The 72,089-nt window shown below is 39.7% G+C and overlaps 2 protein-coding genes across 2 annotated transcripts; one reads left to right on the top strand and one right to left on the bottom strand.

Annotated features, from left to right (window-relative positions):
• Positions 1-1,240: 1,240 nt before the first annotated feature.
• On the bottom strand, positions 1,241-18,072 carry LOC127226212 (coenzyme Q-binding protein COQ10 homolog B, mitochondrial-like). The gene is given in 7 exon segments (XM_051190153.1): positions 1,241-2,296; positions 9,770-9,871; positions 11,896-12,030; positions 12,032-12,089; positions 13,296-13,324; positions 13,326-13,446; positions 17,953-18,072. Coding segments are annotated over 7 exon segments (723 nt in total). The 5' UTR covers positions 18,063-18,072; the 3' UTR covers positions 1,241-2,128.
• An 11,460-nt stretch (positions 18,073-29,532) lies between these two features.
• LOC127226205 (splicing factor 3B subunit 1-like) lies at positions 29,533-70,143 on the top strand. The gene is given in 27 exon segments (XM_051190140.1): positions 29,533-29,701; positions 40,132-40,298; positions 42,826-42,930; positions 43,196-43,310; positions 45,132-45,211; positions 47,116-47,286; positions 50,820-51,057; positions 52,239-52,451; positions 52,637-52,758; positions 55,498-55,695; positions 55,791-55,831; positions 55,833-55,890; positions 57,562-57,741; positions 58,818-58,904; positions 58,999-59,269; positions 59,513-59,658; positions 59,762-59,908; positions 60,061-60,186; positions 61,412-61,633; positions 62,080-62,262; positions 62,357-62,468; positions 63,864-63,984; positions 64,579-64,710; positions 66,589-66,610; positions 66,612-66,862; positions 68,277-68,493; positions 69,663-70,143. Coding segments are annotated over 27 exon segments (3,912 nt in total). The 5' UTR covers positions 29,533-29,673; the 3' UTR covers positions 69,822-70,143.
• The last annotated feature ends 1,946 nt before the right edge of the window (positions 70,144-72,089 follow it).

The following is a 72,089-nucleotide window of genomic DNA, read 5'->3' as shown; positions in this document are numbered from 1 at the left end:
GGGAAGCCGGTCCACAGCCTCAGTCATGAGAACATCTCCTGTGTCACATAAGTGAATCCCAGGCCTGCCTGATACCCCACCAAAACGAACCAGATACCCCAATCAAATGCATGGGGCATTTTTCTCTTGACATGTGCAAGTGGGAAGAGCCTGTTTCACTTGTTAAAAGCAAGAGTAAGCCTTGTGAGTAGATAGCATGAGTTCCTGCACAGCCAGGGCCTAAGAGGACAACACATACAGACTACTGAGCAAACTCCCACAAGCACTGTGTAAAGTTGAAAGCATCATGACTACAAGTTTAGTAGGAAGAGGTGACTTAGTACAGAGCGAAAGGAGGGGAGATGACAACTGATTAAAGACAGAATGAGTTTAGTCAGCCTCTATAGAAGGTTTTTTTGTTGTTTAGGCAAGTGCTGAGGACCAAATCAAGGACAAATACTGCACCCATGAAAGAAATTTTATATTTATTATTTTTAAATTTTATGTGCATTGGTGTTTTGCCATGGGTGTCAGATCCCCTGGAACTGGAGTTAAACAGTTGTGAGCTGCCATGTGGGTTCTGGGAATTGAACCTGGGTTCTCCTGAAGTGCTCTTAAACACTGAGCCATTTCTCCAGCCCCCTGTACAGTGTTCTGCCTACTTGTCTGCCTACAGGTCAGATGAGGGCACCAGATCTCATTACAGATGGTTGTGAACCACATGTGGGGAAATGAACTGAAGACCTCTGGAAGAGTAAGCAGCTAGTGCTCTCAAGCTCCAAGTCGCCTCTCCAACCCCATGAAACTATTTTTAAGACATGAAGTTCTATAGTACTGTAGATATGTTGCTATGGTTGTCAACTTGACACACCTAGTCACCTGGGCAGAGGGAGTATCAGTTAAAGAATTGTGGACATCTGATTGGCCTTTGAGTACGTATGCGAGACATTTTCTTGACAGATATTTGATGTAGGAGGACCGAGTGACTATGGATGGTGTCACTCCCAGGCAGGTGAGTCTTCATAGTCCGAGAAAACCAGCTGAATGAGAGCCTGGGAACAAGCCAGGAGCAGCACTCCCAGTCCATGCTTCAGTTCCTGCCTCTAGCTCCTGCCCTTGTGACCTGTAAGCTGAATAAACACATTCCTCACAAGGGCTTTTGCTCATGGTGTTTACAACAGCAACAGGGCCACAAACTAGGCCATCTTTCAGAATAGATATTGAAACAATACAGAAAAGATGTAAATAATCAAAGTCACTATACAAAAATAAACAAATTAACTTTATTAAGTCACGACTTCAGCACCTACATTGATTTGTTTAAAAAAAAATATCAGTTTAGAATATTATCAAAAGTGAATATGCACAATAAATAGAAAATGGGATATGCAGTGATGGAGGCATATTCATTAACTATTTATATGCTGCCTATAGCGGCAGACAAAATTTTGACACTAAATTAGCATTTTGAAAGTGCACACAAAGCACCTGAGGGAAGGTTTCAAATGTTTAGAAAAGTAGCTTGGAGCTCTGGACCACTCACCAAAAACAAAAAAAAAAACAACAAAAACCTACTCAGTGCATCTAGGAGCAAATTCCCAACTACACTGAATTATTTCCTGCTACCCATAAGCACAACTAAAAATATCAAAGTGCTAAGACTTCATTAGCAGTACTTTAAATCAAAGTCTTAAATATATGATTACTCAAATATCCTAAGCCATATGGCAGGCCCAATAACAATAAGTTACAAATAACCTGAACCTAATAACTTAAACATGATAGGGTTAATATAACACATATTGTTTCTCAGCTAACCTTTCACATAAGGAATTAATTAAAAGATGTGTTAGTTTCACTTCCCACTCAAATAAGGGATGCAGTATCCTAGTAACGGTGATGACAGCCACTATTACAAGAGCAGAACCTGTGAATGTACACATTCCTTTGAGTTACACTTGATTGAAGAAGAAATAATTCTATGTACAAGAGGGTCCATATTCAATGCACACATTTTCAATGGAGCAAGTGGGCTTAGGATTAAGGCAGGCTTAACAAATGCTTCCTGACTTCTGAGTGGACCGTGAGAGGACTTCCTGAAAGTGAACGAACTAGTCAAAAGTAGGTGGTGCCAGTTCTTATTTTCCCGTTAGGTATGGTGAATTTCATGAAGCATTAACTCCCGAGGTATGTTTGTTTCTGGACCATACAGTTTACATGCTCTTCTTTCAAAGGCAGCTACCATTTGTTTCACAACTTCATCGAAGAACAGTGTAGCAAGCTGAGAGTGCAGAAGCGAGCGGAATTCAAAAGAAACCTGCAAGAAAATGTTAAAAATTATTTCACACATATTTGCTAGGCATAATGACACATTTCTATAATCCTAGCATTCAGGAGGCTGAAGCAGGAGTACTGGGAATTTAAAACCAGCCTAGTATACAAAGCAAGTTTTAGGACAGCCTGAGCTGTAAAACTAAAGAAGGGCTGAGCAAAAAAGCTAGCCATGGTGCTATAGGCCTGCAATTCCAGTTACTCCAGAGATCCATTTTCAGGTCTTGCCTGGGCTAGAGTGAGTGCAAGGCTTTTTTAAAAGGTCTGGTGATGTAGCCCAGTGGTAAAACACCTGCCCAACAAACACAAAACACTGCCCAAACCTTAGCACTACAGGGCAAAGCAACTATTTCTTCCGCTGTATTTCTAGTTAGGAGAGTTCAGACTATAAACTGGCTATCTAAGGTGCAGTTGTGTGGGCTACCTCCAGGGGAGATCTGGCATCCACTGGAAGGTGGGATCCTTTTTTTGCGGTAACTAACAACAGCTCTTACAATGACCTGAGTAAATAAGATCAAGGAACCTTACTTTAGGGCAAAATGTTTCACTAGCTTCTGTAGTAAGAGGGAGAAGACAGGGAATAGCTTTGCCAAATTAAAATTTAAAAATTTTCACATTTGCCAGGCATTGGTAGCACACATCTTTAGTCCCAGCACTAGGGAGGCAGAGGCAGGCAGATCTCTGTGAGTTCGAGATTACCCTAGTCTACAGAGCTAGTTCCAGAACAGGCTCCAAAGAAATACAGAGAAACCTTGTCTCGAAAAACCAAAAAAAAAAAAAAAAAAACCCAAAAAAACCTTTCACATTTATTTTAGTGTAAGTGTGAATGTTAGTGTATGTGTGAATGTGCACAGTTACACAATGGCATGCAATGGAAGTCAGAGGACAACCTTCCTTTCACCACATCCTAGGGACTGAACTCACTCAGGTTATCAGTCTTGACTACACCTGCCTTTATCATTTGAGTCACCATGCCAGCTTAGGAGAGCATACGTAGAGGTCAGCGGACAATCTGCTAGAACAAGTTCTCTCTCCACCATGTAGGTCCTGGCTGGCAACTGAACTCAAGTCTCCGAATCTTGCCAAAACTATTCTGATTTCTTATCAACACACTTGGCTTTACATGCAGCCTTCTCCACAAAAGGAAACAGAAGTGACTGCTCTGACAGTTACCATTCATTCCTATGAAGTAACAGAAGGGAGTAGATATGGCCTGTGTAAGCACAGGCATGTCATCCACAAACCAGGCAGCCAAAGAGTCAGAACTTTATTAGTATTCTGTTGTTCTGGATAGAATTTAAGGCAGTTACTGTAAACAACAGTTTTATAAAATTATAAAATACTTTAACTTTCCTCTATCAACTGACTGCAATGCTGGGTATTAAATCTAGAGTTTCCAGTGAGACACATCCTAAGTCCTAACCTTTTCCCTTTATACTGGGACCTCTCACTAAGTCGTCTAGGCCAGACTCAAACACACTGAGTGCAGATATGTAACTCATGATCTTCTTGACTTAGCCTTCTCAGCAGTTGGGAGTATAGGCCTATACCATTACTAAGTCTGGCTCCAGCCTCCGCCCCCCCCAGACAGGATTTCTCTGTATTGTTTTGGAATCTGTCCTGGAACTAGCTCTATAGACCAGGCTTGCTTGGAACTCAGAGAGATCCACCTGCCTTTGCCTCCCCAGTGCTGTAAAAAAGAAATAATTTAAATTTTTGTTTGTTTTGTTTTTTCTAGTTAGGGTTTCTCTGTGTAATAGCTTTGGCTATCTTGGAATTCTCTCTGTAGACCATGCTGGCCTCAAACTCACAGACACCTGCCTCTACCTCCCAAGTGCTGGGATTAAAGGCACATGCCACCACTGCCCAGCTAACTTTCATATGTGCTGAGATGGCTCAGTGGGTAAGAGCACCCGCTGCCAGATGACCTCACTTTCATCCTCAGGACTTGCATAGTGGAAGCAGATGACTGACTCCCTCTAGTTGTTCTCTGCCTTTCACACACACAATAAATGAAAATGTAATAAAATAACCTTCTATTTGTAAAAAGAAAATAAAGTAGCAGAAACAATATAAGGACTTTCACATACTCATCACCCCAAAGTTTCCTGTCTTATAACTATATAGCTACAGTATAGTTATTCAAAATCAGAAAACCACCAGTTGCTAGGAAATAAATGCTATGATCTAAAGGGTAGACTGTTCAAATTACCAACTGTCCTATTAATGCCAACTTTTAGATGGTAACCAGGACATCATACAGGGGATAATTAGTAAAAAAAAAAAAAAAAAAAAAATTGAGAACGTTTAACTGTACAGCTATAGTTGACCTTCAACTTGTGATCCTCTTGACTAAGCCTCAACAGTGCTAGAATTAGAGGTATGCCCTGGCTCTCATTACTGGAAGTAATTCAGAAGTATGTCCTGACTCTCATTAATGAAAGTAACTCATGAGCTGAAAAATTAGTGTGACATTTATGCTAAATCACCATTTCCTATAATTTAATGACTGAATTACAGGCACAGAGAAAACTCATTTACAAATGGGAAGGCAGTTAGAAATGGCTTAAATTTATTACAGCAAAAGTTATGGAATATTCCTTTATAATGTGTGAATGTATATCACTGTGACTGGTTTAATAAAGAAGCTAACTGGACTATAGCTAGGCAGGATAAAGTTAGACTATAGCTAGGCAGGATAAGGTTAGACTATAGCTAGGCAGGATAAGGTTAGACTATAGCTAGGCAGGATAAGGTTAGGCTATAGCTAGGCAGGATAAGGTTAGACTACAGCTAGGCAGGATAAGGTTAGACTACAGCTAGGCAGGATAAGGTTAGGCTACAGCTAGGCAGGATAAGGTTAGGCTATAGCTAGGCAGGATAAGGTTAGGCTATAGCTAGGCAGGATAAGGTTAGACTACAGCTAGGCAGGATAAGGTTAGACTACAGCTAGGCAGGATAAGGTTAGACTATAGCTAGGCAGGATAAGGTTAGGCTACAGCTAGGCAGGATAAGGTTAGACTATAGCTAGGCAGGATAAGGTTAGACTACAGCTAGGCAGGATAAGGTTAGACTATAGCTAGGCAGGATAAGGTTAGACTACAGCTAGGCAGGATAAGGTTAGACTATAGCTAGGCAGGATAAGGTTAGGCTATAGCTAGGCAGGATAAGGTTAGGCTACAGCTAGGCAGGATAAGGTTAGGCTATAGCTAGGCAGGATAAGGTTAGACTATAGCTAGGCAGGATAAGGTTAGGCAGGAGAACCAGGCTAAAAGGACACTGGGGAGAAGGGTGGATCAGAGAACTGAGAGGGGACACCACAAGTGGCAGAGGGAGCAGGATGGGAAGTACACACATGAGATAAAGGAGACCAGGGCAGCACACAGATGAGTAGAAATGGATTAAATTGTAAGAGTTAGCTAGTAACAAACCTGAGCTACTGGCAGAGCATTTATAATTAATAACAAGTCTGTGCGGTTATTTGGCTGGTGGAACACCCAAACAGCTGGAACCTACATCCACATTAAGACCTAAGAAAGTTGAAAAAAAATTCTAAACTCACAAAAATACAGCTGAACACAGCTTCCTAGTCTCTCATGCTGGCTGCAGTACAAAGACACATATCCTGCCATTCACTAACTGAGCAGTGTTGGCAGCTGACATAGCAGTTTAACATTCGTCTCATGTGAACAGAAAACAGAAAACAATACAGATAGTCAGACAAAAGAAACCTCTAAAATGGGTTACAATGGGTTTAAAAATGCATACAATGCATACAGATTTAGGAGGAAAAGAGAAAAGTATACAGTCATAGATTAAAAATAGTTTAAAAATAATAAAGTCCTTAAAAAAGGAGTGGCACGTACCTTTAATCCCAGCACTCTGGAGGAAGAGACAGGTGGATCTCTGTGAGTTCAAGGCCAGCCTAGTCTACAGATCAAGTTCCAGGACAGACTCTAAAGCTACAGAGAAACTCTGTCTTGGAAACAAAAAAAAAAAAAAAAGCAAAAAACAGAGTAAAATAATAGTAATAAAAAAAATAAGCCAAGTAAAGATAGAAAGCACACAGAGATTCTGGATCCTATATGTCATTATGTTGTCTCTTAATTGATGAACAAATGACAGCTGCTCATAAACAATTGCTTAGATTAAACAACCAATATAACCAATATATTTTAAAAATATCTTAACTTCAAATTGAAGTCAAAAGGTGTGTTGCTTTGAGGGTGAGGTTATGCATTTATTTCCATAGGAAATGAGAAGCTGTGGATTCATTCCAGGTTGGTATGGACCAGGTTTGATTGAGGAAGACCCCCTGAAAATCATGGCTTCAGACATAAAGGTATAAACCAAGAAATACTACAAAACACACAACATATATTTTACTTGGTCAAACATAAAACAAAATATCGTATTCAGCTAACTTGTGTACAATACAGCCTATACTTGTAAATACAGTTATGTATGTTACCATTAAAGTTTGTGTATTTTCAGAACACAGGGACTAGACACCAATAAAAATGGATGGTCCAGATAATGCAACATCTCAGAGCACCTCATTGCAGCTTCCTTAGAGGTCTACATCTAGAACAGCTTCAAGGCTGCTGGCTGAGATAGTCCAGCCTCACCGAATACTTCAGCCAAGACTTAACCACTATCTTGATTTTCTCAAGGTTTCTCCCAAAATACCGGTGCCTCCCCAAAACAGGAAGTAGTCTAAAGAATGATGCCCACATTCTCAAGAAATGGGGTATGAGTAGGTTTTGGTTATTCAATGCATTATGAAATGTTTGTCATTATTTAGGGGAATTGTTTGTAAGTTGTTAATGGTCATAGTCAAAAAAAGTTAACAAAAGTGTTAAATTCAAAGATCTCTTTGTAGAGGGAAAAATAGGATATGATATAGGAATGATAGCAAAAATAGATTACTGAATCTATTTTAATAAAAAAAAAAAAACAACTATTAATCTCAAAATATTTTACATTTGTATGGCTTTTGGTAGTGTTACAATAATGTATGTATACCCTAAACTCTTATTTAGGGTATTGTGTTTATGCAGCTCATTAAAAAATGTAATATATAATTAAGAAATAAAGATTAATAGTCATCTATAATAGTCAAATTTATAGTCATGTTAGGTATATTTTCAAGGTCAAACAGAGATATATTTTAGATAGACAGGTACTCTTCAGACACTTAAGAGATCTATGGAATATGGCATTTAAGTTGTTTTAGTAACCTAAGGCTTCTCATGACAATGAGACATGTCTGCTCCTGGCAGCACCAATCTACTTCAGAGAAGATGAGAAGGCATGAAGAAACTCCATATGGAGTTTGTTTTCTTTATGGCAAAAGCTAGTCATTTAGGCAAAGAAACTGCCTTCCTCAATTGCTGATAGTATATTGTCCAAACTGGACCAGCAGGATGCAAACAAACAAAAATGACTACCAAACTTTGCCAAGACAAGGTAGGACAATCCTTCAAAAATTTTGTGCTTTTTTTTTTTTTTTTTTTTTTGTCTGTCACATATACTAGGCCTTTAGGCCAAAGTTGGATGCCCCAACATTACAGAAGAACTTTGGTGATTGTCGAGGCAGCCAGATGTCCTTGTTGTTAGATAAAAAGACCCTTCTGGGGTCTTTGAGAGAATTAGACTAATAGATTTAAAGTTTTCCTTAGTTATAAAACAAGGTAAATTAAGTATAAATATTTAAACTCACAAAGATAAGATACAATATTCTCTTTAAATATGCCAAGTACAAATGGACTGAATACTGTAACTATAATTTACTTGATAACTGTTTTTGTTGTACATAATTTTACTATGTTAAAGTTAAAACCTTTCTTTTTATTTAGACAAAAATGGGGAAATGTGTTAATATTCATTTACATTGTGTGAATATGTCAAGGAGAACCAGACTAAGGATGCTGGAGTTGGAGAACCAAGTAATGCCATGAGTCGTAGAACAAGCAGGATGGAAAGTACATACACAGATGAGGTAAATGATCCTCAGGGCAGCATATAGACTAACAGAAATGGGTTAATTTAAATTGTAAGAGTTAGCTAGTAACAAGCCTGAGCTATTGGTTGAACATTTACAATTAATAGTAAGTCTCTGTGTAGTTAGTTATATAGGAATTGGCTGGCGGGACAGAAAAGTCTGCCTATAAAAAGTGATATGAACAAGACAATAGGAGTCTCTAGATCATTTACTTATTTATTTTTATGATACAGGGTCTCATTATGCAGTCTTGGCTGGCCCGTAACTTGCTATGTAAGCACTTGCTATGTAAACCACACTGGTCCCAAGATCATAGAGATCACTTGCCTTTGCATCCTCAGTGTTAGAATTAAAGGCGGGCGGGCAACATCACACCTGCCAGCAGTCCTTAGAGTCTCTTTTATTTATTTTTTATGTATACAAGTGCTCTATCTGCATATATGACCTTATGCCAGAAGAAGGTATTAGATCCCACTCTGGATGGTTGTGAGCCACCATGTGGTTGCTGGGAATTGAACCTAGGTCCCCTGGAAGAGCAATTAGTGCTCTTAACTACTTAGCTATCCCTCCAACCCGCCCCCCAGTCTCTTTTGAATTTGATTTCTGCATCTAATATGTAACGTATTAAACATCTAACAAGGCTTAAATGTTTTTAGTATTGAACACAGTGAAATGACAAGTATTTGGTTTGGCTGGTCTGTTTTCCAGTACTTGATGATTAATCAGGGTATCTACCCAGTCTTCATTTTATAGTTTAAAAAAAAAAAAAAATCTCTGCAGCTTTTGCTGTTGGCAGAAAGCTCAATACATAAGAGGATCTGAAACACTCAAAGATGTAGGAACATACTGTGTAATCAGTGGCTTTTCTACTTCTGAATCCACACTGCCCTAGTGATAAAAATTAAAGTAACACTTTGGTTCACTAATTAAGCCATCTTGAAAACATGAGTATGACTTCCTGCACTGAAAACAACTACTGGAGCCAGGCAGTGATAGTGCACACCTTTAATCCCAGCACTCAGGAGGCAGAGGCAGACATTTCTGTAAGTTTAAGGCCAACCTGGTCAATAAGCTGAGTTCTAGGATAGCCAGAGCTACAGTCAGATCCTGTCTTAAAAAAAAACAAAAAAAACAAAAAAAACAAACAACCAAAAAAGGGCATTATTAGCTATAGGTGATGTATCTGCTGTAATCCTAGCACTCAGGAGGTTGAAGGATAATAGTGAAGTTGAGGTCAGCTCAAGCTATGCAGTAAACTGCAGTCCAGCTTAGGCTACAAAGCAAAACCCTGCCTGAAACAAAACAAAGCAAAAAGCATAAATTGGGGCTGGCAAGATGGCTTGATGGCACTTAACATCAAACCTGATGACCTGAGTTTAATTTCCAGGACCCACATGATAGAAAGATAGAAGAGACCCTTGAAAGCTATAAACAAGAACTTTATAAGAGACTTACTGAAAAATCCAAGGTACAAGTTCTTGGATAGCCAGGAAGACCTGGGCTAAAACGCCAAATAGTCTCCAAATGATTGAAAAGTTTCCCATCAGTACAAGACGCCTAGAACAATGGAAAGAAAAAAAAAAAAAAATATTTTTCATATGAGCAGGAATCTACCATGACTGGGGCTTATTTCCTTGAAAAGTAATTCTCTCTATCAGCTCAGAATACAAGAGATGAAGTTGCTTAGTAGCTTGGTACAAGGAGTAACAACTTCTTACAAGGTTAGCCATTTTCTCTTCCTCTAGGAACAGACTGTCAGCTGTTCTCTCTCTCATGTGCTCACCCACTATGCTACTGAGCCATATTGGGTTTCACTCCTTTACCAACGGAACAGTGTGTGTGGGATGTACTTGCTCATGTGTGTTGACCACAGGTGTCCTCCTCAATCACTAGCCATCTTTTTGAGACAGGGTCTCTGTGATGTACTATCACTTTGGAGACAAATCTCTGGCACATCTAAAGAGGATTATGGGATTAGGTCCACATGAAGGCCCACCCTAAATGTGGGCAGCATGAGTCCCGTAACTGGTGTCCTGTACTGAATAAGGAGGAGAAAGTGAAGCACCAGCATCCATTGACGTGATTCTTGACTGCAGAAGCTGTGTGGCCCATGGACCTCAAGCTTCTGCTGCCATGACTTCACCAGCTGCCATGTTTTCTCTGACACAAGGTAAGGTCACTTGAACTGTGAGCCAGAATGACTTCCTCTTCCCTTACACCATTTCATGTCAGGTGAGCGGACACAGCCATAAGGAAGTAAAACAGCCTCCCTGAACCTCGGTCTGTCCATCTGAACTTCAGAGACCCAGCTGCCTCTGCCTTCCAGGACTGGGGATCACATTCCACACAACACCACTCTCAGTGCTGGGGAGTCACACTCAGGTCCTTATGCTTGACAGTAAGTTCTTTACCAACTGGGCAAACCACCTACCTCAGGAAGTGGTTTTTAAAAACCTCATTTTCAGTTCTACTTACAGGTGATCATGAACAGTAATATACTACGCCATGTTTCTTTAAGTTGGAAAATAACATATATCTTATGTCATCACTCTGAAATGGCTGACATGTTCATAAAGTAGCTGGTACACATTTCTAGGAAAAATTGTTTCATCTGTCTGTATGTCTGTGCGCCACACACATGCCTGGTACCCACAGAAGTCAGAGGAGGGCATCAGGTCACTTAGAACTGTAGCTACAGACAGTTGCAAGCCACTCTGTAGGAACTGGCAGGAACTGAACCAAGTCCTCTGAAAGAGCAGCTTAATCACTGAGCCATCTCGCTGCTCCACATTTATTCTTTTAACTTGCTTTTCTGTAGACCAGGCTGGTCTCAAACTCAAGAGAGATCCGCCTGTTTCTGCCTTCCAAGTGCTGGGATTAAAGCGTGTGCTACCACAGCCTGGCTCCTTTTAACTTTCTTTGGCCTTTCACTGTCTTACCACTTCTCCTCTAACTTAAAAAAAAAAAAAAAAAAAAAAAACTGAACCTGGAGATGGTGAAGACACACGCCTTTAACCCTAGTATTTGGGAGGCAGAGGCAGGTGGATCTCCTGGTCTACAGAGTGAGTTCCAGGACAGGCTCCAAAGCAATACAGAGAAACCCTGTTTCAGGAGGGGGGGAAAAATGTGTGTGGTAAAGTAATATGCTGAAAATTAACAAATAAATTACATTTTATTTTCTAGCCTCAAATTCACAATCCACTTGCCTGACCCTCTTTTACTGTTAAGATTGCAGGTAAGTGCTCTCATATCCTTTTTTAAAATAACATATCCTAATTTAATAGTGCAAAGATGAAAATATTTCTCATTTCCAAATGATCTGTTTTATAATTCAGTAGTTATCAGCAGAAGTAAAACAGAAAAAAACCCAACCTTCTCATTTCCAAATTTTATTCCAACTTCTATTTGTAAAGAATAATGCTAATGTTGTATAAATTAACATAATTAGGAAATATAATAAATGGTTTTCCCCCTCCTCTTACTAGAAGTATCTTTTAATCTATTACATATTATTTAACTCACTTAGTATAATAAACATGTAGAGAATTTTGAAGCAAAACAAAACCAAAAAATAAACTTACCTTTACTAAATGTGGTTTTACCAAGGTTACAACTGAAGTATATCGCTCCAAAACAGGCGGAAACCCAACTTCTAATCGGGTTTTACAATACCCAGATCTCCTAGATATTATTTCTGATTTTTTACACCAAGGAACTAAAATGCTTATAATCTTCCATTCCTGATACTACATCGTACATTTCTTGCATTGAGTATCTTAAGAAGAGAAATAAATAATATTAACAACAGATTCTATGAAATATGAGTTTAAACAGAATATAAATGAAACAGTCATAAGTCATTTGGTACACATACTGAACCACACTGTTCAAACAATAGAGAAAGTGAAAGGACTGTAAATATGCAAATGGAAGAGGTCACAATAACTACAGTCTCCACAGACTCATATATCTGAAAGCTTAGTCATCACGAGTGGTGCATTTGAGAAGGATTTGGACAATTAGAAGGTAAGGAGCCTTACTGGAGCAGGTGTGGCCTTATTGGAGGAAGAGTGTCACTAGGGTTAGGCTTTGAGAGACCCAGGCTCTCTCTGCTTGCAAACTGGGATGTAGCTCTCAACCATTTCTATTTCTAAAGCACCATTCCTGTCATACCTGCTGCCATGGTGACAATGGACTAAGCCTCTGAAACTGTCAGCCAGTCCCAATGAAATGTCTTTTTAAGAGTTGCCTTGGTCATGGTGTCTCTTCATAGTAATAGAACAGCAACTAAGACAATGACCAAATAACAATAAAACTCTGAATATATGTAAAAACCTGGGAGCCAGATATTTATTATTCTTGCTCATAAGGCAAGGAAAACATAGGAGCACAAGACTACAATCCTCTCAAGAGGCTCTGGTAGGAGAATTGCCAAGAGTTCAAACCCATTTTGAGCTAACACAGCAAGTACCAGGGTACCCAGTGTGACACAGTGAAACCCTGTCTCAAAAAACCAAATAAACAAACAGATCCTGGACACAGTTAAACTATAACCCACCATAAAATTATAATTAATCTTAAATTACAAAAGGATATTTTGGGCGGGGCAGTACTGCTGCATACCTTTATTAATCTCAGGACTTAGAAGGAAGAGGCAGGCAGATATCTCAGTTTAAGGCCAGCCAGGGCTACACAGAGAAACTCCTGTCTTAAAAGCATTTTGGATTACACCAAATTTGAATCTTCATATATGTTTTAGTCTAACAATCATGAAGGAATAACAAAGATGCAAATCATAAATTATTTCCTTAAGTATCAAGGTTACTTTTATCCAATAAGTATATATAAAGCAGCAAGGGTTATGGACAGATTAACCTACAAAAAGCAGTTTGATCTACAGGAAGATAACCCAGAAAGAAAGCAGCATATCACTCTACAGAAAATATGTGTGCTCTTAATAAAATTACTATTATATACAAACCCTATAATTCTTCTCTCTGAGTACTCTTTTTCGTTTATTTACTAATGGCGCAGTGATTTTGAAGAATGTTCTTACGTAGATCTCTTTAGGCAAAACTGAGGTATGCAGTGGAAGAGTTCTGTTCATCAGTATACCACAGGAAGCTAAGTATCTAAAAACAATAATATTTAAGACAAAAATTAAACACAAACTATACAGGCATTATAAAAAGCAATTATATTTCAGAAGAGTTTGCAATTTTAGAGTAGTGCTGAAAACACAGGCATAGATTCAGAAAGATAAACTTCTAAGTAACATAAAGAAAATTAGAACAGGGACTGGGGAGGTGGCTCAGAGGAAAAGAGCACTGGCTGCTCTTCCAGAGGACCCAGGTTCAATTCCCACCACTCATGTGGGAGCTTTCAACTGTCTATAACCCCAGTTCTAGGGGATCCGACACCCCACGCAGACTTACATGCAGGTACAACACCAACATACATAAAATATAAATGAGTAAATTTAAATTAAAAGAATAAAACTGAAACAACAACTGACAGTGTGGTTAGAAGCTTCTGGAACAAATGTTATCTTCTCAGAAGCTGGCTTTCAGATGGCAGCTATGTACTGCAAAACACATATAGGCTTGCTTCTATATTCTCCATTTATTACCCAGTTCACTCAGAAACATCCAAGTTGTTTCCTGCCACACCAGTGAGATCTAAATCAGATCTCAGTTTCAGATCTGAATTCTGGTGCTGTCAGAGTTGCTGCTCCTCTGACTTCCTAATCATTTGTTTCAGCATGCATGTGTTACAGTATATCCTGTTACAAAGTGGTAGCTGTTTGAGGTGAGCCTATGTCAGACGCCAAGTATGCTTATGTTCACCCTTTTAAGAAATTGATTTATGTATGAGTGCCCTGCCTGCATGTATGCCTGCACGCCAGAAGAGGGCATCAGATCCCATTATAGATGGTTGTAAGCTGAGAATTGAATTCAGGACCTTGGAAGAGTCATCAGTGCTCTTAACCATTGAGTTATATCTCTAGCTTTGTTCACTTTTATCTAACAAGCTTACTGAATAACTATTTTATACTACTCAACACTATTGGTCCACATACTGGTAAGCTCTTAGTCCACATATACACAGGCTCTTATTCTGGGCTTGATTGCTAATCACTACAGATTATCACAGTAAACAGAACAAATATAAGCCTTTCAAAGATTACACCATAGCTAGGAATTCAAAGGGCACCTGTACACACACACATACATTTCCATACAGATACAGAAACATAATTGAAAATAAAACTCTTCAAAAAATAAAAAAATGTGTGGGCTAGAGATGGTTCATCCTTTAACAGTATATACTATTCCCACAGACACCCGAGTTCAGTTTTCAGAACCCAAACTGGGCAGCTCACAATGACCTGCTCCAGAGGATCTGAATCTTCTTCTGGACTCTGACAGCACCCACACTCATGTGTACATACTCATACAGACCCACATATACACACAAAGTTAAAAAAAAAAAAGATAAAAGTCGGGGGATCAGCAAAAATGCTCTGCAGGTAAAGACATTAACTTAAAAACCCGGTGATCCTGAAACCCATGTAAAGGCAAAAGGAGAGAACCAACTCCACCAAATTGTCCTCTGACCCTCACACACTCACCACACACATATACACAAAGACACAACACAAATTTTCCTTAAAGTGCTAAAAACAAATGGGTGTGGAGTCATGATCAGAGTCTTTACATAAGGTGTCCCTGGAAGTTCTGGAAGTCTTGTTGTAGTGGCTATATGAGAAGTAGGACTGCTTAGCGGCACAGGTCTGTAATCCTCAGGAGGTTAAGGCAAGAAGATCTTGAGTTCAAGGCCAGCCTGGGAAATTTAGTGAAAGTCTGACTCAAAATAAAAATGGGTTGGGGCTATAGCTCAATGGTAATGTGAATATAGAAACATGCTCATTCTATGTAAATAATGTAACTAAGTTGGGAGGGGGGATTCCAGGTGGCAGGGAAAGAGCTTAGCAGTATACAGAAACTAACTGACACAGCAGTACACACCCGAAATCCCAGCACTGGGAAAGATCCAGACAAGGCGACTGTCTAACCAACAAACAAGCATCCAGGCTTAGGGGCACACACTTGTAATTTCAGCACTAGGGAGATCAGGGACTTAAAGCCATCCAAGGCTACACAAGAGTTTGAAGTTAGCTTGGACTACATGAGAGTCTGTCTCAAACAAAACAAACTCAGAGAAGACCAACAGCAATGTAGGAGCGGTGTAACAAGCCAGGAGGACAGGCTGGAGTAACAGGACTGCAGGCTGAAGAGATGGCCCAGTGGGTAAAGCTCCTGTTATGCAAGCATGGGAACCTCAGTTCTCAAGAACCCATACAGAAGTCAGATGCATATAGCATGCTGTTCCCTCCTCATTTAAAAGGAAGCCCTGGGTGCACACACACAAAATGTATATAGTCAATAAGCAAAGAGGAAACTAACTATACAGTTGCAAGACATAGAAAGATCAAGCTGGAACTGAGCTGGGAGCTTCCTCTCTACTGATGGCAAACTTTCACAGTGCAGGGAGGTTATGGATCAAGTCGCTAATATTACCCAGCTGAGAATACAGTGAGCTACAATATCAACTTAGCAGGCAAAGTGTGCTCAATAGTGCAATACTGGCATGACTACTATTTGGTAATGAGTGTTCTTCTGATTGGATCTGAGGCCTACTCCACAGGAAGAAATTCATGCCCAGTACTGTGAATCTGGAAGGTCACAGGCCTTAGCATGGAACTTATTACTGTTGTTTTGCTAAATGAACATGTTGTCAAACTGTTTTCTAAATACTTACATGTATACACACAGCCTACTGCTACATGCAGCCTGTCAGACAAGTTTCTTTTCGCAAGTGGGTGGAAGTGCATACAGAAACTCATAGCTAGCTAAAGTACCGAGCACAAATGACTACTGAGTCAGCCTTAAATGGGACATTTGTATCACCCACATCAAGGCTTGAGGAACACATCAGAAGAACGGGTAGTAAAGAACCTAAAAACTAAAGGCTAAAGAAGGACAATACAAAATAAATGTCTTCTGGACTCACTAATGCCCTGTAGCTATCTATGGCTGCCTGCCACCACCTCTGGAGATCATACTCTTAAGAAAACTGTTCATGTTTAAAACATTAACAGATTTCCTGATCACTATGCCTGTTTTGGTTACACAACACATCTATTTTCACACATTACTAAGGGGTAGGCGTATAGAGCTAAGTAGTAGAGCTGGTTAACATGTTCATGGCACCTCCCATTCACCTGCCCTTAGAGGCTAGAATTGCAACGTGGAGAGCCACACAATTAGCTGCTCATGAAGTTAACCAGCAAATGAATACTGAAACACACTGCAAACACAGTTTTGATTACTAATATCCGAAAACTATTCTTTCAAATAACCTATTGTAATAAAGGGCAGAACACAAGCTGATATGACTTTTATCTATTCACAAACCATTTTTGTTGCCTTTTTTTTTTTTTTTTGAGATCCAGTCTCTCAATACTTCCCAGGCTGGTCTGGACATCCTAAGGACAAACAGCAAACTGGCATTTAATGAGTAATATAAGCAGATCTGAAGTATGAGGAGGTTATGTCCTGCTTGGAAAGCTATGTGTTGAAGATAAACTATCTGATTTCACTTTAGTTTCAACAAATAATTCTGTGGGGTTTGGAGGTGGAGCACTGCTGATACTTTTTTGTTTGTTTGTGAGGCAGGATCTCACCATGTCGTTCTGACTGGTCTGGAATTAATTATGCAGACCAGGGCATCCTCAAGTACCAGGCCCCGCCTCTTTGTTGCTATTTTAAAGTCTTCAACTGAAATCTCCTGGAGCTCAGCAAGATTTGTGCTTTCTCCTCCGTAAAATATACCTATCAAGTTTGCTTTTTGGTCTTGAGACAGAATCTCATTTTGTAGCTTGAGTTGGTCTAGAACTCACAGCGATCCTCCTACCTTAGCATCACTGCCGGCATTACAGGTGTGAACCACCACGCCCAGAAAATTTTAATTTTTGAGAACAATTTGTTACAGTATTATCCGTAACAGAAAACTACATAGTAAACTTACAATACCCTTCAGGTCTCCTCAACAGCCCCTCACCCCCGTAAGTGAGCCAACCAGGAAAACACTGAAGGCAGAGCCACCTTCAAGGTTACAGGACCTCTAAGTTACAGCTAAGTTAAAAAAAAAAAAAACAAAACAAACAAGAAAAAACCCAACAGGTCCTGTTTGTTGGCTGCGTTTCACTTTTCGAGGGCCGAGTGGCCGGAGTCAAAGAACTGGGCGGCAAGTGAGAAAGCGTCTGCCAGCCAGGCGGTTCACCGCCAGGACACGCATTCCCTCCCACGGCTCCGGGAGCCGTCTACGTCGGCGCAGTTAAAAACTTTCCCGACCCCCGCGGGCCACTTCAGGAGGCGGCCCGGCTGCTTCTCAGCTGCTCCCACGGCCGTCTAGTCGCTGACTCACCCCGAAAACACGAAGTGCACGCGGGCCGGCCGGCCGAGCGCCGCACCCCAGTTCTCCCGGCCCGGCCGAGCCCCGCGCCTAGTCTAAGGTCAGCGACCCGGCCACAGGCCCGCCCCGCGCCGGCCGCCCGGAAAACCTCCGCTCGCTACCTGATGTTACGCGCAGGCCCCCGCGCTGCTGCTTCCGCCACGGTGGTCGACTTCGGACGGCACCCCGACACCACCCTGGCCAGCGCCCTCTGACCGGCCCGAGCTGCCATGATCGTCTGCGAGAAGCCGGTAGCCAACGCCGGCACCGGGCCCGAGGCGCCGCCCTCAGCCCGCCCGGCGGGAGGGCTCCTGCACCTCCCAGCCAATCCGAGGGCCCACTGGGCAATAGGACACGCCCCTTCCACTCGTTTCTACCCCCTCCACCCCCCATCCCATGACGCCAGGCTGACGCCAGACTGACGCACGCGCCCAGGGCTGCTGCCCACGCGCCTGCGCACTTATGTAATGTTCCGTGCCTCCCTCCTGCTGAGTTCACCCGCAGTCCTGGTTGCTGTCTGGAGCTTTTCCCGGCCGAGTCTGGAGCCTGGGCTAGCGAGGCCCGCCCTGCAGCGGGAGGAAGCTCAGGAGCTGGTTAATTATGTAACTGTCCCTGTCCGTCCGTCGTGGTCGTCGTGTGACCTGCCCCGTGCTGAGCCCCGCAGGTTCTGGCGCCTGCTGCCAAGCCTGGCAGATCTTACCGTGTCAAGTCTGAAACAGTACCTGGTGTACTTAGTGTACTGACCCTGAGGGGTTGTTCCAGGTTAATGAGGGCAATTCCGAGTCATGCTGTCCAGGAACAAGCCACGGGACTAGGCAATTCTAGCTGCCATTCTCCTATGTGGACAGCATTTGTTTGGGTGTTGATTTTGTGGACGAGGTTTCCCTCATTTCGTACAAAGCAACAACTTGATTGCCACATTTCGGGACTGGAGAGGCCATGACTTTTTGTTTGTTCCCAAGTACTTGTTTAACCTTTGTAGTCCCTAGCTTCTCGTAAAGTTAGAGCAGTACTTACTATTTTAACACACCTGAAAAAAAATTATATTTATTTATGAGGGGGCACACTTGGCAATCGTTGTGTGAAGGTCAGAGTCCATTTTCTTCCCACCTTGGGCCCGAGGGATAGAACTCATTTCACAGGCTTACTTGGCGAGTATTTTAACCACTTAGCCTCTTGCTGGTTCTAACATCATTTTAAAAAACGTATGTTTTATTTTATAATTCGGGCGTGCATGAGTGCCTGCGTGGGTGTGAGAGAGAGAGAAAGAGAGAGGACAGATTTGTGAAATTCCTTCCCTCCTTCCATCTTTGTGTGGGTTCCAATTTGGTTAGTAGAGTTTGAGAAATAAACAAGATTTTCAGTTGAACATAGGCAACAAATATATTGAAGAACTTACTAGCTGCTGGAGAAATGAATGAGTCTGTCTCCTCAGAGAGTGTAAAATCCAAAGCAGAAAAGGAAATTGATATGCAGTACAGTATCAGATAATTTCATATCATGTAGGATAAAAAAAAGGGAGTAGGGCATAATGGTACATGCCTGTAATCGTGGCACTGGAGAGATTGAAAGAAAAGGTACTCCAGGCTAGGATGAACTAACTACACAGTGAGTTGCATGGAAAGCACTGAAGTGTGGTTGGTGTGAATAGCCAACAAGGTGGCTCTCCAAGAAAGTGACACTGACTACACACTGATATACAACCATATACGTGTGTGTATGTACAGAAGTATATACAAAGTAAACGAATGTAAAATAATACAGTAGCATTTACTCTATTCCTTGTTCCCTTGTCCTAGGAGGTCCAGTTTCTATCCTGTCCCCCATCTCTATCCCTTTGACCAACCTAACCCCTCTTTGTCCTGTAAGACTGGCCCAGGGTTACACTACTGTGTTCATCTGTTTGTGTTGTCATAACAGAATACATGGACTGGGGGTTGAAATCAGTGGTAAAGTCCTTGTGTAGGGTGCCTCCTGTCCCTTTCCTCCAAAGTAACACCTGAGACTAGGCAATTATGAAGGCAAGAGGTTTATTCGCTTCTTTGTGATGGCTGGCATCTAGGTGGAGAAGCTGGCACATGCTTAAAAGGACATCACATGGTGGTGGTTCGATTGAGAATGACATCATAGACTCATATATTTGAATGTTTGGTCCATAGTTGGTGGAACTACTTGGTAAGGATTAAGAGGTGTGGCATTGTTGTCATTGGATCTGGGCCTACATCATTCTCACATTCCCTCTCCCTCCCTCTCTCTCTCTCTCTCTAACATTTGGATCAGGATGCCAGAATGTAAACTGTTAGCTACTGTTCCTGTGCCATGCCTGCCTGCTGCTGTGTCCCCTGCCATGATGGATACAGACTGACTTTTGAGACAGTAAGCAATTAAATGGTGTCTCTTCACAGCAATAGAACAGTAATTACAATACCATGGTTAGGTCAGGCTTTTTTTTTTTTTTTAAAAAAACTTTATTGGTTTTGTTTTATGGGTGTGTTCATGTATATATGAATGTAATGTTGCCTGTAGAGGCCAAAGGTCAACCTCAGGTGTCATGCCTCTGAAGCCATATACCCTGTTTTGGTTTTGGTTCTGTTTTTCATTTCTTAATTATTTTATTTCATTTTATGTGTGGGTGTTTTGCCTACATCTGTCTGTGTACCACCTATGTGCAGTACCTTTTGGGGCCAGAAGAAGGTTAGGGTTTGTAAGTAAAAATGGTTAGAGTGAGGGCTCAGTCCTAATTGCAAGAGAGAGCATACACACACTTGTCTAGCATGGGTGACGCCTCAGGTCTGGTCCTGGGAGGGGGACAAAAATGGTTGGGAATGGTGACATAGTTCTGCAATCACAACCGTAAGGTGTGTAGCCCTGGTTGTCCTGGAATTCACTTTGTAGACCATGCTGGTCTCAAAATCAGAGATCTGTCTGTCTCTGCCTCCTGAATGCTGGGATTAAAGGTGGGTACCATTACCTGGCTGAAATATCTCTTTTTGAAAGTTTCCCTTAAAATGGGTTGAAGAGGGCTGGAGAATTAGTTCAGCAGTCAAGAGCAGTTGTTGCTCTTACAGATGATCTAGTTTTGATTCCCAGTACCCACATGGTGCACCAGGCACTGGGGGATCTGAAGCCTTCTTCTGACCTTTGATGGCACCAGGCATGCACATGGTACACACACACACACACGTATGTATGTATGTATATTTATATACATATATATGTAAAATAATAACTAAATCTAAAACAAACCCTTTCTTTTTAAATGAAAGTAAAAATGGGTTGAAAAGGGGCTAGAGAGATGGTCCTTAAGGACTCTCTGCACTTGCAGAGATTGGGATTCAATTTCTACAGTCATATTGATCCCAGGGGATCTGATGCCCTCTTTTAATCTTAATGCAGGCTGTACTCACGTGCACAGACACAGGCACACATACCACACATAATAATGAGGTGGTGGCAAGCCTCTAATCTCAACACTCAGGATGAAGAAACAGGTGGATCTCTGTGAGTTTAAGGCTAGCCTGCTCTATACAGAATATTTCAGATGAGGCTCTCAAGAAAATAAAAACGTTGAAAGTCATTTGTTTCTATGGTTCTAGAGTTCGGATCTTGAGCTTTTCTCAGGCTAGGCAAGAGCTCTACTGTTGAGCTACATCCCTAACCATGGTGGAGGTTTTATTTACAGCTGAGTGACTATTCAACTTCTCTGCCCAATCCTACTTCTTTGTTCACAGATATGGATGGCAAGGGCATTCCCATAGATATCTTTCATTCGAATCTTGACTTCAGAAATTAGTTCACAGGAAACTCAACCTGAAACTACTGAGTTTCAGGAGTGACCCAAAGAAAAAGACTCTAAAATGAATTGGTTTTGTTGTTTGTTTTGTTTTGAGATGTGTCTCATGTAGCACAAGCTAACCCAAACTCACTAGGTCAGTGATTCTCAACCTGTGAGTCATGACCCCTTTGGGGGCTGAATATCAGATATCCTACATATCACATATAATTCATAACAGTAGCAGCCATAGTTATGAAGAAGTAATGAAGGACTATACCAAAGGGTATTAGGAAGATTGAGAATCACTGCATTAGGTAGTGAAGCTGTCCATTGTCCTGACTTCCTGTCCCCATCTACCAAGTGCTGGGATTACAAAACCTATGTCACCACACTTGTTTAAGATGAGATTTTTAGATCTGGCCATTTTCCATCTAGCTGGCAATGACAGATGAAGTTTAATACCTCTAGTGAGATCCTGGAGGAAGACTGGAAAGGTTGGGTGTGACTAATTAATTAAAGCTTAAGTGGAAAAGCTGGAAGGCATCTTTGGCAGCACATAAAAAGAGTCTCATTTCCTGTACTGGAGAGCAGGAAATGCTGGTGATCAGGTCTAGGACTTGAGTAGCATAGCTTCAGAATGAGGAGATTTTCAGCTTCAGCATCTTTGCTACACAGAATTCCCCTGACTGGGAAGGATTGTCATCCTGGAAAAGGACATGAACAACTGAGGTGCCAAATCCTCTCTATCGATTGAAGTGGGCGAAGCTTCTTGGAGACCAACAACTGGGATTAAGTTATTCAGTAGTTAGCCAAGAAAGTCCTGTGTGCACTTGTGAGGAGGAAATGGACAACTCAAAGAAGATAAAGGATCTAGCCAATGTGTACTATTATGGTGTAGTAAGCCAGACATGAATGACTGAGGGGAATGAGAAGGGATTAAAACTCCACTTAAAACAGTTTATAGTTAGACGTAGAAGCTCAGAGGGGCTTCTAGCTGTGGCTGTCAAGAGTATGGGTGTTTTAACTGCTTGCACAGGAGTTGCCTGGTGCCTCTGTAACAACAAATATAAGAGCTGTTGGCCTTGGCTATTCAGAAATTTAAGGCCAGCCTGGACTACAAGAGAGCCTGCTTCAAAAGCCAAAACAGGACTGAAGAAATGGCTTAATAGTTAAAATGACTTGTGTTGTGGTTGTTTTGTTTTGTTTTTCAAGTCAGGTTTTCTCTGTGTAGACCTGGATATCCTGGAACTTACTCTGTAGACTAGGCTGATCTTGAACTCAGAGATCCTTTTGCCCCTGCCCCTGCCTCTTGAGTTCTTGGATTAAAAGTATGAGCTACTGCACCAGCCTGAACACCTATTATTCTTACAGAGAACATATGTCTGTCCCCATAACCCAAATAGGACAGGGATCTGACACTATCTTTTAGACTTTGCAGGCACTGCACTCACAAACTCATACTCAACACACACACACACACACAAACACACACAATTAAAAATTAAATCTTATGCTGTGCGATGGTGGCGCCTGCCTTAATACTGGCACACAGGAGGCAGATGCAGGCAGATCTCTGAGTTCAAGACCAGCCTGGTCTACAGAGTGAATTCCAGGGTAGCCAGTGCTACATAGAGAAACCCTGTCTCTGAAAACATAAATCTTAAAACCAGCCAACTAGGGATAGATGGTTCAGTTATTAAGAGCACTGGTTGCTCTTCTAGGGATCTCTGGCACAATTTCTAGTACCTGCATGGCTGCTGTAACTTCAACTCCAGGTGGTCTGACAACCTTTCTGGACTCTGCAGCTACTGAATGAAGTAGTGCACTGACATACATTCCCCTTGTCTTAATCAGGTCACAGAGTAAATCAACTGCCAACTTTGCCAAGACAAGGTAGGTCAGTCCTTCAAAATTCCTGCTTCACAGAAAAGTGTCAGATATTCTAGGCTTGTAGATTGAAGATGGATGCCCTAACATTGCAAAGGAACCTTGGATGGCTGTCCAGGCAGCCAGCTGCTTCTGTCATTTCTATAGTTTGGGAAGTTCTTTGATCTGTGCTTCTTGTTTACTCAAGTAATATTTTACCCTTCTCAGTTCTCTGATGGGGTTGAAGACTAGATAGTTATACCATTTTTCATTCCTACCAAATTCAGAAACAAACTTATAAAAGAGATTTAAATTTTGTAAGGTTGAGAGACAAACAAGCTTAAGTTGTCTATCTAAGAAAATTTTTTAAGGTCTAAAAAGATATTTTTAGTCAAGTAATACAAGTTATGATAGAAAGTGGTTTAGGTATAAAACTTTGAATTCAACAAGATAGGATGGATAATTTCTCCAAATTTGCCAAATAAAAATGGACTGCATAGTGTGAATGTGATCCTTACTTGATAATTGTTCTTATTGTATATAGTTTTTACTTGTGTTAGCCTTAAAACCTTTCCTTTTTATTTAGACAAAAGGGGAAAAATGTTGCTGGATATTTGTTTACACTATGTAACTATGTGAAGATATGTCACTGTAATTGGTTTAATAAAAAGCTGAACTGGGCCTGGTAGTGGTGGTACATGCCTCAGGAGGCAGAGGCAGGTGGATCTCTGTGAGTTCAAGGCCAGCCTGGTCTACAGAGCGAGTGCCAGGATAGGCTCCAAAGCTACACGGAGAAACCCTGCCTTGAAAAAACAAACAAACGACAAACGGCCAATAGCTAGGCAGGAGATGTTAGGCAGGACTTCTGGGCAGATAGAGGAATTCAGGGAGATGAATCCAAGCCTGCAGATTTCACCAGTGAGACACATAAGGATTTAGACATACAGAATGAAGGAGAGGTAAAGAGCTACATAGAATATAGATGAATAGAAATGGGTTAATTTAAGTTAAAACACCTAGTTGAAAACAAACCTAAGCTAAGGTCAGGCATTCATATTAATAAGAAGTCTCTGTGTCATTATTTGGGGGCTGATGGTCCAAAGAAAGTCTGACAAGAATGTCCTACTACAAATGGATGCCAAGATGATGCCTAGCATAAAATGTAGTTTCTTTAGCCATCACAGAGGAGGATGGTGAACAAGCCCAGATTCATTCAAGTAGTGACCCTGTGACCCGGTGCCAGATGTGGTATCTAGAGCAGATTAATATGACCTCAAGTATGTGGTATTGAGCTGACCTGTGAAGAGTCCTTTTGTTGCTTTTGTTTGCTTTTAGACAGGGTTTCATGAGGACCAGGTTGGTCTCAGACTTAATATGTAACCAAGGCAGCTTCTGTCTCTAACTCCCAGGTGCCACCTGGTTAAGAGTTCATTCCCATTTCAATAGGATTTAAGTTTACTGTGTACATTTTCTTGAGCTAAATAACAATATACAATTTACTGTTGTGTTTTCTTTCTTTCTTTTTTTGACATAGAATCTCATGTAGTGCTGGGTGGTGGTGGCGCACGTCTTAAATCCCAGCAAATCATATTAGTCAACAAATGTCACTGTGTTATTAGTCAATGGCATTGTTGAACCATGTAAATTAACCAAAGAACACTTAGGTACATTTAGACCTTGAAAAAAGTCACATGCTCTAGGGAGTGGCAAATAAAACCAGTGAAAATTAAAATCCTGTTACATTCATGATACTTTCAGAACAGGGTTTCCTTTATAGTGGCACTTTTGGCACTGTAGGCCAGATAATTCTTTGTTACAGGAAGCTTATGTGGGTATGTAGGATGTTGAGCTGTATTCCTGGTGTCTTAGTCTGTTTTTGTTTTTTTTTTTAGATTTTATTTTATGTGCATTGGTGTTTTGTCTGCATTCATGTCTGTTTAAGGGTGTTGGATACCCTGGAACTGAAGTTACAAACAGTTGTGAGCTGCCATGAGGGTTCTGGGAATTGAACCTTGGTCTTCTGGAAGAGCAACCAGTGCTCTTAACCCCCCAAGCCCCTTAGTCAGTGTTTATTTCTGTGAAGAGACACTATGATCACAGCAACTCTTAAAAGGCATTTAATTGGGGCAGGGTTACAGTTTTAGAGGTTTAGTCTATTCTCATCATGAGAGCTGGACATCTGGATCCACAGGCAGCAGGAACAGAGACACTCAACCTGCCTTAGGCTTTTGAAACCCCCAAAGCCCAACCCCAGTGACACATTTCCTCCAAGGCCACGCCTCCTAACACTTTCAAATTGTGCCATTTCCTGGTGACCAAGCATTTAAATCTGAGCTTTGGAGGTCATTCTCATTCAAACCACCCTATCTGCCTTCTAAATTCTAGGAGTCCTGCATTGGTTAGTTTTTCTGTTGCTGTGATAAAATGCCATCACCTATGCATTTCATGAAACACTTTATTTTGGCTTACATTTGGAGACCTAAGAGTTCACCATGGCCATCTAAATGTAAATTGTTAACTGGGAGTGGTGACATAGTCCTTAATCCCAGCACTCCTGAGAGGCAGATGGAACTCTGTATTGGAGGCCAGTCTGGTCTACGTAAGAATTCCAGTTCAGCCAATGTTACATAATGAGACTTGGTCTCAAGAAACACACGGAGTCCTTAAGGTCCATTTTCAGTGAATTTACGTTTCAACAAAGAGTTACACTCTCTCCCTGGCTGGGGGGTGGTAACTCTCAGAGAGTTACAGGTCGATTGACTGGGGTGGGGGAGGTGTTGTGAGGGGGCTATTCGAGTGTGAATCTGTAAAGTCCCAGCCTGTAGCAAAGAGAAGGCAGGGATTTCTCTCTCCACCAGGAACTTGGAAACAACTGTTTTGCTGGATGTGGTGACACACACCTTTCATCCCAGCAAATAAGAGACGGAAAGGCATGTGGATCTCTGTGAATTAAAGGCTAGCTTGGGCTGTGTAAGTTCCAAGACACTCATAGCTACAAAGAGAAACCCTATCTCAAGACAAACAGACAAAAAAAACTGCAAATACACAAAACCAACCAACTAAACAACAAAAAACCCATAAAAAAACCAACAAATTAACACTCCCCCCCGTCAAACAAACCCCCCCCTCCCCACTGTCTGGTACCAAGTCATCATGCCAGCCATTTTTGCCTTTTTTTTTTTTTTTATTATGGGCATCCTTTTTGGCAGAATGATTATATAGTTGGCTCAGTGGTCAAGAATTCTCAATATTCTAACAGAGGACTAGGGTTCAGTTCTCAGCACCCACATGATAGTTCCCAATCATCCCTAACTCCAGTTCCAGGGGATCCAATGCCCTCTTCTGATCCCAGCAGGTATCTTCAAACCAATATTGGCTCCCTCTTTTATGGAGAACAAGGTAGCTTTAAAAAAAAAAAAAAAAAAAAAAACAAAAAACAAACCTACTGGGCATCTGTGGAGCACACCTTTAATCCCAGCACTCGGGAGGCAGAGGCAGGCGGATCTCTGTGAGTTCAAAGCCAGCCTGGTCTACACAGCGAGTTCCAGGACAGCCTCCAAAGCGACAAAGAGAAACCCTGTCTCAAAAAACAAAAACAAAACAAACCTGCTTTGTTTTTACTAGTCTTTTGGGTCTGCTATTACAGCATGAGTCAGGTATTTTCCACAGTGGGGAGGCATATCAGCAGGAATAAGAAGGTGAGAGGTCATAGCTTCAACAACAAACATAAAGCAGAGAGAGCAGTCTGGAAGCAGAGTGAAGTTAAACTCTGTCCCCAGTAATGTACTTCCTCCTGTAAGGCTGCACCACCTTCCCAAGCAAAGTCACAGATCAGGAACCAAGTGTTCAAATAGCCAACTCTATGGGAGCAATCTCTCATTTTTTTTTTTTAATGTTTTCCCTTACTTTATTAGACTATCTTAGTATTCTTTCAGGCATAAACATATACAGACAAGTAGGCTACAGAGAGAAAATCTGATTTTTACAAGAGTACTCACAAAGTAATTCTGAATGTTCTCTTTAGTAATGCTTACTATTACTACGGGACTTTAGAAACTATTTAGCTACTACAGCTTCCACAAATGCAGCAAATGCCCTTTTGGGTCTGTTATCGAAGTAATAAGCCTTCCCAGTGAAAAGGTGTTCAGCACACCTGGTTAATAAAGGAAAGGGCTCTTTAATACTGCACATCTGGTAGGGCGGTGGTGGCAGATCTCTGTGAGTTTGAGGCCAGTCTGGTCTACACAGTGAGTCAGTCCCAGGGCAGGCTCCAAAGCTACAGAGAAACCCTGTCTCCATAAACCAAAACCCTACACATCTGGCTTGAATAGAAGATCCACGCCTCAGGCTTATATACTCTGCATAGGAGGTCATCCTTTAATCTATTTTAGGTCTCAGGCATAGGTTACACTTAGAACAATTTAAATAGAAACGAGGCTGCAAATTAACTATTTAGGCAGATGGAATTATTTTACATTTATATACGCCAGTGGTACTTTTTCCAATAGTTGTTACCTGGGGTCATCTTGCCCTCCTGGGAGAATTATGCTTTTCTCCTGAAAAGAACTGGGGGCTTTTCTGCAGACCAGAACTTAATGTTGCTTGAGACCCCATGTTGTGCTGCCACCTTGAGTTGCCTGTTAGAGACATGTCTTTTGGATATGGTGGTGGACCTAATGGCTGGTGGATACTGGTGAACAAACATTGATGTCATAAGGCCAGCCAGGTTAGCATACTACTTATCTTTGGGGTATTTTGGAGGCAACATTTCTTAGCTAAATTCTACTTTGTGTGATTTAATGTCTCCTAAGGAAATTTATTGGTAAATAAATAACATCAATTCTACTACTTTGGATTTCTTCTATACTAAATCATTTCAATAATTACATGAAGGAAACATTGCTTGAAAAACTACTCATGTATCTACAAGCCTTATTGTGAGGCCTTCAACAAGCTTTTCCTAGGCAGTTTCTCTTTTTCTTTAAAACAAACAAACAAACAAAGCAAAACAAAATTTGCCTTTAATTCTAGCACTCAGGAGGCAGAGGCAGGTGGATCTCTGTGAGTTCCAGGCCAGCCTGGTCTACAAAGTGAGTTCTGGAAAGCCAGAGCTACACAGAGAAACCCTATCTAGGAAAAAAAAATGAAGCAAGCAAACAAAACCATATACATTTCTATGTTGGGTGTTTAAGATTTTTGCCTGCATTCTTGCAGTGCCCATAGAGGCCAGATAAGGGCATCAGATACCTTGGAACTAGAGTTACAGTTGTGAGAAGCTGTGTGGGTGCTGAGAATTGAATCTGGGTCCTCTGAAGAGCAACCAGTCCTTAGCCTTTGGGTCATCTGTCTGACCTCTCCTAGACAGTTTCTAAAGGCGTGTCTCTTGTATTTCCCACTGTCTGGAATCCGGAAGGTTTTTTTAAAAAATTTAGTTTATTTATTTATTTTTCCCTCGAGATAGGGTCTCTCAGTGTAGCCCTGGCTGTCCTGGAATTTGCTCTGGCCTCGAATTTAAGAGATCTGTTGATTTAAAGGTGTGCAACAGCCACCAGCCACCACACACAGCTAATTTACTGTTTGTGTCCATGCCCCAGGCCAAGTTTTACAGCAATCTGACCCCTAAGTATTCAACCTTCCAGAGTCAAGTGGGAACCAGCCTTCTTTTTGTTGCTTTTTTTTTTCTTGAGGGGGGCAGGGAGGGAAGCCCAGGCTGTCTTCACACTGGATCTTGAACTCTGGATCTTTCTGTCTCACCTCTGGCCCCAGCGTTTGTTAACTGACTCAGTATAATCCATTTTCTTTTTCTTTCTTGTTTGGGCTTTTCTACACCGGGTTTCTGGCTTTCCCGGAACTCGCTTTGTAGACCAGATTGGCCTCGAAGTCACAGAGATCCCTGCCTCCCGAACGCTGGGATTAAAGGCGTGCGCCACCGTCCCTGGGTAGAGGATGTCTCCGTTCTATTCCGATCTCTTAAGAATTCAGCGCTCGCTATTTAAGGAAGCCGCCGGGAGGCGCTCTGGCCCCTCCCACTCCCATCATGCCCCTCGCGGTTCCATCCAGGTGGCAGTTGAATTGCGTGCCATAGTGCGGCGCGCGTTCCCGGGTGCGCACGCCTAGAGCGCAGCTGCTCTGTTTGTGCGTGGCGGCGGCGAGCGGAAGTCCTTGGGAGCGCCAGTTCCGCCTGTGTGTTCGAGTGGACAAAATGGCGAAGATCGCCAAGACTCACGAAGGTAAGCGTCCTGGGCCTCCCCACGCGCGTCCTCGGCTGCCAGCCAGCCGCGACCCGCTCTCCTGGCTCTCGGCGACTTCGCGTGGCCTCTCTGGTCTCGGCCGAGGCCGCGCGGCGGAGCCTGCTCGGCTCCTGGACGCAGGCCGCTGCCCGCGTAATGGCGTCCTCTCGCACTCCGGGACCGGCGCTTTGTTCCGCGCTGGCTGCCGGTGTTTCCGAGTTCTCTTGTCCTGACCCGAGGGCCTCCCTCGAGCGCCTGGCTCTGGACGACCCCGGCAGAGGGAGCGGGGAGGCGGGCGTGGGAGGGAAGTCGCCGCCGCCCGCTTGGGCGCTGTCGTTGCACCTGGGAAGCCCGGAGTGACGGCAGCCGCTTTCCGGCTGCTCGTAACGGAGTCGGCTCCGACCGACGCAGGCCTGTTACTCCAGCCGCGGTGCTGCAGGCGTCTCCAGGCGCCGAGGTTGTGTTGTGGTGGGTCGGGCATAACATGTTGTGGTAGCCGACTCCTGGAACCACTTTAGTGTTGTTCTTTGAGGGACTGATTGTTAGAGAACACACAGACGGGAGAGAGAAGGAAAGGCGGGTTTTATCAGTTGCCTAAGCTTTCAGGGCAGTTGAAGATTTTACGGTGTACAGAGGAAACACAACTAGAAACATCGGAAGCAGACCGGATTCCTTATATAAGAAAGTAACAAGGAGGCAGGAAGGAATTGGCAGTGTATGAAGTTGAGGCCCCGTGTCTTGGTTCCTGGCTTTACATACCAACATTTACGCCCACAACATGGCTTCTAAGAGCCACTAAACACATCCTTTCTGAGCGTGTGGTCCGATATTAGAGGTAAGAAACTAAGGGTATCGGAAATTTGACAGTTTAATAGGGAAACAGATGTGTGAGTCTTAGTTCTTACAAAACCAAAGGAGTGTGTACAGAGAAGTAAAGCCCAGTACTTTCTGAGAAGCTTGGTAACGGAGCCATTAATTTATGTTTTAGTTATTTTTGGAGAGGTGGTGACGCGGCGCTGATCTAAATGGATCAGTCAGTCTTAAATTAGGGGAGGACGTCTGAGCCCGAGGGAACATCTTGTAACGAGGCAGTGAGTCGTGAAAGATGTGAATGAATCCTTGCTGTGGTAGAAAGAGAAGGAGTAAGGAGGAGATTCGGAGATGAATCTAGAGAGTCAATAGCACCAAGAGGTGATATAGTTGGGTCTTATTGAGGAACTGAAAGTACCAACACTTTTTAAAGCCAGAAATGTTCCGGCCCTATTTTGTCTTTATAAGCTTGAAAGTATAACATGTGTTTTTGTTTTCTTTCTTTTTTGAGATGGTCTCACTGTGTGTCCTTTGTTGCCCCGGAACTTACTATGTAGATAAGACTGGCCTCGATTTCAAAGAGATGCATCCACCTTCCCCTGCTTCCTAAGGGCTGGGTTAAAAGGCTGCCTGTGCTATCCTGCCCACCTAATCCAACACTTTAAATCCAGAAGTGTTTTGGTCTTACTCTTTTACCCTTAGACTTTCTCAGACGCTGTTTGCAAAATAATTAGAAAATTTAAGAATGTTTTTGTTCTGTCAGAGTAGGTCGTTTATTCTATTTTTTTCATTCTGGGGACCAATGAGTTGTACTTACAGAGCATGGAGTGAGGGGGAAGGGTGTAACTGATGGGAGCATGATTGACCCCAAAGCAGCCAGCTCCACTGGAAAGTTTTTACAATCCATGATGGCTTCCTCATAGGTGCTTAGATGGAGTACCATCCCCTAATGTTATTTATTTATGGATATTTTGTATTTGATTGTTGGCTTATTGTTGTCTTTTACATAGGTAGCATACCTCTATTTAAATAAATATGAAGTTTTTGTTTTGCTTTCTCATTGTAGAAGCCCAGCTAAGCTTGTTGGTTGATTGTATAGCCCATTTGCAAAAGTTGCTATTTTGTTTCATCACTGAATTAAGTGCTGGGTGGTTGTGGCACACACCTTTAATCCCAGCACTGGGGAGGCGGAGACAGGCGGGTCTTTGTGAGTTCCAGACCAGCCTGGTCTACAAGAGCTAGTTCCAGGACAGCCTCCAAAGCCACAGAGAAACCCTGTTTCAAAACCAAAACAAAACAAAAACAAGACAAAACAAACAAAAAAATAAGGTACTGTATGTCCTGTTAGGTACAAGTCAAAAGGTGCTAAGTGTCATCCCCCCCTACCCCCAGCAAACACACACATCCTGGTCTCTCTGTGTAGACCTATCTGTCTTGGAACAGCTTTCTGTAGACCAGGTTGACCTTGAACTCACAGAGATCCACCGACTTCTGCTTCCCAAATGCTGGAATTGAAAGATGTATACCACACTTCTGGGCAGGGTGATACCTTTTTAGTAGAACTGTATACAGCATTTGCATGGCCTCTTGCTCCCTTACAACATTTATTTGTTTGTTTGTTTTTTGTTTTTTTTTTTTTTTTTTGGACTTGGCTTCCCTGTGAAGCATTGGCTCTCCAGGAACTGTAGTCCAGGCTGGTCTTCAACCCAGAGATCTGCCTGCCTCTGCCTCCTGGGTGCTGGCATTAAAGGCGTGCATTACCACAGCCTGGTTTAAGCCATTTTTATAGCATAGAGCAAAATTGCTTTTCCTGAGGGGTATAGTCCTCAGTAAAAGTATTTTTATTGTCTTAGAATAGTTGTCTTGGGCGGGGAGTGCTTTTTTGAGACAAGGCTCATCTGTGTAGCCTTGGCTGTCCTGGTCTCTGCCTCCAGAGTGCTGGATTAAAGGCGTCCTGCCTGCACTACCGCAAGCGGTTTTTTTCCCCCCTTTTTGTACAGGGTTTTTCTTTGTAGCCCTGACTGTCCTGGAACTCACTCTGTAGATCAGGCTAGCCTTGGATTTTTGTTTTTTTGAGACAAATTCACTTTCTATGTAGTTCTGGCTATCCAGGAATTCTTTTGGTAGACTACACTTGCCTCTGCTTCCCAAGTACTGAGATCAAAGGTATGCACCACCATTCCTGACTAAAATAGTCTTTTTGAAAGTTTTTACACTTACATTTGCTTTGTAGAGTTCAGAGGATAACTTTAAAGATTCTGTTACCTCTTTCCATGATGTAGATTCTGGGAACTGAATTCAAGGCTTGTCATGAAGCACCCTTTATATTAAAGTATTTTTTCCTCTAGTATTGTTGTGCACAGGAATTATGAATGATTGATAGCTCTAATGTCTGGTCCATAATAGGTATTAAAGTGTTAAATTAACATTTATTTGGTAGAGTAACATATGTTAGAGTTTAAGGAAAAGGTCTCTTGTAGTTCAAGCAGACCTTGACTCCTGACTTTCTGCCTTTTAAGTAAGCGTGTGAATGTATACCCACGGTTTTATGGGAAAGTGTCACATAAACAGGATCATTTTTATTTTAACTTTTCTTTATATTGTGTGCTTATATATTCTTGCCTCTGTGTTCATGTAGAAGTCAGGGAACACCTTGAGATTAATTGAAGAGGTCATTGTCAGGCTTGCAAGTGCCTTTAGCTGCTCAGCCATCTTTCAGGACTTCTCTTTTGTTTTAAAATGAAATTATTGTGTACCTCTGACTGGTTGGCTACTCACTTTATATTTTTGTTTGTTTTGCTTTTCTGCTTTTGAGACAGAGTTTTTCTGTGTAACCCTGGCTGTCATGGAACTTTGGTATGCAGCTCATCGAGATCTGATTGCCTCTGCCTCCCGAGTGCTGGCATTAATAAAGGCATTGCCCAGCCTCACTTTGTATCTTAAACTGGCCTCAAATTTGGAGGAAGTCTTTGGCCCCTGGAATGCTGGGAGTTTTGACATGTACCACACCATACCTTTGATCTCTCTTTCTCTCAAAGCTGGGGATTAATCCTCAGGCTTCTTTAGTTTCTGTTATAGAAGCCTTTGCCATTGGATTATACTCCCTACTCTGAAAAAGGCTACTTTAAAACTCAGTTTTGTTATATCTGTTTGGTCAGGCAGGTAGGAAATAGCTTATTGTTTCACAAATGTTCTATGTGGAGAGAAGTGACTTTAGCATCAGATTTGAAAGGTTTTTAAACACTACAAGATGTGATTTTGTTTTCCCAGTGAGCGTAGAATAAAGTTCCATCTTCCTTCCCCCAAGTAACAAATTACTATTTGTGTATGTGTGTGTATGCATCCATGCAAGTATGCCTGTGTGTTATATATGCATGTGTGGGTACTCTGACCTGTGCACATAAGCATGTGCTCATGGAGGTCAAAGGAGGCAGTTGGATTTATTCCTTTGAGACATTATTTTACTGAACTTAGCTATCCTGGTTGCCACCAATCCCTAACATCCATCTCCCTTCTCAGCAGTGGAGTTACGGATGTGCATGACTATGCCAGTCTTTTTAACATGGTTTTAGGGGATTTGAACCTAGGTCCTAGGCAAGCTTTTTTTTTTTTTGGAAACAGGATTTTTCTGTGTAGCTTTGGAGGCTGTCCTGGAACTAGATGTGTAGACCTGAACTCACAGAGATCCTCCTGCCTCTGCTTCTGCCTCTAGGGTACTGGTATTAAAGGCAGGTGCCACTACCACCTGGCTTCTTTTCTCTTTTTAATTTATTTTTTACATTTTAATCCTAGTTCTCCCTCCTCTCCTCTCACCCCCCTCATCCCACCTCCCATCTGCTCCTCAGAGAGCGGAAGTAGGCAAGCATTCTTACTGGTTGAGCCATCTCTCCATCCCTCAGGTGACTTGTGTGTGCTTTTAAAAAAATTATTTTTATTTTATGTGCATTGATGTTTTGCCTGCATGTATGTTTCTGTGTGAGGGTGTCATATCTTAGAGTTACAGTTTTGAGCTGCCATGTGGGAATTGGTGTTGGGAATTGAACCTTGGTTGTATTCTGCAACCACTGAGCTCAGATGACTTGTGTTTTAAGAAAGTCATTGGGTACTTTTATTGGAGGCAGTCATTCTTAGGTTATTGGAGTGATTGAGACTGGGACTTGGATTTGAATTTACTGGAGTAACTTATTTTTTAATAATAATGGTTTCCATAATTTTAAGCATTTCTTCGTGTCTTGTTTATTTTTAAAGTAATGATTACCACTTGAATCTTGGTAAATAACTTTTCATATGCAAATAGATTATGGTTGTGTCTTCTTTCTATGGAAGTGTTCTCCATCCTTAGTGTTTTTTATTGTTTTTTTGTTTTGCCTTTTTTTCTTTTTGGTTTGAAGGGTCTCTGTCATTGCCCAGGTTGACTTCAGGCCTGCTGTGTAGCTGAGTTTGTCCTTGGATTCCTCTTCCTCTTGCCTCTCCCTCAGGAGTGCTCCTGTTTCATATATGTACCATCATGTCTCATTTCTCAGGCTATTGATTCCCGTTATTGAACAGAACTGAAGACTTTTCTTGTCACATATTTTTTTCAAACATTTCTCTCTGTATGTCGCCCAAGGTGACCTTGAATTTTCTTATTTTTGTCTTTTGTCACATGGTTTCACTTGGTGGTCTTTGCTGGCCTGGAATTAATTACAAAGACTAGGCTGGCTTTGAACTAATAAAGGTCCTCCTGGCTGTCTCTTCAGTGCTGGAACTAAAGGCATGTGCCACTACCACAAATGGCTGACCTTGAACTTTTAAGTCTTTTTTTTTTTTGCATTCTAGGCAACTGAGCAATATACCCATACTGCTTTTCAAACATTTCTTCTAGAATCATCCATCTCTCATATCCTCTAATCAATCTGATAATTATTATTTTTAAAACATTTATATTTTATGTGCTTGTGTTATGTTTCTGTGTGTGTATGTACAGGCATGTTCAGCCATAAAGTCAAAGAAGGGTGTTCAGTTCTAAAATTGACATGGGTGCTTGGAATTGGACTCTGGTCCTCTGGAAGAGTAGCAAGATTTCTTAACTGCTGAGCCATCTTTAGTTCCCCAACTGATTATTTTCTTACTTGATCAGTATGCTTTGTGCTTTCCGTGGTTGAAAGATAAGAACTAGACTTAGTCACACCAAGTTTAGGCATTTCTGCATTAAATTGTGTAGTCACGGTGAGCACAGTATTGTTTCCTGTCTAGCAATTTTGAGATACTGCTGACTTTGGCAAAATATGGGAGAGATCTTGGCTTAAACAAAAGTTTCACATAGTACTATGTTCTGCCTCTAATTTCTTACTTTATGCATTTACGTTTGTGGATATATGCATGAGTTTTGTATGTGAGTGCAGTGCCTTTGGAGGCCAGAAGAGGGATAATATACTCTGGAACTAGAAGACAGGCATTGTGATTGACCCGGTATAAATGCTGGGAATATCCACAGCAGGAGCAGTGCCTCTACTCCTCTCGCTAATTTCTTGAATTAGAAAATTAGAGTATAAGAAGTCTCTGTTTTGTTTGAGTAAATGGCTGAAAAAGAGATACTTTGATATAATGTTTTCCTATGGTTGCTAGTAAAAATAAAAAGTTAAACTTGTATAATGATTTTGAGTTTCTGTAGAATTAATTACTTGGGAATTCATTAATCCTGTGGTATTTAGTAAAAATACATTATTACATTATCTTTTGAAATTTTGTTTTACTAGGCACTCCTAGTGCACCTTTAATCCCATCACTTGGAAGGCAGGCAGGTGGACCTCTGGATTTGAGGCCAGCTTGGTCTACATAGTAAGTTCCAGGACAGCCAGGGCGACATAATAAAATAAAACCCTGTGTAAATCACCCCATCCGATTAGTTTTTTTTTTTTTTTTTGGTTTGTTTGTTTGCCTGCTTGTATGTTTCTGCATGCCTAGTGCCAGAGGAGGCCAGAAGAGTGTTTCAGATTCCCTGGTTCTGGAGTTAAGTCATGAGCTGCCGTGTGGGTTAGAAATCAAACTTCCATAGGATAGAAGAGCAGCCAGTGCTCTTTACTACTGAGCCATCTCTTTACCCTAACACTTTTATTCACTTATTCATTTTTTTTTTTTGGAGACACTACGTATCTCTGATTGTTCTGGGGCTCATAGAGATCCTTCTGCCTCTGCCTCCAGAGTGCTGGTATTAATAAAGGCATGTATCACCATGTCTGCTAAAATGTACACTTGATGTGTTGGGACCTTGGTTAAAGAAAAGGCTGAGATGAGAGTTTGTTTGCAGAGTAAAGGAGCTTATTATGGAGCTTTAAAATTTGAGACGTTCTTGCCTTACCAGTTGCTTCCTGCTGGAAGAAACTAGCCATCACAGATCAGAGCAGAAGAGGCCAGTGAATCAGTTATGGTAGTGGATACCTTTAATTTTAGCATTTGGTTAGCCACAAAGTACATGGAGAGACTAACTCAAAAAAAGAAAAAAAAAAAGTGACATTAACCTCTGAGAGCCCTCTGTCCTCCTAAAGCAGTTCAAGTTAACAATGAAGAGGAAGCATCAAGGATGGGATGCTGCTAGCTGTACTCAGCAGTAGCTCAGCCATAGAAAAATGCACAGAAGGGTAGAATTTCTCTCCACAACAACAAAATCATCTTGTTGGGGTTTTATTTAGTTGAATGATGTTTCTTTGTACTTCATTGGAGAAAACCTAGACTTTAGATATATAAAAAAATTCTTTTGGGTTTTCGAGACAAGGTTTCTCTGGTTTTTTTAGAGGCTGTTCTGGAACCAGGCTGGTCTCAAACTTACAGTTCTGTCTGCCTTTGCCTCTGGAGTGCTGGGATTAAAAGGGTGTGCCACCACCGCCTGGCTTAAAAAAAATTCTTAATGTTTAGAAAAATGTCATCACCAAGTAGAAGCCAGTCAACTAGGAAAAGTGGTGGTAGTGGACCCTATCTCTTAATTACAGTTCCCTGGAGACTGAGGTAGGATGATTGCCGGGAGTTTGAGGTCAGCCTGCATAATATTCTAAGACTTTGTCTCAAAAAGTTAAAAAATCTGGCTGGGTGGCGGCAGTGGTGGCACACGCCTGTAATCCCAGCACTCAGGAGGCAGAGGCAAGCCGATCTCTGTGTTTAAGGCCAGCCTGGTCTACAGAGCTCCAGGACAGACTCCAAAAGCTACAGAGAAGCTGTCTTGAAAGCAAGCAAGCAAGCAAACAAACAAAAAACTGAAGAAAAGAAATAATAAAAACCACATATATTAGCACAAGGGACTTGAATTGTAAAAGTAAAGGGGTCAGGCGAAAGTTTTCTGTGTGTTTGTTAATAACTGAGCTCCTGAGCTCTTAAAGGAGGTTCTCTTTGAGTTCCTGTATGTGTGAGGGTCAGAGTGCCATTCTTTTACAGGTGTATCAGGTCATTTTGATTGAGGTGCCCATCATATTACACTGATGATGTAGAAGAGCAATCACAAGCTATTTAGCTGGTCTCATTCGCTCTGATCTGTTTTCTTCCAGAGTCCTGATGGAAGTGGTGTTTGTGATTCCTTTAAAAGCTTAAATCAGGCCACATGCATCTTTGATTCTAGCACTCAATATACAGAGGCAGGCCAAACTCTGAGTTCAAGGACAGCCAAGGAGGACTCTGTCTCAAAGTTACACCTTCCTCAAGGAAAAGCAATCAGCAACAACAAAGCCCAAACATAAATCAACTAAGATGGTTCTGCTGGAAACCCTAGTATTTGTGATGCAAGGAAAAAGGAGGGTTTCTCACAAGTCGAGACCAGCCTGTGTTCATAGTAAATTCCAGTTCAGCCAAGGGTTACAGAGTGAGACCTATCTCAAAACATACACACAAAAGCAAAAAACGAAAGAACTTGTCACCCAACTAGGTGTTAGTTGCTTATTATAAGAGAGAAAAGCCTTAAATATTTCAGAAAAGAGCACTTACACGTTAACCAGGTCTCCTAACTACTATGAGGTCTGTTAGTATTCCTCTGGGAATAAACAGTGCCAGATACCTGGTAAACAGTGGGTAAATAGAGATTTAATTTTTTTTTTTCCTAAGCACTCTCTACCATTCTCCCTCCCTCTCCTCTCCCCACTTCATCTTTTTGTCTTTTTTTGTGAAGACGGGGTCTCCATACCCTGGCTGTCTTGGGATTCAGCATGTTGACTTGGCTGCTGGCCCTGCACTCATAGAGGTCCACTTTCTCAGTGTTGTACCATCCTGCTTGGCTCTTGTTGCTTTTTTTCAATTTCTTGTGTCTGCCCTTTTCTTTATTACTGGGAAAGGGGCACAGATATTCTTTGAACTACATAAAACCACATGCCTCAGAGAATATAATTTTTCTTAGCTGGTTTTCAGTGAGGTTGGGCAAATAATATAATTTGTACCTGTCTTTTAATCCCTGTAACTAGTAAAGCAGGATCTTTCTGTCCATAGACTGTAAGACCCATCTATAAACTACCCAAGCTAGTCTTAAAATATGATGTAGCCAAAGATGGCCTTGAATTCCTGTCTCTTCTGGGTTTCTGGGGTTACAAATTGGGAGGTACTATTTATGTTTATACAGTGCTGGGGAGTTTCATTTGAATACACCCAATTAATATGTATTGAGAAGAAATAAAGAGTGCTGGCCATGCTAAGTCACACATGTAATCTTAACAGTAGGACTTTGATTAATGGAACTTGTGTAAAAAAAGCTAGATGTGTAAAAAATTAGATGTGTAAAAGTGGATGTGTAACTCATACTGCAAAATGGGAAATAAAGATAGGAGAATTGGCTGGAAGGTTTCGGGCCACCTGACGTGGAGTCCACTGAACAGTTGAGAAACAGAGGACCTGAACTGGGAAGTAGGAGATGGCTCACCAACGGGTGTGTTACCTGCTGGGCCTTTTCACTGGCCCCACTTTGTCCAGTTTAATGCTATTTTATACTTGATCTTAGCCAAAAGGCAAAAGTGATTCCTAGTGTTGCTTTTATATCGCTGATGGTGGGTTTTATTTTATGTTTTAATACATGAGGCTGGGTTTCAGATTGAGGACCTTAGACAATGCTCAGCAAATGATGCATCACTGAATTATGTCTTTAGATCAGTTCTGGTAGTGGCAAGTTTAAATAATTGTGAGTATAGCCTTGATTCCTGATCAACAACAACAGTTTAATTTTTCTGGCTGGCAGAGATGGCTCACGAAGTCACTTGCACATAAGCTTAGTGACCTCAGTTTGATCCCTGGAACCATGTAAAGGTAGGAGAGAACTGAGTTATCTGACCTCTACACATACATGTGCCACACATACTAATAATAAATACATATTTTAAGGAGCTTAAATTTTTCATTTGGGGGGAGGTTTAGAATTGATTAATTTTGATAACCCATTCTAATGGTTAGGGTAAGTTGTAGTTGATGACGTAGTAAATCAGATTTTTGGGTTTCTGTTTTCTGTTGAGGTAAGGAGATGAAATATATGTGTAGATGACCATAGTGTAGCTTTTTCAACCTCTTGGTGAACTTACTTAAGCTTTCTATTTTTAAGGTTATTTTGATAAGATTTAGTAAGGAGATGTATTCTATTGAGAGCTCTTTGGAATGTGAAATTGTATTCTTTCTTACAGATATTGAAGCACAGATTCGAGAAATTCAAGGCAAGAAGGCAGCTCTTGATGAAGCTCAAGGAGTGGGCCTTGATTCCACAGGTTATTATGACCAAGAAATTTATGGTGGAAGTGATAGCAGATTTGCTGGATATGTGACATCAATTGCTGCAACTGAACTTGAAGATGTAAGTTGTAAGGGTTTTTTTTCTGTTTGTGTTCCATGGTTAAAAGGAGAGAGGCTCCCTGCACCCCTAATATGTAATCCTAGCTGACCTGGTACTGGATATGTAGACCATGCTTGGCCTCAAACTCTGTCTTGTCTTCTAGGAGCTGGGACTAAAGGTGGTTTACTCCCTGGTTTTTGATAGTTTTTCAAGATCTGCCTATTTTTGCCTCTTGAATGCTGGAGTCCTTACCATGCCCTCAGATATTTTCTGAAGTGCTCAGTTTGGATTTATTTTATTCTATCCCTATTTATCTATTCTATTCATTTATTTATTTGGAGACATGCCCTGGCAGTCCTGTAATGCATTCTGTAGATGATGCTGGCTTCAAACTCAGATCCTCCTGCATTTGCCTCCCGAGTTCTGGGATTAAGGGTGCATACATACCACCATGACCAACTCAGTTTTGAATTTTAGGTGGAGAATGTAGCTGAATTATTGTTACAGGATATATATATATAAAGCATTTTGAAATCATTTTCTGATACAAATTCTAATCCTAATCTGATACAAATACCTAATCCTGCCTTTTGTACCCTGTGAAAAAAGTGACTTGATTATAAATAGCCATTTTTCTGTTACTTGTTCATAATTCACACCCATTTTTTGTTGGGCCTTGCTCATTCTAAACAAGTACTTTACCACTGGGATACCCAGCCTTCAAAATATGAATTTTATTGTTTTGAGACAGGGTTTCCTTTATATGTCAGTCCTGGTGCTGGGATTATAGACATATGCCACTATACTTAGCTTTGGTTGGTTGGTTGGTGGTTGCTTCCTTTTTTCCTTCCTTCCTTCCTTCCTTCCTTCCTTCCTTCCTTCCTTCCTTCCTTCATCCCTTCATCTATTTATACAGTATTCTGTCTTCATGTATGCTTGCAGGCCAGAAGAGGGCACCAGATTTCATTACAGATAGTTGTGAGCCACCATGTAGTTGCTGGGAATTGAACTCAGAACCTCTGGAAGAGCTGCCAGTGCTTTTAACCTATGTGCCATTTCTCCAGCACCAGTTTTTTTCTTGATCTGTTGTATTTGTTTCAGTTTTTAAAAGCACATACATTGTTTCTTTTATTCTTTGGGAATTTCATACTTGGTTTACAATGTACTTTGACCTTATTCACAGTTTACTCTTTGCCCAATTCTTCCCAGACTCACCTCATTCCCTCCCAACTTTGTTTTCTCTTTTTAAAATATAACATGTTGAATCTATTTTATGCTGCTCCTATACTCATGAGTGTAGAGCCACCATCCACTGGAGCATGGCAGCCTACCAGGGGCCACACCCTTAAATGATCTTGTGCCGGCAACGCCACCTTCTGGGAGGTGTTGAGTTCAGCAGCTCTTTGTCATGTATAGAAGATACTGTTTTGCTCCTATCCTCCTCAAATTGGCTCTCTTCTGTGATGGTTCCTGAACTTTGAGGGTAATGTGTGACACAGGTGTTCCATTTGGGCTGAACAAAATAGAACATCAAAGCTACATAGCTTTTTTTTTTTTTTTTTTTAAATACCATCTCAATCATTCAAATTTGGTGAAATAGCTGTTTTGTCAGTTTTTGCATGGTTACAATTAGACAAAATTTATACAGAGTATCAAACTTGATGATGATATTTTTCTTTTTTTGAGAGACAGATCTCACTGTATAACTTTAGCTGGCCTGACTATGTAGACCAAGTGCTGGGATTAAATATGTGCCCCCCCCCCCCATGCCTGGCTCAAACTGGTTGTTTTTATAAAATTCAAGTCATATACTTGTCACTGGCACTTTAACCCCTTGATAGAAAGGTGTTTATGTGACTATCCCAAAGATGAAATACTAGAGGCTGATCAGAGACTGGTGTTTGTAGAGGGTGTCCCCCCATCCTCTGTGTACATGTATTTTGAGACAGGGTCTTGATATTTTAGTTCACCATTGACCTTAAACTTAGCATCTTTCAGTTTGCTAGGATTAGAAATTAAGTGTTGGCACTATCACAATTGTTCCTAGTACTCTTTTACCTAGTAGAGGAAGACAGTGATGGTTGTATATTGTAGAAGAAACAAGTAATTTTATTTTTAAAGTAGAATTTATGAGTAAGATCTTCTTGAGAGTTAGGTACACACTTTTTTTTTTTTTTTTTTCAAGACAGGATTTCTCTGTATTGCTTTGGAGCCTGTCCTGGAACTAGCTCTGTAGACCATGCTGGCCTCGAACTCAGGCCTGCCTCTGCCTCCTGAGTGCTGGGACTAAAGGCGTGCACCACCAATGCCAGGCAAGAGAGTTAGGTACACTTTGTAATAGAAAAGAAGCAGTATATATTGGCTGTGTAAACATACTGTTAAGGAAGTCAATACATTTGATAGCAGTTACTGTTTACATGTTCCTGTGGCTAAATAAATCCAAGAGTTTAAAGTAAACCTGTGGTGGTTTCCAAATTACAAATTTTGTCATGTTAATTTTTATATTCTGACATTTTGTTTGTGACTTTTTGGGGATGTTACATTGCAGGATGACGATGACTACTCATCATCTACAAGTTTGCTTGGTCAGAAGAAGCCTGGGTATCATGCCCCTGTGGCATTGCTTAATGATATACCACAGTCAACAGAACAGGTAACTTTAAAATTTATTCAGTTTACAAAAAGGGAGTGAGTTTCTGTGGAAGCACAGAAATTTCAGCAGTCAGTTCTGAGAATGTTTTCAGAGAAGAGCTGACTTGGGAGGAGTCAGAAGTAACTGTAAAGGTGATCATTATATGAAGTATTGACTTTTGTAAACTGATGAGGCATATGCACAAACAATGGCTTATTTCTTTGTCTATGGGGAGGGGTTGGTTATGTAATAGAGTGAGTATTAAACAAGACATGCCTTTTTCCAGTATGATCCATTTGCTGAGCATCGTCCTCCAAAGATTGCAGACCGTGAAGATGAATACAAAAAGCATAGGCGGACCATGATAATTTCCCCAGAACGTCTTGATCCTTTTGCAGATGGTAATTTCTTTCCCACTTTTCTATAAGTATTCAGAAATTTATTTTAATTAAGTTGTCTTTAGCCCTTTGATTTTTTTTGGCATGCTTAAGAATTTGCTTTTCGTTTTTTAAAGACCCCCCTTATAGATTTGTATAGATTTGGTTGAAGTCACAGATGCCATATTCTTCATTTTTATAATGCAAGTTTTCTTTCCAGGTAGAAGGACAAGAAAATAATGAGCCAATGCCATAGAAACGCAAAGGGTTAAAGGTTTTTCTTTTACTTTTGTTTTGGGTACTCTTTGTATACTTGGAACAAATGTTTTTCTGCTCAAAATACTTTCAAATTATTGCAAGTTTTCATTCCAAATTTTGGAATTTGGTTTGGATTGTTACTTTTGAGAAACTTTCTCACACTAGAGTTCCCCTCTTTGTAGCTTAGTAAATGCACCTACTTTGCTCTATGCAAATTTGTAGTAAAAAATGAAAGTTATACAAAGAAAGATTTTGGTGTTTTTAATAGTTGGAGTCTTGTTTTGCTAATTGTAGTGTGAAAGGGGCATAGTGAGCCTGATGGAATTTTCCTCGGGTGAGTGAGTGAGTCCCACCATCAAAACTAAGTGCCTGTTTTTAAAAATAGATTCTGCTGCAGGTTTACAAACTAGACTTTCAGCCTGCATGAATTAATAGGGATATTCTTTTCTTTACTTGCATAATTGTAATTGATTTAAACATGTATGTCAGAATTCACAGGCCCATACTAACTGTCCTTAATTTCTTTCCTACAGCAGTACTGCTATATGCCAGTCCTGTCTGCATTCTTAAGGGTGCAGTTCAACACATCCTCTCTAGATTATGGTGAAAAAGTATTCCAAAGGAAGTCTTATCAGAGCTAGTGTCAGAAAGAATGACACTACCAATTGGGCATGATCATCAGCGTAGGAGATGTCTTAGAATTTTATTATTTTGTCCTAAATTTTAATGCTATACTACTTGTATAGCTAATTATCACATTTTAAAAGCATAGTGTGCCTTTGTTGATCTTATTATATACTGTTGGGCTTCTTTAAGATACTTTGCAGTTTGAAAAGCAAATACTGAACTTTAACCAAGAGACTAACACATCTCTTTGTACCACGACTTTTCTTTTGTGTGCATTGTAATAACTGGTAGAAATAATATATCTTAAGTAATATGTTTCCAGTTGTAATTTTACTTTTTAAGAAATAGAATTATATTTTGGGTCAAGAGAAAAATCTTTAAAAAAAAAAAGCATGAAGCCCTTTTTAGTAATGTGACATGAGAGTAAGATTGTAGGTATATTAGATTTTCTAAGTTACAACTGTTTAGATCACTGTATGAAGAACATATGTAGTCAGTTACTGTAGTTAGGATTTTAACAGCTTGCAACAGGTAATGTTTTGAATATAAATATCTTTCCAAAGTGTTACTAATGGTAAAGAGATAATTTTCTAGGCTTCTATTCTGCTGCTTGAAGTCAGAACTGCTGATGGAGACAAAGGCACGAAAGTGTACGTATTCCGGATTAGCAACCCAGGAACCCATCACTTCTGAAGACTCTAAACTGTGCTGTCATTTTGCTTTATATATGCATTAAAATAATTGTTTTAAACTGCTGTAGATATGTTTGTGTTCAAACAGGTTAAATTGATCAGCAAACTCAATAAAAAGTAAGATGTATAATTATCAAAGTTTTCCACCAAAAATAAATTAAATGATTACGAAATATCATATATGATATTAGAGCAGGGCAGAGAAATCAGTTGAACCTAATACCCTTTATTTATTGTACTCTTGTCCTGTTGCTGTTCTTTTCTGCAGGAGGGAAGACCCCTGACCCTAAAATGAACGCCAGAACTTACATGGATGTTATGCGAGAACAGCATTTGACTAAGGAAGAGGTATGAACTCACTTCTATGTGTAATGGTTGTGAAATAATGTAAGAAAGTTTGAGAGAATTTTATATTGTTCACGGCAATATCCCTTTTCCCCCCCTTGAGATAGGGCTTCTCTGTATATCCTTGGTTGTCCTGGAACTCACTCTGTAGACTAGGCTGGTATTGAGCTTACAGAGATCCATCTGCCTTGGATTAAAGTGCTGAGATTAAAGGTGTGTGCCACCACCAAGCATTGTTTGTTTGTTTTTCTTAGTTATTAATTTTCTTTCTTTATCTTATTTTGTTTTTTTGAGGCATAGTTTTTCTGTGCGGCCTTGGCTGTCCTGGAACTTCCATCTATAGACCAATTTTGCCTGGGACTCCATCTGCCTTTGCCTCCTGAGAGCTGGGGTGCTAGGAATAAAGGCATGTGCCACCACTGCCCAGCAATTTTTTTAAAGATGGTCGGTCTCATTATGTAGTCCTGGCTGGCCTAAAACTCAGATCTTCCTGCTTCTGCCTCTCAAGTGCTGGAATTAAAGGTCTGAACAACCATGATTAGACCGTAATATTTTAGTTGTTGAAATTACGTTTAAAAAATTAGCCCAGAATTGTATTACCTTTAAAACTTGATATTTTGATTTTCTAGAGCTCTTTGGTCTCCTGTGTGCATGCATGCTCAAGGATGTGTGTGGGGAGATTAGTGTACCTCAGGGAGCTAGTGGTCCATTAGTTCTTAAAAGTCCCTACTGCAGATTTGGTTTGGCTGTAGATAGAGAATTCTGAGTGATCCTTTTGGCTTAGAGAATTCTGTGTTATCACAGGTGCAGTGATGGGAAGCTAGACCTCAACTGTTTTTCTTGTATTTTTTCTTTTTTTTGGTTTTCAATACATTTATTTGTGTGTATATAATTATGCCATGCTATATGCCATGGTGTGTGCATGTAGAGACCAGATGACAACTGGCAGGAGTCAGTTCTGTTCTTCCAAGTGAATTCCAGACACTAATCATAGGTATCAGGCTTGGTGACGATTGCTTTTACCAGCTGAGACATCTTGCCATCCCTGATCCTATCTATTCTTTTTTTGATTGTTTTTTGAAGTTGGGTCTTTATCTAGCTCAGGTTAACCTAGAACTCACTCTAGCTCTGTAGTCACAGGCTAGTCTCTTAACTTGCCAGAATCTTCCTACCTCAGCCAACTGAGGATTAAAGGTATACACCACAGTGACTGGCTAGGTTTGTCTCAATTACTTCTGTATCTTTATTAATAATGTAATTAAGTAAAGTTTGTTAGGTGAATTAAGAGAGATGAGACTTCGTTTTAAAATAAAAGAATAAATAAAATACATTTATTATGACACTAAGTTGTTTTACTTTTTTTGTTCTTTTTTGTTTTTGAGACAAGAATCTTTGTATGTATTCCTCGCTGTCATAGGACTCACTCATTGGTCTTGAATTCAAAGCAATATTCCCACTACCCCGACTTATTTTTTGTGTCTTTGAGTTTTTAAAATTTTCAGTTGCATACTTTTCAATTCTCTGCTGTTAAACTACAGATTTTTACAGTAAGAAGATGAGCTTCACTAGCTTCAAAGTATAGGCTGTTAAAATTTGAGAGTTGCTAATATACTGTTTAGGAACACAGACAATGCCTTAGAACTACAAATACATAATAGCAAAGAGAAGGAGAGATACCAGAACTAGGAACAGAAAACAAAGTGAGTAGACTACTAACTAGCTCACTAAATACAAATGAGTATATTAGTGGCATAAAAACTTAACTGAAAGAATTCCTTTCTTTCCCATTTTCTGATGCTCAGAATTAATAGGATTTCAGGCATGCTTGGCAGGGATAAACTACCTGTGAGTTCTTCCTAATGAAATGATGTGAAAGATAAGTGTTCTGCTCTTTCTAATGTTTTCAGAGAGAAATTAGGCAACAACTAGCAGAAAAAGCTAAAGCTGGAGAACTAAAAGTCGTCAATGGAGCGGCAGCATCTCAGCCCCCCTCAAAACGCAAACGACGCTGGGATCAAACAGCTGACCAGACTCCTGGTGCCACTCCTAAAAAGCTATCAAGTTGGGATCAGGCAGAGGTAAGTTTTTATTTTTATTACTATTTTTATATTTTTCTCTATGAAGTGTGTATTTGGGTTTCTAAAACAAGTTACCATTGACTAAGTGGCTTATAAGAACAAGTTTGTTTACTCAGTTATAGAGGTTCAAAGTCACAGATCTTAACAGCTAGCAGAAGTTTTCTCAGTCTTACAATCTTATAGGGATTCTATTTTCTTGTCCTTTTGATCTCATTTAACCTTGAGCACTACCAACCTCCAGTGCAGTCAACATCAGGGGTTAAAGCCTCAATACCTGAGCAGGGCATTGTTCATTTCATAGGTTGACTATTTTTTGAAGTTTACTTTAATTTTATTTATTTATATTTTGTTTATTTATTTTGAGACAAGGTTTTGCCTTGTAGCCCTGGCATAGGCCAGGGTAGCATCAATCTCTGAGATTCACCTGCCAGGTGCTGGGACTAAAGGTGTGCATCATGCCACCGAATATTAATTTTTAAAAAAATATTATGTATATAGTGGTTTGCCTGAAAGTATAACTGAATGCCAGAAGAGGGCACCAGGTTTCATTGTAGATGGTTGAGAGCCACAATGTAGTTGCTGGGAATTGAATTCAGGACCTCTGGAAGAGCAGCCAGTGCTCTTAACCTCTGAGCCATCTCTCCAACCCCTGTAATATATTTTAACCTATTATATGTTAAGTCATGGAGATTGAGTACAGTATAGTAGTCATCTTAATTTTCTTTTTTGATAAGCCTTTGGCCATGTTGATAATTGGGTGGTAGCACTATTATTTTCTTGGCTAGCTTATACTCTTGATCTTTCTCTTTCTCTTTCTGGTTTTTCCAGATAGCCCTGTCTATCCTGAAACTTGCTCTGTAGAGCAGGTTGGCCTTGACTCAGAGATCCTCCTGTCTCTGCCTCTAGGGTGCTGGGATTAAAGGTGTGTGCCGACATCACTTGACAAAGTCAGTGGTTGTTTTTTTCAAGACAGGGCTTCTCTGTGAAAAAGTCTTGGCTGTCCTGGAATTTACTCTGTAGACCAGGCTGGCCTTGAACTCACAGAGACTCACCTGCCTCTGCCTCTTTAAGTCCTGGGATTAAAGGTGTGTATCACCACTGCCCCATTACAGTCAGTGTTTTTAACTGCTGAGATTTTTTTGGCCCACCTTTCCTTTAAGATAGGGTTAGATAGGTTGGCATTGTGTATCCCTGGCTTGCCTTAAACTTGTTATTTAGACCAGGCTGGCTTTGAACATACATATGTTCAGGTAACCATAGAGGTCAGGGAGATGGTATGAGGTCCATTGGAATTGGAGTTACACATTGTGAGCCTCCAGTGTGAGTGGTAGGAACTGAACTCAGGTTCTCTGCAAGAACAGTTAAGCAATCTTAACTGCTGAGCCATCGTCAGCTGATTAAATGTGTCTTTATTCGGCTCATTTATGGAAATTAGAATGTATGACAGGAGAATTCATATTTCCACTTTTTTTCTTTGGATAGGAAGAACAAATTAAGATTGTGAATAATTCATTTTCATTACTTACCTTATCCAGGGTTTTTTCCATCCAGAACAACAGTCTTGTTTAGCAGAGTGTGGTGGTGTATCCTTATAATTAATTCACTAGGGAGGGTGAGGCAGGATTGTGACTTCCAAGCCAGTTTCTGGAATACCTTGTCTCAGAAAACAAAATGTTCCCCCACTACCACCATCATCCCCTGCTATCACAGTATATTTTGAGCTGTTCTGTACTCTTGGATATTACTTAAATCCACCTCTGGTCTTTTTGTTCCCACTGATCTTGGCAGCTTCACAGTAGGTAAAGGCATTTGTTGCCAACCCCAATAGCCTGAATTCCATACATAGGATTCACATAGTAGAAAGAGACAACAGACTCATGGGTTATCCTTTGATATCCACACTTGCTCAGTGGCATGTGTATACATGTGTGTACTCAGACATACATACATATAAATATTTTAATAAATTAAAAAAAAGATGAGGCCTTACTAGATGTAGCTCTGCATTGCCTGAAACAACATAAACCAGGTTGGCTTTGAACTCACAGATTTACTTTCCTCTGGCTTATAATATGTTATAAAAGTATTTACAGTATGCGGATTCTTTCTTTCTCAGAGGTTCTATGTCTCAAAGATCCAGTTTGGGAAACATTGATTTAAATTAGATCTGAAAGTCTTCATTGGAGATGTAGATAGACAGACTTTGAATTTCCTAAAGCCACAGAGTTCTTAGTAGTGTATTTTAAGATGGATTTTGTTTGGTTTGAAGATGATTATAATAGCCTTGCTTTCAGTTTTGAATGAATTAAGTATACAGCATATAAGGGAAGAGAAAGCTACTCAGCTTCCATTCTAAATGACTATTTTAATTGTAAAATTTTTAGGTCTGATTAATTTCGAGATGTGGTTTTTATTTACAAGTTTTTTTATACCAAAAATAATTTTTGAAAGAAAATAAAAAAGAACAGTAGCAAATAGTAGATAGATAGGTGCAGCAGATAAGTAAAAAACTTCATTGAATCAGGGTTTTATAATATCCAGAAGAGACAGCTGAGTGGCCCAAATAAGAGAACAATTCAAAGTAAAAATCACCAGTCAAGGACAGACCAACATCTAGCAGGTATCAGCTGGTCAGATAGAGACAGTTAGCTCAGGTCCTCAAGTAGCTTTTCCTCCATGGATGCCTTTTCTTCTCTGCTGTAGTGCAGGCAGGTTTTTATCATGTGGCAAACAGTAGCTGACATTTGTCGAAATAATTTACCTTTTAGCTGTTCTGAAGAACAGTGCTTTTGCTAGGCTAATCATAAGCCTTTAATCCCAGCAGAGAGAGGCAGATCTCTGAGTTCTGAGGCCAGCCTGGTATACAGGCTTCAAAACTACAGAGAAACCCTATTTCAGAAAAAAGAAAAAAAAATGCTCGCCCCCCCCCTTTTGTTCTTTTGCTCTTCTTCCCCGTCTTCTGTGGTAGTAAGAGGGTGTCTTCCAGGAAGTGTCTTGGAAGCAGCTTGGGTCTGAAATGGGGTTGGCTAACTCCTCTTTCAGAGTCAGCTTTTTAACAAACTCGGGCAGCATTTGGCAAATTACCAGTACAGTATATATTCACAAAACTTATGTTGGTGCCTTTTTAGAAAATTGTTTATTTATGTGCTTCATTTTGTCTGTATTTCTGTGTGAGGATGTTGAATTTCCTGGAACTGGAGTTAAAGTTGTGAGCTGCTATGTGGATGCTGGGAATTGAATCTAGGTCCTTTGGAAGAGCAACCAGTGTGCTCTTAACTGTTGAGATGTCTTACAGCACTGTGTTTTATGATTTAGTGTAGGGCTTTTTTTTTCGTTCTAAATGAAAGGTTTATGTTGGTTTTGATCATGAGCATTTATTAAAAAAAAAAACCAAGAAGCAAAGTAATAGTCTACTTTAACTTTTAATTGAGTATAGGAAACAACTAAAAGATTTGTTTTTTGTTCAACAAATTTTCTAGTTATTTTTCTAAGATATATAGGTATGTAAAATAAAAATTTTCTGCTTTGTTAAGACCCCTGGACACACCCCTTCTTTAAGATGGGATGAGACACCAGGTCGGGCAAAAGGAAGTGAAACTCCTGGAGCAACCCCAGGTTCAAAAATATGGGATCCTACACCTAGTCATGCCCCTGCGGGAGCTGCTACTCCTGGACGAGGTGATACACCAGGCCACGCAACCCCAGGACATGGTGGTGCAACTTCCAGCGCTCGCAAAAACAGATGGGATGAGACCCCTAAAACAGAAAGAGGTAGGCACTTTAGTGGTATGTAGATGAGTGTTTGGATGAAGTGTTGTGTTTCAGGCTGACATCTGTACTTTCTAGTATAAATATAAATACAATATAAATTCCTGTGTAACTAATCAGCTTCTGTGGGGGTGTGACAGGTTGACTCTTGAAGTCTGAACCCACAGAGTATATAAAACGGTCTTTTCTCTTACTGCTTGTCTCAGTATTCAAGCTTAAATCCATACAAAAATCTTTTCCTAATAAACTTCCAACTTTGGGCTGGTGACATGGCTCAGTGGTAAAGGTGCTTACCACTAACCACGCCTGATGACAGGGCTTTGATCCCTGGGATCCACATGATAGAAGGAGAGCCTCAGCTCCACAGGTAACCTTGGACCTCCATGTGTACATCACGGCATGTGTTCCCAGCATACACAGTAAATATGTAAACAGAATAAACTTCAACTTTGATTAAGTTAAAATAAAGAACTTAGCAATTCTTTCCCTTTTGAAGAGGCTGAAGATTTTAGGAAGAACCGTATAAGATAAATTTTATATTTTTAAGAAATAAAAAGATGATAATTGTGTGGGTTTTTTGTTGTTGTTTTTAAACTTTACCACCTTGCTAGCCCTCCTCAGCCTCCTGTGTATTTGTGTGTTTTAGTATACCAGTTTTGATCATTTTTTTAAAGGACACAATTTAGTGGCTTTAAACATTCACACAGTGTTGTATATATGACTTTTTTTTTTTCAGTGACCCAAACAAACTGCATCCTTTAAACAATGCTTCTCTTTTCTTTAACCACCTTCTGTCTCCTGCTAGCCTGTATTTTATGTTGTGTTAGAAATTTTCCTAAAGCTAGTGTTTGATGTATAGTGAGAATAGTTGGAACATGGCTTAAGATAAACAGTGGTTGGTTCCATACTGTGATCGTGTGGATGAAAAAGTTTTTTTTTTTTTTTTTTCTCTTTTGGTTTGTTTCTCATTAGTTGCTATGTGTTGTGTGCCTTTGTAATCAGTGGAAAGGAAACCCAGAGACACTAAACAAAACCTTTAAATATATCTTGTTTTTTTTTTTTTTTTTTAATATATCTTGTTTTTTGGAATACCTTCCTTTTGAACTTAATCATATTGAATGTGGGGGAAACTCGTATTTTAAAAATGGTTGATAGTGTGATCTCACTGGCCTCTGTCTTTGAAGATACTCCTGGGCATGGAAGCGGATGGGCTGAGACTCCTCGAACAGATAGAGGTGGAGACTCCATTGGTGAAACACCGACTCCTGGAGCAAGTAAAAGAAAGTCTCGTTGGGACGAAACACCGGCTAGTCAGATGGGTGGAAGCACTCCTGTTCTGACTCCAGGAAAAACACCAATTGGTACACCAGCCATGAACATGGCTACCCCCACTCCAGGTACAAACTCACTGGAAAGTCATTCTTTCTCTTGTAACTGTTTTAATATTTGCTGGCTTTTCTGGGTGCTATTATTAAGAGTAAGAATATAAAATTATTTTGATTTGCATTTTTCATATAAAAACAATCAGGTAAGGGCCTATGTCTTACATTGTGGATCATGTAAAATTTTCCTGTTTTGGTAGGTCATATAATGAGCATGACTCCTGAACAGCTTCAGGCTTGGCGGTGGGAGAGAGAAATTGATGAGCGAAATCGTCCACTTTCTGATGAAGAATTAGATGCTATGTTCCCAGAAGGATATAAGGTACTGGTGATAAATATATGGTGAATATGTTGGTATTTAGGATATGAGTTTTAAACATTTGTTTTTTTTTTAAAAAAAATATGCCTGCAAATTTGCATTGGCCTTGCCCAAATTTACTAATTCCTCTTTAAAAAAAAAAAAGAAAAAAAAAAAAGAGGCACTACTAAATGTATTTCAGTTGAAAAAAGTAAGTAATAGAGATGAAATGCGTAACATGCACTTTTTATTATTTTCCTAGCTGTGGTGGTGCCTGCCTTTAATTGAAGTGATCGATGGGAGCCAGAGACAGGCGGATCTCTGAGTTTGAGGCCATTTTGGTCCAGATAACAAGTTCCAGGCCAGCCAAGGCTATATAGAGAGACCCTGTCTTCAAATCCCCCTTCCCAAATATTTTATTTTGGGAACTAGAGAAGTGACTCAGTGCTAAGGAACATGTATTGCTCTTACAGGAGCCTGTAGTTCCCAACCCGTATCCAAGGGGCTCACAATGACCTGTGAATCTCATGAGAATTCTGTGCCTTCTGTTGGCCTTCTCAGGCACTGTATATACTCAAGTGTACAAACTTAAATCCAGGCAAACAGATACACACAAATTAAAACATTTTTTAAAGTATTATTTTTAATTATATGTTTGAGTGTACATATGTATAATACATGTGAGTACAGGTGTCTGCAGAAGCCAGTGTAATTCCTCCATTGCAATTACAGGTGGTTGTGAATTGCCCAACATGGATCTGAGTTTTGAACTCTGGTGCTCATGATTTGAGGTTCAGATGTTCTAAATCACTGAGCCATTTTTCTATTATGTGCTTTATTATATTTTGAGACTGTATAACCATGGCAAGCCTAGAACTTGAGATCTAGACCAGGCTGACCTTAAATTCAGAGATCTGTCTAAAAGGTGTACCTCACTCCTGGCTCTTATTATTACTTTTAAGTATAGAGCCTCAAGGACTTCTGGAGGTCCACAGACAGTGCTTTGCAAACTTCTGAATCAGTGGAATGGAGTAGCTTGCTTCAGTTCATTGTTTTTGTAGGATTGAGCTCAGATAACATGCTGGTTTTACTTGGTACCTCAATAAAACTTTGTGATCCTAAATGACATAGGTTGCTGATGACACAAAGAATGTTTTCTTTACTGTAATAAATTGAAATATATTTTTTATTTTACAACAGGGCCTCATTCTGTAGCTCAGGTTTTTTTGAAGTTTATTTTGAGCTATAAATTTTCCAAGTACCTGTCATTATGGAAGTTAATTGTTGGCAAAGAGCTGTCTGTGATTGTAGCTAGTCAGAACCAAGACTAAAGCCTAAATTTTATAATGGCTATTAGAGAGCCTTTCTGCTTTGACTCCTGTCAATGTGTGTGCTAGCTACCCCCACCCCACTATGTTTGTGTTAGATTGTTTGCTTCAGGTGAAGGTGTCATATCTTTAGTATTTGCTTAGGAGGACGAGTTTCATTCTTAGAACAATAGTTAATTGATAAAACATTAAAAGCCAGAATCACCTTGTAGAGCTTCTATGTAATGCTTTGCATGTGGACAATCTAACATTGACTGTTTCAATACCTTTCTCAATTATAGTTCTTGGCTTCCTTAATACCAAAATAAGTAAAAAAAAAAATTTTTTTTTTTTTTAAAAATGCATGAGTGCTCTATGTGTATGACTTTATGCCAGAAGAGGGCACTAGAGCTGGTAGTGAGCCACCATTTGGTTGCTGGAATTGAACTTGGTGCTCTTAACTGCTGAGCCATTTCTCCAGCCCCCCATGAGTAGAATCTTAAAACGCATCTTTAGGTCTTCAATGTACAGCGACACCAATGGATTTGCCATACTGTAAGAATCAGTATATAAATTCACCTTTATTCATAATGCTTAGTGAGAGGTTCATGCTGCACATGTGATGACAAGCAGCAAAATAATAGTTGGATAACGAAGTGCAGGTGGCTTCAGATGTATTTAACACGATTAATTGTGAGTCTCATTGACATTTTTCAGACATGGTAATTAAGGCTATTTGGAGAAGACCTGTGTTAAGCTTATTGTCCTACCTAGGAAAGTATAATTAGCAAGAGTCTCATTACTTTAAAAACCAAATACTATTGTTTTTAACTCATATTTCTAAACATTCTATGAGTTTTGCAAAGGGTTTAATTTGTCATTTCTTTCAGATTGTTGTGGCAAATACTTTAGTTTTACTTTGTATTTAAATCAGTTTTGTAGAGTTCAGTCTTAAAATATATTTTTATGGTATGGGGAATTATGTGAATATTTCATTTTATTACTAAAATATGTGTGACTTTAATCTATTATATAAGCCATATAAGTTTATTTCCATTTAAATGAATGATTAAAAATATTTGCACTAAATGTACCTTTTGGGAAATCACTGACTCATAGGTTTTATAATTTTCAAGTTTTGTTAATTTCACATACTGTCTTAAAATTTAACAACATGTTGATATTTCAAACATATTAATGTTTGAAAGTGACTAGAATTTTTAGAGTACTCCATGTATTTCCCATTAAATTTTAACTAACAAATTAGAAATTACATATTTTTCATAAATACCTTAACTTTTAATTAATTTTGAACAGTGGCATAGGTTTTCCTTAGGTAAATAAACTTGCTAGCTAATAAATTGTAAAAAATCTCTTTAAGTGTAAATGCTACTATATTGTCTTTTGGTGTGTAAAGCCAGGGCAGTCTTACTAAAGTGTGTTATTACTCTCTTAGGTCCTTCCCCCTCCAGCTGGTTATGTTCCCATTCGAACTCCAGCTCGAAAGCTGACAGCAACACCCACACCTTTGGGTGGCATGACTGGTTTCCACATGCAAACTGAAGATAGAACTATGAAAAGTGTTAATGACCAGCCATCTGGGAATCTTCCATTTTTAAAACCTGATGACATTCAGTACTTTGATAAACTATTGGTAAGTGATGCTAGCAGAAATAAAGTATTGCTCTTTGTTTGGGAGTTACAAATCACTGTCTTGACCCACCCACCTTTATTTTTGTTTTCTTGTAGGTTGATGTTGATGAATCTACACTTAGTCCAGAAGAGCAAAGGAGAGAAGATAATGAAGTTACTTTTAAAGATTAAGAATGGAACACCTCCAATGAGAAAGGTAAGTTCTATTTTTATTTTTATTTTTGGCCTTTTGAGACAGGATTTCTGCATAGTTCTGAGTTTCTGGGAACTGTGTAGACCAGGCTAGCCTGGAACCTACAGAAATCACCTGCCATTCCGGCTTTCAAGTGCAGCAATTAAAGGTGTTCATCACCTTTAATAAACAGTAATAAAGGTGTGTACCACATCTGTCTCCTAGTCCCGGCCCATCAAATTACTTATTTGTTCCTTTGGTTTTTTTATTTATTTTTGATTTTTCAAGGTGGAGTTTAGTTTCTCTGTAGCTTTGGAGCTTGTCCTATGATTAGCTATGTAGATCAGACTGGCCTAGAATTGACAGAGATTGCCTGTCTCTGCCTCCAGAGTGCTGGCATGTGCAGCCACTGCCATCTGAATAGGTTTTGTTTGTTTTGAGACAGGTTCTCAAACTGTATCCCAAGCTGGCCTGAAACTCATAGTCCAGGTTGGATTTAGTTTGATAGCAAGATAGCAATTTTTTTGGTTTTTGAGCCTTAGCCTGTCCTGGAACTCTCTGTTGACTAGGCTGGCCTAAACTCAGAGATCCTTCTGCTTCTGCCTCTGCCTCCCAAATGCTGGGATAAAGGCGGGCACCACCAACACCTGGCATGATAGCAGTCCTTTTTGTCTAGCCACCTGAATGATGGAATTAATAGAATAAGAAATGACGCATGTTCTAGTCTTTTTTTTTTTTTTTTGTTTCCCTTTTCCTTTTTTTCTTTTTTTGGCTTTTTATGTGGTCTCTGGCAAGTTGCTTATCTGGGCCTTAAGCTTGTTCAGGCAGGCCACTCTTATTCTGGGTGGCTGTTTGGGATTACACACTTCAGCTCTAGGCTCAGTGATTGAATTATTCTCATCAAAGGATTTTTTTTTGCTCTGATAAGGATATGAGGGCGTTATATACTTTTTGTCTCTGACAACTTGAAAGTGTTTAGAACTAGAGGTGATGAGTAGAAATTATGTGAGTTGTCCTATTAGCCCCAAATGTGGCTTGACTGTAGAAGGCCCTTTGGCCTCAGCTAAGACATGGCATATACTTATATGGTTCCATAGCTCTACTAAATTATCCTTTGAATACATATTTTTGGCCATGTATACATAGTGATAACTTGCTGGAATCAGTCCTTTTATTAAGTGAGTTCTGGGGATTGAACTCAAATGATCTTCAGGCTTGGTGGCCAGTACCCTTTACCCTCTGAGGATTGTTACAAGCCCTATAAATTAACCTCTTTTCTTTTGTACCCATTTATTCATTTATTTAGTGCATGTGTGCATGCAGGCAGGCAGGTGGTGCATACTTCAGGGCAAACAGAGGTCAGAGGACAGCTTTTGGAAGTTAGTTCTCTCCTTCCATTGTCTAGATCCCAGGGGTTGAGGCGGGTTTCATTGGGCTTGGTGATAGCTCTTTTTACCTCTTAACCATCTCACTTGCCACTAAATTAATTACCCTTTTTGAATGAACTGACAACATTAAACTTGAGTCATGTGGGTTTAAACATTAAAACAATTTTGACAAAAATGAATTTTTAATACTATATGTTAATTGCCTGCTTAAGTATACATTAAAATACTCCTGTTGAAATTTGCCCCTTTTGAATGCTTGTTTATAAAAGAAAATTAATATTTTTATTTCCTTTTGCTTTTTTCCCAGGCTGCCTTGCGTCAGATTACTGATAAAGCTCGAGAATTTGGAGCTGGACCTTTGTTTAACCAGATTCTTCCTCTGTTGATGTCTCCTACACTTGAGGACCAAGAACGTCATTTACTTGTGAAAGTTATTGATAGAATATTGTATAAACTTGATGACTTAGTACGGCCATATGTGCACAAGGTTGGTTTGTTCAATGGTTTAATTTTTATTTTTTGGGAAGTTTCCCTTCCTCCAGGGTGGAGGGGCATTGTTTGAGACAGGGTCTTTCTGTGTAGCCTTGTAGACCAGGCTGACTTTGAACTCAGAGATCCACCTGCCTCCGCCTTCTGAGTGTTGGAATTAGAGGCATGTGCCACCACTGCCCAGATGTTCAATATTTTTTAATTTTCAATATAAAAAGTTAGGAATTTATTTTACCAGTTTGTCTGCATATTTATAAAAGCTTACTTTTATGTATGTGGGTACTTTGCCTGCATCACTTGCATGTTTGTTGTCTTGGAAGCCAGAAGAGGGCATTGGATTCCCTGGAATGGATTTACAAATGCTCTGAGTTGCCATGTGGGTGCTGGGGATTGAACCTAAGAAGAGCAGCCATCTCATCTCTCCAGCCCCTTTCCTTGTATTCTTAAAATTTAAAACTTACAAAACTTTAGTTGATTCTATACAAGCATAATCTAGAGAAGTTTACCTATTTATAGCTTCCTTAGAGTTAATCAATGTTGAATTAGTCCTGTGATCCTGTAGGGGTTTTGAGAAAGGTGTTATTGAGATTTGCTTTGTGTCTATCTATGTGTGGACCTGTACTAACTCTAGTACAGGTTCTCTTGCCCAGGCAATGGTCTTGCCCACAATTTAGATAACTCTCCCACAGGTATTCCCAGTGGTTTTAGATCCTGCCAAATTGACCAAGTTAACATTATCACAACCAAGAGATCTTTTTTTTCCTCCCATAAGCATCACATATATAAAAAATATATGTAAATGGTTTTAGCTATCTATATTCTTATAAGTTGTTATTATTACTCATTTTTTCCAGATTAGGTGGTATTTTATTTTGCATTAGAATAAAGGATCATTATTATGACAATGCTTATATATTTTTAAATATAAAATGTTAGTTTATATTTAATTTTCACCTTTATCTAGGGCTCGACAGTATGGAATTAAAATTCTTTAACCTACCCCTGGATTAACAAAATTCTTTGATAACTAAATTGATGTGGAAATGTAATTTCTCTTGTTTTTTCCTCTTTCAGATTCTTGTGGTTATCGAGCCACTGTTGATTGATGAAGATTACTATGCTAGAGTGGAAGGCAGAGAGATTATTTCTAATTTGGCAAAGGTATTCATATTGAATTCCTAGAAGAGGAAGCTTGTCTTTTGATATGTGGAGGATTAACGATATTAACTGAAGCTGTTGTATCTTTTCTCTTTAGGCTGCTGGTCTGGCCACTATGATTTCTACCATGAGACCTGATATAGATAACATGGATGAGTATGTCCGAAATACAACAGCTAGAGCTTTTGCTGTTGTAGCCTCTGCTCTGGGCATTCCTTCTCTATTGCCCTTCTTAAAAGCTGTGTGCAAAAGCAAGAAGTCTTGGCAAGCGAGGCACACTGGTATTAAGATTGTACAACAGATAGCTATTCTTATGGGCTGTGCTATCTTGCCTCATCTAAGAAGTTTAGTTGAAATCATTGAACATGGTAAGTGGTAATGTAATTTTTATAGATCAGCTGTCCTTAATTTTTGTTTACTGATTGGTGGGTGGGGAATATCTGAAAGGGCTTCCCTATACAAATGCTTTATTTTTGAAATAGGATTTATAATATTTTTTGTTAACAAACTGCTTTTGTTGATATATGGTTAGATACATTGGTAAAGTTTGGATTGTATTGTGAAAATTAGGTATTGGTGCCTGTTTTTCACACCTATGTTTGATCGTATAGGTCTTGTGGATGAACAGCAGAAAGTTCGGACCATCAGTGCTTTGGCCATTGCTGCTTTGGCTGAAGCGGCAACTCCATATGGTATCGAATCTTTTGATTCTGTGCTCAAACCTCTATGGAAAGGTATCCGCCAACACAGAGGAAAGGTAAACCTACTCCTTAGATTCTGGTTTTGTTACTGTTACTTACAGCAGTCTAAACTTAATTTACTGACGTGTGTGTATTTTTATGTATTTTATTTTTAAATAGGGTTTGGCCGCTTTCTTAAAGGCTATCGGGTATCTTATTCCTCTTATGGATGCAGAATATGCCAACTACTATACTAGAGAAGTGATGTTAATCCTTATTCGAGAGTTCCAGTCTCCGGATGAAGAAATGAAGAAAATTGTATTGAAGGTAATTAGTTGTTTCAGTTTGGGGGTACATATTTGTTTGCATAATGTACATGCTTTGTAAGTTCAAAGAGGTCTTTATAATAGTTAAGAAAAAAAACTATGTTGTGTCAGTGTTATGTTTATTGTGTTTTTTTTTTTTTAAACCTTTTTTAGGTTGTGAAACAATGCTGTGGGACAGATGGTGTAGAAGCAAATTACATTAAAACAGAGATCCTCCCTCCTTTCTTTAAACATTTCTGGCAACACAGAATGGCTTTGGATAGAAGGAATTACCGACAGGTAACCTTTTATGGTTAAAGTTTGAGTCTCAAAAATCTCTCACTAGTTTTCTACTTACTTGGAATTCATATCTGAAAATTTATATGTACTTTACTGTGACAGGAGATGGACTTTTTAAGCCCTCTCCTCTCCTTTCCTCTCTTTTCCGCTCCCTCTCCCTCTTTTGAGACTTTGTAGCCTGGAAATTGCTATGTAGACCTCAAATTCCTCAGATCTACCTGCCTCTGCCTTCTAAGTTCTGGGAATAAAGGTGTGCTTTACTATTCCTGGCTTCTTTTTTGTCATTTTTTTCCCCCTGAAAAGCGTGCATTTAATGTAAAATTTTTTATGAAACTGGAGGATTTAAAATTTTAAAATGTTTATTTTTCATGTATATGGTATGGGTGCTTTGTCAGTGTGTGTCTCTGTGCACTATTTGGTGTATCTCATGCCTACAGAGGCCAGGTCATCGGATCTCCTGCTATTGAAGTTACAGAGATAGCTCCTGATATTGGAATTACAGACATTTGTGAACCACCTTGTGGGTGTTGGGAATTGAATTTGGGTCTTCTGGCAGAAAAACCAGTACTCTTAACTGCTGAGAACTTTCTCCAGCCCAGTGCCCAGGGCATTAACAAAGACGACCCCACCCCAACCCCCAAGCTTGCACTTTGTGTTTAAGTTACACTTAGTCATGGTGTGTGCATGTGCCCCCAGTGCATGCATGTTATGGAGGTAAGAGAGCAGCTGGTTGGAGTTCCCTCTTTGAGGTGGATCATGGGGATCAAACTCAGGCTGTCAGATCCGACGGCAAGTTGAACCCCTCCCTATGTCCCGATTTTTCTTTTTGAGACTAAATTTCACTTTGCAGCCTAGGCTGGTTTCACTCATAGTCTTGGTCCTTCTGCCTTAGCCTCCCAGCTCACCAGTACTAAACTATGAGCAAATGTTTTTGTCTGGTAGATTGAGGATTTCTCTAGCCTGCTGAGACAAAAGTATAATTTCCTTAGGATTATTTTGTTTTGGAGATAGGATCTCATGTTTCTTGCGTTTGCTGTATAGCCAGATTGGCATTGATCTTGGAAGGTTTGCCTCAGCTTTTTGAGTGCTAGGATTCTAGGCGGGAGCCACCTACCACGTTCTGGCTGCTCTGTGGAAGTTTAGTAAGTTGTATTTCCTTGGAAAAGTAATTTCCAAGTAATTAAAAGTAATTTTAAGTGTTTTGCTTTTTGTTTCATCTTTTTAGTTAGTCGATACGACTGTGGAGTTGGCAAACAAAGTAGGAGCAGCAGAAATTATATCTAGGATTGTGGATGATCTGAAAGATGAAGCTGAACAGTACAGGAAAATGGTGATGGAAACAATTGAGAAAATTATGGGCAATCTAGGTGCAGCAGATATTGATCATAAACTTGAAGAACAACTGATTGATGGTATACTGTATGCTTTCCAAGAACAGACTACAGAGGTAATGGCAACTAATCATTTATTTCTAGTTTTTACATTTTATTTTGTGTGCATGTGTGTGGATGAAAATTAGAGGCAGCTTTTAGGAATATGTTCTGTCTTTCTACCATGTGCTTCCTCGGGGTCAGGCGTGGAGGCAGCCATCACCCCAGTCCATCATAGCTAACTATTGTGCCACATTGCAGCTGACTTTTGTATATGTGGAAAACTTACTTTTAAGGTAAATATCACTGACATTTTTAGTATCAGTTTTCCCCAGATTTAGCAAGTGTTCTTTTACCTCAGATTTTTGGATTTGATTTAAAAACAACAGGATGTTTGGGTGGCTGGAAAAGATGGAATGTTATTTAACAGTCAACTTTTAGTTAAAACTAAATTCTGTATTTTTAGCAATTGTTTTTGTTTGTTTTTTAAAAAAAAAATGTAACTTAGCCTTTCTCTTTTTAGGATTCAGTAATGTTGAATGGCTTTGGAACAGTAGTTAATGCTCTTGGCAAGCGAGTCAAACCATACTTGCCTCAGATCTGTGGTACAGTTTTGTGGCGTTTAAATAACAAGTCAGCAAAAGTTCGACAACAAGCAGCTGACTTGATTTCCAGAACTGCTGTTGTTATGAAGACTTGTCAAGAGGTAATATATGTATTCTGCCAGGTTTATATGTTTATTATTTAAAGCAGGTTGTTTAATGGAGAAAGTAACATTTTAAACATTTCTTTTATTACAGGAAAAACTGATGGGGCACTTGGGTGTAGTACTGTATGAATATTTGGGTGAAGAATACCCTGAAGTATTGGGCAGCATTCTTGGAGCACTGAAAGCTATTGTAAATGTAATAGGTATGTGATTGCCTGACTGTGTGTGGATTTGGCCTTGTAATTAATTTTCTTTGTATTTTGAAAGCAAAATATAAAGTTGTATTTAGGAATTTGTTTTTGTTTTTTTTGTTTGTTTGTTTTTTTTTTAAACATTTCAGGGTTGTCAGAATAAAAGTCTTTTCCTATTGTCCATTTATATTTTACTTAAAACATTAAAGGGGAAATTTAGGACATGTGAGGTATGGAGGTGGTTACTGGAAGAGTGGACCCTGCTAAAAGTAGTGCATCAGCTAGAAAGTAATCCAGCATCTTCTGGAAGGGGAGGAACAACCCTGAGGTTGTAAGTTAGCTTTAGAAACATTATTTATTCAGTCTTCTATGTTAAAGTATTTTGATGGTTATTAGTAGTTTTTGTTTGCCGTGAGTTCAAAGAGGAGGACTAGGTAAAGCAGTGAGCTAGCCTGTCTTAACACAACTATATTACCTACCGTCTTGGGTATGAAGAGAGAACTTTTAATTTTTCTTCAGGAAGTAATGATGATGTAAACAAAGGCATTCCTGTGTTTAAAATCTCATTGTAGCTGGGCAGTGGTGGCACATGACTTTCATCCTAGCACTTGGGAGGCTGGTGGATCATAAGCCAAAAAAACCCCAACTCTTTGTATTTAAACATAGTGTCAAAGTAAGTCCATTAGGACTGAAAGGGTTGGGAAGTGGCTGATAACCACTTTCTTTTGTTTTATTAAGGAGTGTTTATGCAGTATAGATCTAAGAACAGTTGCATTTACATATGATCCCCTGTTCAGCCCAGTCTTGTATACTTTAAAGATACTGACTTGCCAGCAATCATTTAAACATTTGTGGGTCTCTGGTTTTTCAGAAAGCTGTAAACCATATTATTGGGTAACATGAGAAAAGCCATGGAGAATCATAGAAAGCAATCAGTTAGATAGAACAAGAGCCCCTGCTAGCTTCCCCTCCCCCCAATCCCATAGATTTAAATACCATGCAGATATGCCCTGCATTTCTGGGAGACTGTGGATCTGCTTTGTTTTGCAGTTAAAGGGTTTAGGGGCCTTTCTGATTTGATTTACATGACTACTTTTGCTTATATTGTTGTATTTGACCAGAGCATAGGCTGTTCCCATATTTACATGTCAGTATACAAATAGCATTTCAAAACCAAATAAAAATTTATTGTTATTGAGTAATCCTTAATCTTTAAATCGCTGATTTCTTTTATTTCTACATGAAATTAGAAGCTGTTGGTAGTTTTAAAAAAATTCTAAGTCTAATTAGAATCTGGTGCTTTTATCCATGTGAGTTTCTGTTTATGCATTGCATTGCACAGTAAAAGGAAAAGTGAACAGTGGTTGCAGTTCAGGTATTAATAGTTCCTTGATTTCTTTCAAATAGGTATGCATAAGATGACACCACCAATTAAAGATCTCCTGCCTCGACTCACCCCCATCTTGAAGAATAGGCATGAAAAAGTACAGGAGAATTGTATCGATCTTGTTGGGCGCATTGCTGACAGGTAAGCAGATTATTGTGTATCTTTTCTAAGTAGTAACATTCTCATACTTAGTTCAAGTAGATTACTTAAACATTCTTATAGGCAGTATTTCTCTTTACATTTAGTAGGTTTGTATTCAGATGAGCAAGCTTTAATTAACGTTGCTTACCTAAGTAGTTATGGTCAGGTTATCCAACATCACTATTTTTAGGCAAATTTCACTTTGGTAATAAGAAGTAGCAGTGTAGTTTTGTTGGTTTTTTTTGAGACAGGGTTTCTCTGTGTGGCTCTTGCTGTCTTAGAACTCTATAGACAGGCTGGCCTAGATCTCAGAGCTCCACCTTCTTTGCTTGCTGAGTGCTGGGATTAAAGGTGTGCACCACCCCTTAACAAGCCAGGCATTTTTAGTTTTCATATTAACAATGAGTTAGTGGTGGTTTTACAACTGAATATGCACATTCACTTTTTAAACTTTAAGTGTGGATCAGTTGTAGAACCCTAATTAGGTGTTCATGGGCCTCTGGGCTTCATCCCCAGTGCCACAAAAACAAAATCAGAGCATTTTGATAGCACAAGAAAGGCAACTCATTTAATAATTTTTTTTTTTTTAATTAGGGGAGCTGAATATGTATCTGCCAGAGAATGGATGAGAATTTGCTTTGAGCTTTTAGAGCTCTTAAAAGCTCACAAAAAAGCTATTCGAAGAGCTACCGTCAACACTTTTGGTTATATCGCAAAGGCCATTGGGTGAGTATTTTCATTTTTTTTTTTTTAAGTAGGTTATAATAAACTCATTGTTGGAACATGTTTTCATGTAGACAAATCTTTTGAGGCATAGTATATTTCTTTAAACTCTTAGTTGAATCAAAATGGATGGAATGCTTTAAAATTTCCTCTTCTGCAGTGTAGATATTTTCAGAGAGGGAAATAGTTATTTTTCAGTGTACATTCAAGTTTTTTGTTGGTGTTTTAGGATATTGCTTAATTTTTTTCTCCTCTTTTGAGATGGTGTCTCTATGTAGTCCTGGTTGTCATGGAACTTGCTGTGTAGACCAGGATGGCCTTGAACTCAGTTCTGCTTCCCCAGGGCTGGGATTAAAATCTTATTAAGAGCATGTTTCCCTCATGCCTGGCTAGGATATTGCTTAAAATATTAAGGGATATGTACTTCACATCTTTTATTAATCTCTACGCTGTCCAATTATGGGCCTCTTTTTTAATTGCTCTTGACGATTAAAAAAGTTTCTCTGGGGCTGGAAAGATGGCTTTAGCAGTTAAGAGCACTGGCTACTGTGCAGAGGAGCCAGCTTTGACTCCTAGCACCCATATGCCTTATAATCTATGACTCCAGTGTCAGGGGATCTGATGCCTTCTGCATCTGTTGGCATTGAACACATGCAGTGCAGGCACACCTGTAGGCAAAACACACACACATACAAAAAAACAAGTAAACTTCAAAAAGTTTTAAAACTTCTCTGATAAGGTTGAGAAATGGACTGATTTATTATGGGTATAAAGTTGTAAACTTGGGGTCAGTTTTATCATTATGTCCATAATAAAGGACAGTTATATCACACCCTAATTCTCAAGATGTGGTAATGGTTTTGGAAGAATGGGATGTACAGATTGTAAATGTCAGAGGTGGTGGACATCTGCAGCAAAAGAACACTTACACATGATGGTATAGTTGCTCATGAATTTACATCAGTTGTAACAGCAAGCACATGACCTGCACAAGATGAAGCCAGCCAAAATGCTGGCATGGATGTGGGAGGGGTTAATGAAGTGTTTCCCCAGTCAGAGGAGCTATTGCAATTGATGACTGCTAGGAGTCATCATTTGAGCCCTTGTGAGGCTGCACATGCTTTGGTAGCATGTCTGCATCCATGCACATGCTAATAGCATCATGTCGACTTAGTAAGCAACATTCCTGCATGGTTTGTGCTTCAGTTCTGCTTGACTTCCTGTCCTGACTTTCCTCAGTGATGGAATGTGACCTGAGCATAGAAGCTGAAGCAAACTCTCCTCTGCCAAGTTCCTTTTGGTGAGAGTTCTCTCTCAGAGGAGATCAAGAGTTAGGTGGCGCTACCTTCAGGGTAGACATTGTGCAAAATTGATTAACCCCAATGTGTCTGAGCTTTAGCAAAGGAAGTATGTGAAAGCTTGGTGGGGGGTAGCCAGAGCTAGAAAGGGGATTCTACCCAACATAAAGAGGGAAGATAATGAGGACGGTGAGGAACAGATTTTATGTGTTTGAGCACGGTGGTCCAGAGTGTTGGATATTCTTGTTTTGTATAGTCTGCTTGGCTTTATATTTTACCATTTAAATTTCTTTATATCAGAAAGTTTAAAGAGTAAAACTTATATTTGAAAATGAGTCTACCTGAATAAAAATTAAGAAAAATGACAATTTGTATGAAGCCTTTAAAAAAACCTTTTATTTTTATTTTATTTTTTGAGGTTATAATTATATTTCCTCCTTCTATGTATGTGAAGCTCTTAGTCAAAAGCCACAATCCTAGTGATGACAAAAGTACTGCATTTTATCAGAAAGTTTTTCTTTTTCTCTGAGAACAAGTTTAACAAGTATGATAATTTGCTGAGGTCTTTCTTGTTTCTTTTCAGCCCTCATGATGTTCTGGCTACAGCTTTTAAACAACCTCAAAGTTCAGGAAAGGCAGAACAGAGTTTGTACTACTGTAGCAATTGCCATTGTTGCTGAAACATGCTCACCCTTCACAGTACTCCCTGCCTTAATGAATGAATACAGAGTTCCTGAACTTAATGTGCAGAATGGAGTGTTGAAGTCACTCTCCTTCTTGTTTGAGTATATTGGTGAGATGGGAAAAGACTACATCTATGCTGTAACACCTTTACTTGAGGATGCATTAATGGATAGGTAAGAACTAAAACTAAATGCAGAAAAATAATAAACAATTATTTAATCGTTAGTTTGTTAAGAGGACTTCTAAAAAATGACCTATTGTTAAAGAAGAAACATTACTATGGATTGTTTTACATAAGAATTATAATTTCTTTAATGTTGTAGTGAGTCTCCTTTTATGTGTCAAGCTAAATAGGTTTTGATTCACTATTTTTTAAACAATGGGTGGGGATAAAAGATGAACCTGAGTTAATCTGTGTGGGCAGAGAAACCTTTAGTTTTGTTTTTGAGACAATGCCTCAGGTCACCCCAGGGTAGCTGAACATGACCTTAAACTTATTTCTCACTTCCTGTACTTTCAGAGATGTTGGTATTATAGCCATGTGCCACCATGATTGCTTTTATTTGGTCCTGTGAATGAATAAACTCCATCCTCAGGGGATCATCTTTTATTGCTATAGCTATAGTGTTTCCTATGTTCAGATGGCAGCCATTAGTTCAGACTTTTGAGTGACTTGGTAAGAGTCCCGTGACATTTTATTCTTTAGGTTGAGGTACAGAATTTAATTGTACCTGACAAGATCATTAAGGGAAGTGTAAGGAAGTCTCACATAGTCTCAGTGGCTCTTTAAATTTTCAGCTGGTTGTATTTGTGTACTGCATAAAGTTAGTCACTAAACTGGCCATGTTGAGCCTTTAACCTCTACTATTACAGAGGCTGATGCAGGAGGACTGAAAATTCTGTCTCACTGCACAGTATATTGACTACCCAATCTCAAAACAAAATTTTGGGTTCATTAGTACAGCATGCTCTTTTCATGCATGAGGCCCTTGATTTAGTCCTCAAGTATATCCAAAGTCACTCAGTGACCTGCATAAAAGATCAATTTAAACTTAGAGTGGTACCAGAAAGTATAGATGTAAGTAATAGAGACAGATTAGTAATCACAGTCTGCAGAAGCCTGCCTTTCTGGGACCAAACAAAATAGCAGTAACTCCCCTTGCTTCTCTCTCACATTGCTGCTTTAGGGGGGCATACCTGAACATTACAACTATTGAGAAGTGTGACTTGGGTGTGACTTGAGGGTGAAAAGTTGTGTTCTGATATGGAGGAATTTAGAAATTTGTTGTTGTTGCTTTTCAAGACAGTAGCCCTTGTTGTCTTGGAACTCATTTTCGTAGACCAGGCTGGCTCTTAGACCCAAGATAAATGATAAATGGGTGTTTTATTAGGAACAACTACACAGATAGTAGTAAAGACCTGCCGTGACTCTTCTGTTCATGTTTAAAGTTACAGAGTTTAAAATGGGATGTTGACTGTTAATCACTTAAGAGAGTCAGATGTTGAATGGTAATTTCATTCTTAATGTGCAGATGAATATTTCTTACAAAATTAGGACTAACTTAGAGACTTTCCCCTCCATTACAGGGACCTTGTACACAGACAGACAGCTAGTGCAGTGGTACAACACATGTCACTTGGTGTGTATGGATTTGGCTGTGAAGATTCTCTGAATCACTTATTGAACTATGTATGGCCTAATGTGTTTGAGACATCTCCACATGTAATCCAGGCAGTTATGGGAGCTCTGGAGGGCCTAAGAGTTGCTATTGGACCATGCAGAATGTTGCAGTATTGCTTACAGGTAGGTAAAATGGTTTTTTTTTTTTTTTTTTTTTTTTTTTTTTGGTGGGGGGGGGTGCTGTTGTTTTTATACAAGATCAGTTAAAAAGGTAATTTAGTTTATTATGTTGAAGTCAGTCACTAGGTAACTGAAGGAGACCCCTGCACAGTGGGGTTCCCTCCTGGACCCTGGCTGAGGCACAAATCACACCCAAACTTCTCTTTTCACAGAGAGATTCTTTATTAAGCTGTTTATTTCTGCTTTCCTACTTGGACAGAAAAACAGCAAATGACATTGCAGGCATTTTGTTGCTGTTTTTGTTTTTTGATACAAGATTTTTCTGACTGCCTGGCTATCCTGGAACTCGCTGAGAAGACCAGTTTGGACTTGACTCAGATATCCATTTGCCTCTGCCTCCTGAGTGATTGGATTAAAGCTTGTGCCACTGCCAAGCAGTGGGTATATAATTTTATGTTCAGTGGTGTTTTGCCTGCATGTATGTCTGTGTAAGGGTGTCAGAAACCCTGGAAGTTGTGAACTGAGATGTGGGTTCTGGGAATTGAACTCAGGTCCTTTGGAAATGCTTGTAATCCCCCAAGCCATCTCCTCAGCCCAGCAGGTATAATTTTTTAAAAAGAAGAAAAAGGGGGAGGTCTGTATTACAATGGGCTAGGATGCTGTGGTATATTTTGATTTGGCATGTTAATTAAGTGAGCCAAAGGGGGCTTTTGGTTGCTGGACTTTGGTGATCAGCCTCGGGAGAAGTAGCCAAATAAGGGAATAGACTTTGGAGATACTAGTTTGTAGAAATGGGATGGGAGAGCCAGGCTGGAGTGGACTAGTGTCCTTCACTAATTACCACTTGGGAGACAGTTCTATATTGAGATAGGAATTAGATTTTGTGTTTACTCATCACAATTTTGTGCAGTTTCCAAATTTTTTTCTTCACTCTTCAAAGTACTTATTTTTTTTGAGACAGTGCCTCACCGTGTATCTCTGGTTGGATCAGGCTGGCCTCTTGAATGCCTAAATAGATTCCTGCTTCTGCCTCCAAACTGCTAGGATTAAAGGTGTATCCCATCATGCCAGCTAAAATGAAATATTTCTAATCATATCTTCATAGTTTATAATTGCATTAAAGTTATATGTATTCTTGAAATAGATGTAACCCTACCTTTTAATTATTCTAGGGTTTGTTTCACCCAGCTCGGAAAGTCAGAGATGTGTATTGGAAAATTTACAACTCCATCTACATTGGCTCCCAGGATGCTCTCATAGCACATTACCCAAGAATCTACAATGATGATAAGAACACCTATATTCGTTATGAACTTGACTATATCTTGTAATTTTATTTTGTGTCTAGTACATGGCTGTTTCACACCTTAAACTTGCTTCGATCTGATGATATAAACTTGTAAAACATTGCAGATCAGTATAGAGCTGGTCATAGAGGAGGGGGTAGAAATCCAGTAGCATGATTTTTAAATAACTTTTTGTTTTTGATGTTAAACAGTAAATGCCAGTAGTGACCAAGGACACAGTGATTAGCACACACTATACTGGAGGGATATCATTTTTTTATTCATCTTTATGAAGATTTAGAATTCATTCCTTGTGTTTAAAGGGAATGTTTAATTGAGAAATAAACATTCGTGTACAAAATGCTAATTTGTGTGTGTTTTTTGGAATATAATTTGTAAAATGCAGAACTTTGGTAAAGCATTGGTTTGTGTAGAATAAGTGGCTTTATTTCATTTTCTGTCACCTGGTTTATTGTGATGAGACATAGTTAGCAGAACACAGACTCTAAAGTGATGGCCCCTTTGTCAAAAAGTCCCATGTTTAAGAGTACCTTTGGTGTGCTTCCCCCTCAATGTAACCATTCCATCACCATAGAAAAATAGCACTTTCACTGAACTGTCTTGAATATTATTTTGAACTTACATAGCACCTTTCACTTCTTGATTTCTCAAAATGCTTTATGAACGGGCATAAAGAATATATTTTAAATCATGTCCAAGTCTTGATGGGCCTGTGTTTAGAAAGGGGGAAAAGCTGTCTATACTTCAGACTGTGTTCTTCCTGTTGGGGGTGATGCTGTTTAAGGAATGGTACTATAGTAACAGTCTCTGGGCTTTTTGTAGTAAGCCACTAAATAGTTTATTCAGTAAGCAGCTATTTAAAATACCTGCTGCATGCTAGCCGCAGTCCTTAGATGCAGGGACTGCAAAGGTGCGTATGACCTGGCTTTTGCCTTTTGAAACCAGTATAATGGAAGGGGGCATGTGCAGAGTCCATATTTTACCAGAATGCCGTGCAATGGCAGAAGACTAATTGCATACATAGGTTTAAGGGTATGCCATAAGCCAAAATGCCCCTTCAGTTCTAGAAGAGCCAAGCATTAAGGCTCCCACTCTGATGTTTTGGTATAACAAATGAATCAGTTTTATTTCCCCAAATTTCTTGTTTTTTAAACTTTTTCTACCCTCTCTGTACTTCTATGGATTCTTAAGGGAATAAATTCTGCCATCAGTGTGACTAGTGTGTGACTCTGCTACTCTTAAGCTTCTAGGAGCACTAGGCAGTTTGTGCTCCTATTAACAAAGAAGTCTCTGGTGAAACAGCTTCTGCTTTTATAAAATTGATACTGAATATTAAATGTTCCCAGGCAAGCACTGCTCCTTGTTCCATGTGTGTGGTCTGACTTCCTTGACTGTATATCATTGTGTAGGAAAAATCATATATAAATTCCCAAACCACTTAGTAATTTTCTAGCCATGTCCTATGCACTTTTAAATATTGCCGTTTTGTATAGTTGATTTCAAATAACCCTTGGTAATAATTAATCTTGAATACAGTTCTCAAAGTTAAAATTTGATTTTAAACTATTCTTGGGAAAATGTTATTATATCATCAGTTAAAGTACTTAAGTTTGTTTTGTTCCTTGCTATTTATGGAAAATAAGCTTTGCAGTAGAAAAACAGATGAGAGGGAGACTGCCTACCCTTTGAGTGACATTTTGCTGATGGAGGTAATTTAAGGATGGATAAGGGGGAAATGCTAAAGGCTGTGATCTCAAGATTTTGACTAAATAGATTCAAAGAATTTTGGATTGTTTAATGCTCATGTTAATAAGAAAGCATTTTGTGATAAACCCTCGTGAAAGATGTTATGTGAAGTTTTAACTATTCTCAAAGACCTTTAGCACTTTGTTTTGATGTTTCTTAAAGCAAAACTTAGGCAGGAAGAACTAATATCTTAAGGGAACAATGGGTGATGTTTTCTGGGCTTTGCCTCCTCTCCCTCCCTGGGCCATTGCCCTCTGATGGAATTAATTTCTTTGGCTGTTTGATTTTTTTTTTTTATATTGTATTTTTAAAATTTGTTGTATGGTGCCCTGTGAGCATCATGTACCACCAGATAAATAAAATTTATTATATCTAAAGTCTTAGTATACCACTTCTTAGTTGACTCTGTATGGTATTGTACTGTGTATGCTTGGTTGTGGTTTGCCATTGTTTATGTAGACCTCTTGTGTTGTTACCAAACAATGAAGCTAAATGTTAGGAAATGATTTTTTCTACATGAAATAGAAACTGAGGTGTGGCCCAGGC

Source organism: Phodopus roborovskii, unplaced genomic scaffold (genome assembly GCF_943737965.1).
Source record: "Phodopus roborovskii unplaced genomic scaffold, PHOROB, whole genome shotgun sequence".
In the NCBI taxonomy this organism is placed as follows: domain Eukaryota; kingdom Metazoa; phylum Chordata; class Mammalia; order Rodentia; family Cricetidae; genus Phodopus; species Phodopus roborovskii.
Note: the sequence above shows the minus strand (reverse complement) of the source record. Positions and strands in the feature narration are given on the sequence as shown.